Source organism: Arvicola amphibius, chromosome 17, assembly GCF_903992535.2.
Source record: "Arvicola amphibius chromosome 17, mArvAmp1.2, whole genome shotgun sequence".
NCBI lineage: Eukaryota > Metazoa > Chordata > Mammalia > Rodentia > Cricetidae > Arvicola > Arvicola amphibius.
In genome coordinates this window covers 24,845,958-24,918,046 of record NC_052063.2, presented here as the reverse complement: position 1 = coordinate 24,918,046, position 72,089 = coordinate 24,845,958, and positions in this window count along the sequence as shown.

Below are 72,089 nucleotides of genomic sequence, written 5' to 3'. Positions count from 1 at the left end.
TTTTGGACAAGAATGTATGTCCCTCCTGAGCTGGCAGCAAGCACCCACCTGTCTCAGGGCTCAGAGTTAACAAATTCTGTGTAAGTGAGTCCTGAATCAGAAACGGTATATAGGGCACAAGCTCTTCATTAGATTAGGCATTGTGTCCTAGGCTAAAGTGAGGAGTCTGGATGGGATGTAAATTTCTGCCTATAGGAAAAGACAGAAATTTCTCCATATCAGTGGATTTTAAGAACCACACCCTGGTGCCAGATTAGTACAACATTGACCACTTTTACCTTTTTTTTTCTATTTACCAGAATCCCTTTACCATTGTATGCAAAAACAAACAAATAAATAAATAACCTGCTTCAGGCTGGGGAGATGGCATGGAGGCTAAAAGCACTGGTTGCTCTTCCAGAAGACCAGGTTTCCAGCACCCACATGGCAACTCACAATCACCAGTTCACTCCAGTTTTAGGGGAATCTACTATGATCTCTGGCTTCCACAGGCACCAGGCATGCAAGCGGTACACTCACATACATACATTAATGTCTACACACATAAGATAAAATTAAAAAAATAAGTTTTAGAAAGCCCGATAAGCCTGATTTATTTTCGCTTGTCTCTGTCTTGAGATAGAGAGAACAGAAGATGAAGGCATTCACCAAGGCCTACAGAGTCAGCCAAGGCCTATGGAAGGTGGTGTGAGGCCTGTAACCCTGAACACTCATTGCAGCATCCTGATCTTGTGTAATATTTTGATTGCATTCTATTAGTCCCAAGACTGCCAATAAAATTTTGTTTTGAATTAGCAGGCAGAGCTAACTACTAGCTGACCAAAGTTAACCATAGAGGCTTTGGAAGAATTGAGATAGATAAGAAGTAGTAGGGCAGGGCTTAGAGAGGGTCTTAGCTCCTTTTAGGTGAAGAACAAAAGAGAGAGGAGGTCACTGATCGATTCTCTGCCACTTCTCAGATCATTCAGGTTCTTACCTCCATATCTGACTCCCAAGTTCCTATTGTTAAAGAGCAATTACATAAATGCATCATCTGGTGCCCAATATGGAGCACAAAATCATGAGGTGGCCACTTACCCCTGGCTTTGCAGCCTCAGAGCTGCCTCCGTGGCTTGACGTGAGATGTTCTTCTGTATATGTGTTGCTTTTATTGGCTGATGAATAAAGATGTTTTAGCCAATGGCTTAGCAGAATAAAGTCAAGCAGGAAATCTGAACAGAGATATAAAGAGATTAGGCAGAATAGAGGATATGCCATGTAGCTGCTAAAGGAGAAAGATACCAGAACATTACTAGTAAACCACAGCCTGTGGCAATACAAAGATGAATAGAAATGGGTTAATTTAAGATGTAAGAGCTATCTAGGAATGTGCCTGAGCCATTGGCTAAACAGTGTTGAAAGTAATATAGTTTTATGTGATTATTCAGGTCTGGGCATCCAGAAAATGAAAGCAGAGTCTCTACTTACAAAGTAGCACCTAACATTCAGCAACATGCATCCACATAAAGCTAAGGAAAGCTTTTTTTAAAAAGTACTTCTAGACCAACAAAAATGGAGTCAATTGCAACTTTTTGTTAGCTGCATTTTTTCAGATAGGCTCTGTTTGCTGGCAGTAAGCAGAGTAGCTTCTGTAAGAGACAGCTTCCTGGTTTGTGCTGGTAGCATAAACAGCTGTGGCTCCTTGGGGAGTTCCTGCTATGGAGCACTTAAATGGGTTTTGTGAGCAACATGCTACTAGTTGCTTAATGGTGACATTCCTGCATCCCTGGAACTGGGGCTGTGAGCATGGCTCACAGAAGCAGTGAACATACGTCCACCATGTTGGATGGGGCAGAGCCAACAGGCAAAGCTGCAGCATTAGTCCTAGCCACATCTGCTTGGCATTTAAAAAAAAAGTTCCTGGTCAGAAAAGGATTACAGTCACACAATAAAGAGAGATTCAGTTAAAAAAAAAAAAGTCCTCTAAATGGGCCACAGTATGTCTGATGAAAATGCATGGCCTTAAGACAGAAAGGATAAAAGATAGACAGAATCATAGATTAAAAAAATATTAATTTAAGAACCACAGTTTAATATCCTTAAAGGAAAAGAGAATTAAAAAATCATAATGGGCTATGAAAAGATGGAAAACATATAGAGAATATGTATTATGTACATTAATGTGTTCTCTTTGAATTGTTTGACTACAGATTCTGGATCCTGCTAAACTAAACCAACATATATATTTTAAAGGTATCTTGACTTCAAAATTTGAGTCTAAGGATATGTTACTTAGGAAAAGAGGTTCTGCCTTTGTTTCCACAGAGGACAGAAACCTGCATATTTCTTCCAGGCTAATGTGGTTGATGAAACAATATCCCTCAAAAAGTCTTCATGAACCCTAAAAATACTTCATCCAACAAACAGCAGGAAGCAGTCTGGAGAAAACTATGTCAAAATTCCCAAAATGATTATTTATAAATATTTTTTTTCAATTAAAAGGGGTTTGGTATAAATGGTTAATGGTCACAGCCAATATCTTTCTTAAAAAGGAGGGGTGATAGCTGGGTGGTGGTGGCGCACGCCTTTAATCCCAGCACTCGGGAGGCAGAGGCAGGTGGATCTCTGAGTTCGAGGCCAGCCTGGTCTACAAGAGCTAGTTCCAGGACAGGCTCTAGAAACTACAGGGAAACCCTGACCTGAAAAACCAAAAAAAGGAGGGGTGATATGATATAGAAATGGAAACTTTACATTGGTATGGATTTTAGTTTATTGATACAAATTTAAGGTCTATTTTATATATGTGTATATATATATATATATATATATATATATATATATATGTATGTATGTATGTATTTTTACTCTAAGTTTAAGGTATTATGTTTATGCAGCTCATTTTAAAATGCAATATATAATTAATAAACACAGATTAATTGTCATCTATAATAATAAAAGTTTTAGTCATATTAGTTAGGTTTTCCAGGTATACAGAGATATATTTCAGTTAGATAATCTTCAACACTTCAAAGACCTACAGAATATGGCATTTAAAATATTTTAAGAATTTAGACTTTTTTCAACAATGAGACATGCCTGCTTCTGGCAGCACCAATTACTTCAGAGAGGTTGATGGGCATTAAAGAAACTGGTTATGGAATTTGCCTTAAGTGTGACAAAACTAGCCATTTGGACAAGAAGATGTTCTTGTCTTCTTGATGGTATACTATATGAACTGGACATGCAGGACCCACAGAAAAGTGACTGCTAAACTTTTCAAAAGACAGGATGATCCTTCAAGGTTCCTACTTCACAGAAGAAACTGCCAGGCATTCTACAGGACACATAAGAAAGCAAGTGACAAATTTTGCCAGTACAAGGCAGAAGAGATCTTCAAATTTCCTGCTTCACTGAAAAGTCTGCAGGTATTATGGGCCTATGAAGAGGGATGCCCCAATATTAAAAAGAACTTTGGATGACTGTCCAGGCAGTAAGATATTTTTCTGTCATTTCTAGAACTTTGGAAGTTGCTTACAATGCACTTCTTGTTTACTTAGGTAATATTATATCATTCTGGTATCTTTAATAGGTTGAAGACTAGATAGTTATAATTATAGTTTTCCTTAGTTACAATAAAAGATAAATTAGATATAAAAGTTTAGACTCACAAAGATAGGATAGATGATAGAGTATTTTTCTTAATTTGCCAAATGTAAATGGACTAAATATTAAAACTATAATCTTGCTTGATAACTTTTATATATGTAATTTTACCATGTTAAAGTTAAAACCTTCCATTTTAATTAGACAGAAAAGGGAAGATGATGTGGGATGTCCTTCTGTATATGTGTTGCTTTTATTGGTTGATAAATAATACTGTTTCAGCCAATGACTTAGCAGAGTAAAGTCAGGCAGGAAATCTGAACAGAGATAGAGAAAATAGGCAGAATCCAGTAAATGCCATGCAGCCTCTGAAGGAGAAAGATGCCAGAATATTACTGGTAAGCCCCAGCCTTGTGGTAATACATATATTAATAGAAATGGGTTAATTTAAGATGTAAGAGCTGCCGGGAGGTGGTGGCGCACGCCTTTAATCCCAGCACTCAGGAGGCAGAGGCGGGCGAATCTCTGTGAGTTCGAGGCCAGCCTGGTCTATAAGAGCTAGTTCCAGGACAGGCTCTAAAAAAAGCTGCAGAGAAACCCTGTCTTGAAAAACCAAAAAAAAAAAAAAAAGAAAAAAAGAAAAAAAAAGATGTAAGAGCTATCTAGGAATATGCCTGAGCCATTGGCCAAACTGTTGTGATTAGTATAGTTTCTATGTGATTATTCAGGTCTGAGCAGCTGGGAAAAGAAAACACTGTCTCCATTTACAGTTGCTGGCTTTTCCTCCCTTATTCCAAGTTTCCTCTACTATATAACGTTTCTTCCTTAGAAGCTACAAATCGGATGACGCATTAGAAACAACAGTGGCCAGTGATAAACAAAACCTAACAGTAGGAAAAGCTCGCAGCTGCTGAGTGCCTATGACCATGCTTCTCCTTTAGCCACCAATTCATATATACTATCAGGTTTATTCCTCATAACCTGTGAGATAAGTGGTGTCATTCTCACCATACAGTTGGAACAAAAAAAAAAAAACAAAGTCAAAAGTTAAAAATATGTATGATGGTTGCATAATAAAGGAAAGAATCAGGGCCTGGAGCAGGCTTTTCCACAGTGTGTCACAAGTACCCAAAACTTTGCACAGGCATTTGGAGAGACAAAAGGAACAATTATATTGAAGCAATGCCTGAGGCTCTGCACAAGAGGGCTGACGACAAGTTGAACGGTGCTAACACCCGTGAAGACCAGTGCAAAAAAGAAGAAAAGGACAAGAGTAGAAGCTGTACTTGTGAATGAAAGGGAAGCAGATATAAGGAACAGGAGCAAAACAGAGACAGAGAGCGCAAAAGCAAAGGCCATGAGTGGCAGTAAAGTGGAAATAAACAAAAGTGATGGAGTCAAGATCACAGCTGCCAGGTCACAAGATCACAGCTGCCACACAAGGCCAAGGCTGGGCAGTGCCCACCAAACAAAGACTGGTTGCCTCCTGGCATCTGGTTATGATTCCTAAAACATAAGTCCATTCAGAAAAGACAAGCACCCTGTTTGGGAACCTAGTGATCACCTAAAGCCTGAGGAAGGACAGACAAGGATGATAGGCAACTGGCTGCAAAAATCAAGCAAGGGATTTGGAAGTGTTTTTCTCTAGAGCAGGAAAAAGTGAAAGATTTGAAGGTGACTCCCGATTGAAACCCAGGCATTCCGAAGGAAATGCTTATTGGAACTTGCCAGTGTTAGTATTGTGTTTCTTATACTAGTAGTAACTGATTGATGAATTTTGGGTTTTATTTATTTAGTTGGTTGGTCTTTTGAGAAAGTTTCTCTGTGTAGCACTGGCTGCCCTGGAATTCACTTTGCAGACCAGGCTGGCCTCAAAATCACAGAGATTCACCTGCCTCTGCCTCCCAAGTGCTGGGATTAAAAGTGCGAGCCACCACTACAAAGTGACCAATGAATTTTAGGAATGCCAACCACAGCTGGACGGTGGTGGTGATCAATCTGAGGGATGTGAACTTTTTCAGTTTTCTCACTTAAAATGTGCCAGACAGCTTTGGAAAAACTGGATGGATTGAAGTAGCAGGGAGGCAGATGAAAGCTGGTCGTGTTACCAAACACATGGATTCTCCCACTGTTACCTCAGTCTTTGCATAACGATGGAATTGGAAGGGCTGGAATTAACCTGGGAGTGTCTGGTAGCCTCCAACTAATGATGAGACTGACCAAGGGTACAGGTTGACAAATTCTGCTAGCAGAGAGAAGACTTCCAAATGAGAGGATCATTTAGTCGTGAGGTAGGCTGGCAAAGAACAAAATTCCCAGAAGACTAAGATTTCAGCTGTAGATGCCGATGCCTCCATGTCAGACTCAGACTGAAAGGTTGCATGGGACATGGAGACTGAGGGTATGATCAATGAACATAATATTTTTATATTCAAAACATTCTGCTCAGAGCAAAGCGCATCTGCACATCCCATTCTTTGCTGCGGCTAAGCTACTCTTGCTGCCACTACATTGCATGGCGTGTGGTTGGCACATGAAACGACAATAGCAGCATACCCACCTCTTCCAACTTCCATAACCTCTCTCCTGTTACTACGACAGCAACTCAACTACTGGCTCCCGGGCATGAGGAAGGAAAAGACAACCTTTATGTAAAAATAAGAGGTAAGGGCCTGCTGTGATTTCCACACAATTTCTGTTACGTTACAAACATTAAGATGTTGGCAGAAACAAAAAGTTGGGACTCAGACCCAGGTCTTTGTAAACACTACTTACTAGTTCTCCAGTTTGGCACTGCTTTCAGAGAACCAAGAAAGCGCACAACCCATCTACCACCACTACCAGTATCAGCCTGTAACAGCCCAGCATTTCCAGACCACCTAGACTCCAGAGTTCAAGCCCTGCCACATGCATCATTGCAAAAACAACCTAGAATTTAGGAAAATTGAGGGGTATACTCACACACTGTTACTGAGAATGACACACTGGGAGGTGGCAGATATGTGTGGCTATGGTTCCGTGCAGGCAATCAGTGGGATCAAAGCCACGTGGTTAAGTGTCTTGCCAACATGTTGGACTATGAGTATATTCATAAGCTATCCAGATTGAGTGAAGCACTTCCTGAAATTCTCAGCGTCCCCTAGAAGAAAAGGAACATGGACGACAAGGTCTATTTGCAGATCATCTATTTCTAGCAGAGTCCCTTCTGAGAAGGGTTGGTTAACATCTTTTATTCATTACTGATGAAAGAATTCTGGGATTTGATATTTATTCTCAATGAAAACTCTTAACTACTGGCTGTCTACCTTGCTGTTTAAAATTTTAAAAGCTTTAATTTTAATGACTTATTTGGCTAAAATGACTTAGGAGGCATTTTGGTTAATGTTTAACTTAATTTCAACTATCAAAGTTGTGGTCTTACTTCCTATTTCCTGAAGGCAACCAGCTTGCCTTCATATTTCACAATAGAATGTTTATTCAGCCAATTCCTGACTTTCAACTTAGATTACGGCTAATCTCTACTATAGTTCATAGCTCTGACAGTCAAGAATTTATTTCCTTGTTCAATGCAAGCATATAACTCATATTTCTCCAATGGTTATGCCAATATGATTTTGGGGAGTTAAGTCAATGGCTTGGTTTAGATATAGCTGGTTTAGATATGGCTGGTTAAATTATGTACTAGTGGTAAAGGTTGTAGATGAAGATGATGATAGATGTACAAGTAGAAGGAATGGTGATGGAGGTGGAGGAGGTGATGATGGAGGTGAAGGAGGTGGTGATGGAGGTGGAGGAGGTGATGATGGAGGTGAAGGAGGTGGTAATGGAGGTGGAGGAGGTGGTGATGGAGGTGGAGGAGGTGATGATGGAGGTGAAGGAGGTGGTAATGGAGGTGGAGGAGGTGGTGATGGAGGTGGAAGAGGTGTTGATGATGGAGGTTGAGGAGGTGGTGATGGAGGTGGAAGAGGTGTTGATGATGGAGGTGGAGGAGGTGATGATGGAGGTGGAGGAGGTGGTAATAAAGGTGGAAGAGGTGGTAATGGAAGTGGAAGAGGTGGTGATGGAGGTGGAGGAGGTGGTGATGGAGGTGGAGGAGGTGATGATGGAGGTGGAGGAGGTGGTGATGGAGTGGAGGAGGTGTTGATGATGGAGGTGTAGGTGGTGTCAGTGATGGAGGTGGAAGAGGTATCAGTAATGCAAGTGGAAGAGGTGGTAATGAAGGTAGAGGAGGTGATGATGGAGGTGGAAGAGGTGGTAATGGAGGTGGAAGAGGTGATGATGGAGGTGGAGGAGGTGATGATGGAGGTGGAAGAGGTGGTGATGGAGGTGGAAGAGGTGATGATGGAGGTGAAGGAGGTGGTAATGGAGGTGGAGGAGGTGGTGATGGAGGTGGAAGAGGTGTTGATGATGGAGGTGGAGGAGGTGATGATGGAGGTGGAGGAGGTGGTAATGGAGGTGGAGGAGGTGGTGATGGAGGTGGAAGAGGTGTTGATGATGGAGGTGGAGGAGGTGGTGATGGAGGTGGAAGAGGTGGTAGCAGTAGAAAAAGAAGATGTATAGGAAGTGTAGATGGAGAGAGAGAGTCATGGAAATGGTGGTGGTAACAGGGAAGGAGAAGATGTTGAGGAGGAAGTACTGAGGCTGGTGGTTTACTCCTCAGTTATTCCACACCCTTTGGGTTTTTCTCCATGACCCCACATTCCCTTTCAAAAGGATTCCTGATATGCCCAGACATGTGAAAATAGGAGGCTGCTCAATCTTAGAGCTTGACAGGCTCCCATTGTCCTTATGGTCAGTCTGTGGGTAGGAAAATAATAGACAGATAGCAAAGTACAAACCCAGGGGAAGGGTTTCCAAGAAGTCAGCCAAATTGTTTCTGGAAATAGATGATAAAATCTCCTTCACGTGGGATGCCAGAAACACAGAGAGACAGACAGAGATCATAATATATAATTCAATATAAAAATTAGTTTCAAAAGGCCAGTATTTGTTCCCCTTTGAGGCCAAGTGCTTTGTCCTAAGTGATGTCACCAAAGGTCTATGAATGAGTGCTATGTTATCGCAGTGACCAAAGTCTTTTGCTAATTCATTTTCTGGAGTAATTGACAAGCCCATTGTTCCCATGGAGAGTAGACTTTGGCTCCTTCCCTCAAATTCAAATATTAGCTAATATCTACATTGTTGTAAAGTTTTAATGCTGTACTTGAGATTTAACTATTCCCCTAACATCCTGTGCTAAAGTGACTTTATGGTGAGATGGTGAACCTGTAGAAGTTGAGGCCTGATCACAAGTCCTTAGGTAATTTGGAGTGTTTCTTTCTGTGGTAGTTTGAATGAAAATGGTCCCCAGTGTCTCATACTTCAGTGTGTGGTCTGCAGTTGGTAGAACTCTTTGGAAAGATTAGGAAGTGTATCCTTGTTGGAAGTGGTATGTTGTGGAATAATCCTCTTGCACACTGCAAAGATTTTGTCACTTGAATTAGTTTAATAAAGTGCTGATTGGCCAGTAGCCAGGCAGGAAGTACAGCCAGAGTGACCAAACTAAGGATGATGGGAAGGAGAAGAGCAGAGCCAGGAGTCACCAGCCAGACACAGAGGGAGCAGGAGATGAATTGCCATACTAATAAATGGACTGCCACATGGCAGAGCATAAATAAGGAATCCGGGTTACGTTAAAATACAAGAGCTAGTAGTATTGAGCCTGAGCTATTGGACCAGCATTTTTAAATCATTTCAACCTCTGAGTTAGTTATCTAGGATTGGGCAGTCAGGACAGGAAACATCCATTTACAGTGGTGTATCACTGGGGTGGGCTTCTCAGTTAGCTCTCTTACTGCTTCAGGATTGTGAATCAAGATGTAAGCTCTCAGTTACCACTCCAGCACCGTGTCAGCCTGACTGCTGCCATGCTCTCCCTGCCCCGATGGCCATACAGACTCTAGTCCTCTATCACTATGAGCCCCCAAGCTAAAGTCTTCCTTTTATAAGTCCCCTTGGGCGTGGTGTCTTTTCCCCCGCAGCAGAAACTAACCAAGACAGCCCTCAAACATGAGCGTGTGATTCTTCCCTTCTCTTTTTGCCTCCTGGCTCATGATGTAAACAGGTGTTTCCCTGCCACGTGTTCTTCCATAACCGTTCATGTACTGTCCCTGCCAGAGTCCCAAATCAATCAGGACACTTGATGGTGCTGAGTCAAAACAATCCTTTTCCCACTCTAAGTTAATTACCTCAGGTATTTCATTATCGTAACACAAAGCTAATATACTTTTGATTAGCTGAGACCCTCTGGAAATCCAAATATTAATAACAAGGTAAAAAACCTATTTTGGATTTCACATTTAACAGAGACTACAAATACAAGTGATCTAGGCTTAGAACAGACACCATTTCTCATCGTTGTACACAGAACACACAGCAGAATCCATCACTCCATAAACATGTGCATATCAGCTAGTTTAAACACATATACATGTGCACACACACATACACACATGCATGTGTGCACACACGCATACACACACACACACTTCAGCAGTAGTTGTGAGATCAGGCTTGGCTAGCATTTTAATTACTAAGCCATCTATGATGGTTAATGATCTGATGATCATCAACTTGACAGACACTAAATTACCCAGGAGACAACCCTCCGGGCAGGTCTGTGAGAGAGTTTCTACACTGGCTGAAGACCCACCTGAAATGGAGTTGGCACAACTCCATGGACAGGAGTTTGGACTGAATTTAAAGGGGAGAAGGGTCTCAGCCTAAGTGTTCATCTCTCTCTTCCTATCTGAAGATACAACCTAACCAGCTCAGCTGCCTCACACTCCTTCCTCCACGACTTCCGAATTACAATGTTCTGAAACTATAAATCAAAATAAACCCTTGTTCCTTAAGCTGCCTTAGTCAGATACACTGTTGCAGCAGCAAAAACATTAACTAGGGCTGGGAGGATGGCTCAGTGATTATCACCTTGCCTACACGGAAAGTGACCAGAATTTAGATCCCTCAAACCCATGTAAAGGCAGGATATGGCAGCTCTCCTATAATTCCATTTATGGAAGACAGAGAAAGAGAATCCCTAGAGAGAGCAGGCTAGTGAGATTAGCTCTTTGGGCATGCTCTGGCTTTGACCAAGAGTCTTAGAACAAAGCAGAAGCCAGGCTTAATGGTGCATATCTCAAAAACTAGAATCAGGCGGCAGAGGCAGGAGGTTCTTTGTGAGTTCAAAGCCACCAATGTAGAGTTTCAGACCTCCAGGGCTATGTGGTGGGACCCGATGTCAAAAGCATAAGCTGAAAAGGTTATCGAGGAAGAGTCCTGATGCCAAACTCGGGCCTCTGCACACAGGTACACATGCACATGTGTAGCACATACTGCACGTGAATACATGCATATACACACATACACATATTATATATATATACACACACACCACAGTCACACACACACAGAAAAGAAAAAAAAACTAATATTCCTCCTTAATCAATGCTATTTCTGCCCTGTGAAGACACAATGATGGTGGGTAGCTATAATCCTGAGCCCTTGCAGTCCTTAAAGATTTTTTTAAGTGATTGACATAATTCTGCTCTGTTTTCAGTGCCATTTTTATGTATAGAATTATCACATTTAATAAAATACACTGCTCCTAAGCATAAAATAATATTTACACCTTTAATATCCATGTTACCACCATTCAGATCAAAATAGAGATTTCCATCACATGGAAAGTTTCCTCATGTCTGTACACCTATTTCTAATCAACATTCATTATTCTTCAAATATTGCTAACTTAATTAATAAGAATATTTTATTAGCTGGGTGTGGTAACACATACCTTTAACCCCAGCACTCAAGGAACAGAAGCAGATAGGTAGATCTCTGAGTTCAAGGCCTGGTTTATAGAGGGAGTTCCAGGATAGCCAGGGCTACACAGATAAACCATGTCCCAAAAGGGAAAAAAAGGAGTATTTGTTAAACGAAATTTGATTGATGAGCTCAGAGAGAATGTGGCTTGCATTTACCATGTAATATATACTTATAATTTGCCAAGGACTTTCATGTTGATGTCGTGGAGAAAATAGGTTCATCTCCATCCAGTCAATGAAACAAAGAAACTTGAGCTCAGAGAGAGGAAAGGATGCTTCCAATGTCTTAGAGCTGGCAGCAACTGCAGCAACTCAAAAGACCGTGGATTTGGTTTGTTGTTTTGTCTCAATCACACCTCCAGATAACACAACTAGTTAACAGTTCACATGGATAGAAGAAAGGCTCATGAGGTACCACCCCTAGCTGAGAAGTTATTGGCAAGGGATGGCTGCTAAGGGAGAAGGAATCATTTGGGGTGGGGATGTGGCTGCTGGTAATTGCCCGTGCTCTGGTGGGTGGATCCACACCCATGCACATGCAAGCTGCACGAATGGGACTCAGTTGGCTATAAAAGGCAGAGGAGAGGAAAGCAGGAGGAGGAAACACTAGGAAGCCAAAGGAAAGTGGAAGAGGGACATGGGCTGGATATGATCAAGATACACTATAAAGAGATATGAAATTGTCAAAGAATAAATTTAAAATATCCTAAGCAGCATTGTTGTTTAAATATGAAGTCTCCCTGACAGGCATGTGCATTGGGGGCATGTCAGCTGATTGGGTTTTGAGGGTGATGGGTCCTGAAGATGCTGACCTAATCAAAGTATTCATCCCTTGATGAATTTACAATACAATGGCATCATTGGAAGGTATCAAAAAGTAAGGGCAGGGACATCTTCTAGGAGGGAGTCATTGGAAACATGTTCTTAATGGCTGTTTTCTTCCCTGACTCATTCTGCCACATGTATCTGTTGCCGTGATATTCTGCCTGCCACAGGCCCATCATCAGCATAGCTGAGGATTACTGACTCAAATTTCTGAAACTTCATGCTAAAATAAAAGTCTCCCTGGAGTTTTATGTCAGATGTTTCATTGCAGTAATGAGACAAGATAATGTGATCCATAAATATAAATTATATCAAATGTTCAACCAAATGGATTTAAAAGGAATGAATATAGAGGATGGGTGGATGGATGGATGGATGGATGGATGGATGGATGGATGGATGGACTGGTGGATGAGTGGGTGGATAGGTGGGTTGGTCATTGGGTGGATGGATGAGTGGGTGGGTACAAGGATGGATGGATGGATGGATGGATGGATGGATGGATGGATGGACTGGTGGATGAGTGGGTGGATAGGTGGGTTGGTCGTTGGGTGAATGGATGAGTGGGTGGGTACAAGGATGGATGGATGGATGGATGGATGGATGAATGGATGGATGGATGGATGGATGGATGGATGGATGGATGGATAGTTTGATAGGTGGGTACATGGGTGGATGAGTATATGGATGGGTGGATGGTTGAGTGGATGGATGGATGGATAGGTGGATGGATAGGTGGGTGGATAGAGTCACCAGAAGAGGAATGCAGAATCAGTCTCATTTCTCCAAGAAGAGGAACCTATTTGGCCACATGGGAAGGACAATGACCTCTCAGGTCACACCCCTTGTGAGACATGTGAATTAGATGGATGTGTAATTACACTAATCCATGTTACTGAACCACGTTTCTCTGCAGGCCTTGAGGGGCCGTAGGATGAGACACAGGGAGTAATGGAGACAGTTGTAAGCACTCTCCACCCACCTGCCTTAACCAGCTTTGTACTTAGCCGGTTCTGCATTTTTGGCAACTTCACAAGATTTCATTTAAATAGCAGGTTTCGTGATGTTTTTAAAAGTCTGCAAACTATAGAACTAATCCCTTTACTTAAAGTCTTTAAATAGCAGCCTTCATAGAAGAAGAATGCCAAACCTGCTCAGACGCCAAGAAAGTCAAATGAAAGGAATGGGGTTCAAATCCTAGATCCAACTTACTGCCTGTGTGACCATGACCTTAAGTCCCTACAGCAGTGATTCTCAACCTTCCTAATGCTGCGGCCCTTTAATACAGCTCCCCATATTGCGGTAACTCCCAACCATAAAATTATTTCATTGTTACTTCATAACCGCAATTTTGCTACTGTTATGAATCATAATATAAATATCTGATATGCAACCTCCCCAAAAGGGGTCACGATCCACAGGTTGAGAATTGATTCCCTACACTTATTGCCTGCGTGAGTTTTTAAACATTTTTATACCCTTTCTAGACTGAATATCTCCATGATTTTTTTCAGACATGTACATTTGCATGTACACATATGCACACTGACCGTGCCAAATGTTAAGTAACTGAGCTGAAACCAAGCCAAGGGGTTGAAAAGCCCTTCCCAGGTAACAAGCTCCCTGCCTCCCTGCAAACTTATCACTCCACAGATTATATTGCTGAGGAACAGATCGCCCCAATGCCAGCATCGAGCTCCGACTCTTATCAAGGCCAATCCAGGGGCTGGGAGTTTGAAATAGCACTCTAGACCCAGGAACAAGAGCTTAGCAAGAGTGTGGGGGGATGAAGAGCAGAGAGAAAGGACGGGGGTGCTCTGGGAGTCACCCCTCCCGGACTGCTACAGCTGGGTGGAACAATATGGTGTGCTACAACCCAGAACACATCAGTCGTCAGACTCCCCTTACAGATTCTCAGTCTGAAGAGGAAGAGGCAGTGGGAACAGAGAGCCAAGAGAAGGAAGGACAAAGGGAAGACATGCTCGGGAAAGTGGCTGCTGGGAAATGGGCACAGTTTTTGAAGAGACCCAGACCTGACAACGTTGCCATGGGAACATAGTCCATGACTAAAGAGAGGCTCTGAGTGTGCCATCCTTTTTAATTAACTATTGTACCATCCTTAAAACACACACCCCACAGAAAGATGGCAACCTGGTTAGTCAAAGTTGGCCTGAGGACTCAAGAGGGCATTAACTGTGTCTTGTTCCAGCTGAAGGAGAAGACATGGACGGAGTCTTCCAAGAGCTTTCTAGAAGCCACATTGCACTAGCATTTTTTCCCTGGGAAATCCCCTACCTCCTAGGCAGCTACCTGCTTGCTTAGTTCTCTGGTCCTGTCCCCACCCTCACCAATAACTCTGACTCCCAAACACTTTTAATTTCAAAATCAACCAGTTGGCAGATACCTATTGACATTGTTAGGTTGATCAAGGTAAACTTTTGAACCAGTTCAATAGTAACCCCTTTAACCAGCTTTCTACCACTTAGTCCCACTAAATGGAATACGTATTGCTATCTAATTATACTACCGCTCTCTCGGCATTTATGTACAGAGCTAAAGGGATGCTCTCCATAATTGAGATAATATAATAGACAGGAAGGAGATGTCTATTGTGGTTACAGTTCACACTCTCATGTTCTTTAAAGACCACTGGTCAAGAACAAGGTGGACCTCTTCCCACAGCCTTTTACCTGCTACCCACTGCTAGAATGTACAATATAAAGAAATCACTGTCGTTAGGCCTGCTTATGCCCATTGTAGCTGTTATTTGTGATTTGATTATGCCCAATATTATGCAAGCCAAGGCGATATAAATGTTTAAAGGCTATAAAAACTCAACTGAATAGGTTGGGACACTCAAAAGGAGCTGTTTTCAAACTCCCATCAGAGCAGGGCAAGATGGTTAGTTACATTGTGATGTTTTGTTTGCGCTCTAACAAATAAAGCTTGCCTGAAGATCAGAAGGAGGAGCTAGCCGTTAATGAACCATAGAGGTCTAGAGGTCTAAATAGACAGGCGACAGAAAGTGCTATGACTGGGCAGAGAGAGGAACATAAGGCAAGCAGAGACAGGAGCTCAGCTCTGCCTGAGGATTTCGTAGAGGTGAGCACTTCAGTGGCTGGCTGCTTTACTTCTCGGACGGCTCAGCTTTTGCCCACAATATCTGACTCCAGGTTTTTATTATTAAGATCAATGAGATTCGTGCTACAGTGGCACATGCCTTTAATCCCAGAATGAGGAAGGCAGAGGCAGGTGGATCTCTATGAATCTGAGGCCAGCCTGGTCTATACAGCGAGTTCCAGGTTACCCAGGGTTATATGGTGATATAAATACATAAAATTACTCCGGGGGGTGGGAGGTAAGACAACTACAAAGAATGGAAGAAAAGTATTAAAATTCTATTTTAGGCAGCTACTATATTTAATTTACTTCCTAGGTGGCTTTTAAGATCTTGGTCTACCTTAAAGAAATTAAAACTAGACGCTGTAATTGATACACAAAAGGGGTGTTTAAGAAACAAATGAGGGCTTTAAATAAGGAATTTATGACAAGAAAACATTACACCTTAGCAAAAGATAATCCATATAGCCAAAGTATGATGTAGAATATATATGTATGTTTGTGTGTGTATGTGTGTAGAATATATGGTATAACTGTTAAGTTGGTAGAATAGACCCCAGCCCCTTGCATCTATCCCAGCCTCTAGGCCTAAGAGTTTGTATTGGTCTGGATTCCAAATCCCAGCAGGTCAGATCCTGACCCCTCCTGGAGGGGGGCGGGTCAGGACCACTGCCAAGAATATTTATATGAACTCCGAAAAGAGGAACATGTGGTCTCTTTTTCTTCCTCCCGGTGGTCGCGTGGTTGCGTTTGTGCGGCTTCCTGGTTCCCCCTCGGGGACACCCAAGAGCGCAGAACTCCCATTAAACCTGGATTTTTTTTTTAATTTGGCTTGTTTTGATTTGGCTTGATTAGGAATTTGTGTCGGCAGAGAGCTCGCAGTAGGAAATATCCCCAACAATAACCCAATAACCATATATATATATATATATATATATGGTTTTCTCACACAAGAGAGAGTCGGGGAGAGAGAAGGCGAGAAGGGACTGACTTGCTGGTGTCTAGTTTTAGCATCTTATCAACCAACTACTCAACCTCTCCTCTTCACTTTGATTCTTGTCAAGACTGCAGTGGTTCCTCTGCACACTTAGTACAGGGCCTCCTGACAACAAAGGCCGTTACATCACGCTGAAAATATTTCCAAGGAAACCTGTTCGCCACACTTTCTCTCTATGATGCATCCGAGGGAGGGGAATTCAACCCGAGTTGGGGGGGGGGGGGGGGAAAGCCCGAAGGGAAATGAAACTGCCAGCGGTGGTGTGGGCAAGGCAAGCGCCTGTAAGAGCTTGCGTAACACCCGCGCTCTACCATAGACAGGTTATGGCACAGCGAGAAATTCCTATAGAAAATCAAAGGCAAACTGGGCACTGCCACAACACACAATTTGATGAGAGGAAGCGGGACTCAGCCGCAGCAAATAAAGAAGGGAGAAAGTGGAGATGGCAGTCATGGAAAGCGAATACAGAGTCGGCGATCTGGCTGTGGTGGTGTCAGAGCGGGTTGGGAGAGTGTGAAGGAGGTAAGGGGAAACGTGCCCCAACCCAGTAGTGAGACAGAGGGGGCAGTAACCCTCTCTCAACCCCTATTACCTTCGTTGCATGAAATAGTTACCAACTTAACAGAGAAATAAACCCACCCCTGCTCGCCGTGGATTCAACCCAGATGGTGGGTAACAAGGCCGCCTGCAAACGTTTCCTGTGTGTCAGGCACCGTGCATGGCGCTTTACGCTCATTCGTGCGCTCGTTCGTTGCTGGGGAGAAGCTGAAATGCACAAAATCAATTCTCTAGGGATACTGGCCCTCCCTGGACTGGGTAAAATGATTTATGACGAGCAATCCTCAACCAGACAGAAAGACGGAATGCTTCAAGCTATCAAACAACCGACAACGACTTCCTGGGTGCCGCCGTTCCCAGAGGTCATCTGTCTGTGGAGGCATGAGGAAGCCACCAACAGCTGGAAGAGGAGACTGGCAGGTGAATTCCAACCACAGCATTCGATCCAAAAAAGAAAGGTGTAACCCGAATTCCGAAGAGCCACGGTGAGAAAGTCCCTAGGTCACTGAAGCTGAGTCACGAAACGGAGACTGGGTGTGACATCCTGAAAGAGCCTACGGAAGTAGGAAGGTGGGGTCGCCACAGCCAGTGTGCTGAACTCAGCGGACTGTCAATCACTGGCCTCCGCCCCTCAGGGCCACACAACTCATGGCAAGGCAGGTCTGCTGAAGGATTGTCACGACACTAAGACCTTTCCGGCAAAAGACACTGGGCTAAAGCAATTGGTTTCTCTAAATGGTTTGCTTATCCCCTCGCATCTAAAAACAGGGCTTGGACAAGAAAGCCAGGACAGCTACAAACGTCAGGATTCGGGGGGGTGGGGGGGGGGGGAACATGGAAGAGGAAAAGAGGATGGAACAGAGGATGAAACTAAAAAGCCTAAGCTACCATTGGTGTGTGTCTGCTTTTCTGTTTGAATGTGACTGGCCTACCTAAACATGGGAACAAATTAGAAATCACACAGTTGGCCCAGCTCATGGGTCGTAAAATTGCAGTCCCCATAAAGTAGGTGTGTCAAGTCACGGCAGAACCCTCTTAAAAGCATATACCCACTTATTCCCCCATATTCATTGAACCAGAGTCTCCTGGAATGGATTGATTATCTCTAGTTTTGAAAGCTTTGGGGCTGTGGGTGTTAGATCAGCTAATAGGGCATTTGCCTTAGTAAACATGAGAAGTCCTCCATTGGGTCCCCAGCTTCAGCTAAATCAGTAGTTCTCAACCTGTGGGTCGTGAATACCATTGGGAAACACAGATATTTACCTTATGGTTCTTAACAGTGGCAAAATTACAGTAACAAAGTAACAAAAAAAAGTAATTTTATGGTTGGGGGTCACCACACCACAACCCTATATTAATGGGTCACAGCATTAGAGAGGTTGAGAACCACTGTTATAAACCCACCACACACCTGTAGTCTCACACCTGAGAGACTAGAGCTGGAGAATCAGGAGTTTAAGATTATTCTTGGCCACATAGCAAGTTCAAGGCTAACCTGAGCTACATGAGCCCTCCTCTCAAAAGAAACAATACCAAAGGCTCTCTGGATATTTTTGATACATAGATATATTTGTGAGACTCTGGTTTTATAGACAATCTCAGCATCTGGAGCCTTACGCCCCTACAATGCAAGGGATTTTATTGGGTATTAGCTTAGGAAATAGCATTGGCTGGTTCCATTTCTCAAATATTTCCCATCAGTAGGAGAAAAAAAAGGGGGTTTTATTTGTTAAGAAAACAGACAATGTTTCAGAAAATAGAGACGCTTGTGGTGAATTAAATAGATGCATATTACCTACAGTTACTATAAACAGGAATATTTAAAGTAAAATATAAGAGGTCACAGGTATAGCTGCCTCCTCTTTAAGACACTGAGCCTTTTGGCAGGGGCAGTCACAAGAAAAACTGTCCTCATCTTTTTTTAAAATTTATTTTTATGTGCATTGGTGTTTTGCCTGCATGTATGTCTGTGCGAAGGTTTCGGATCTCCTGGACCTGGAATTACAGGCAGTTGTGAGCTGCCATGTGGGTGCTGGGAATTGAACCAGGGTCCTCTGGAAGAACAGCCAATACTCTTAACCATGGAGCCATCTCTCCAGCCTTAACCCTTAACTGTATCTTCTCTTACTGTTTTCATTCGTGTAGATCTTTGTGGTTGTTTTGTGCTGTCAATGCATATATGCTGCTGTGCGTGGTATGTGTGAGTGTGCACATGTGTGCTCTCTGTGTGTGCATGCATGCATCTGTGTGTGTAGAGACAAGGTTTTGTCATATCACCCAGGTTAGTCTAGCACTCATGATCCTCCTATCGGAGCTTCCCAAGGGCTGCAATTGCAAACACCACCATCTGTAGTGTCCGTGCTACTATGTGTACTACGGTCCTGTAGCGCCTATACTATGTGTACTATGGTACTACGCCTGCAGTATACCGCCTGCACTACTGACCCTACCCCTACTATTCGCGAGCTGGGCAAGGGCCTGGAGATTAACACACACACAAAGACACACAGGGACACGAGTCATCCTTGAATTCCCCCAAAATGCCAAGAATGCCCCCTTTATTGTGTTCCAGGACAGCTTGTATAGGGATCCTCAACTGATTGCCACGCCCTAGCCAAACCCACCAGAAACCACTCCCCTGCCTTCAGAAACTCCTGAGGATCTCCTGCTCAGAGCAGCTGCAAACACAGGGAAACAAGTTGTTTTGCTCAGAGCAGCTGCAAGCATAACAAATTGTTTACAGGAAATTCAGGGTCTGGGGGGGTCCACAGCCCCCAACAACCATCCTTGTCTGCTTATTGGGAGGAACACGCAACATTTGTTTTGTTTTTAATTATACACAGTCACTCAAAGTCCAGTGTCTAACATACAATTTTCTTCTATGTAAGTCATTTGTTTTCTAGTACTTGGTCTCCCTATACCCTAATTGCTTTCTTTTACAAACCAGTATAGCCAAAGCAGCATCTGAAGGCCCAAATCTCTTACAGGCCTTCTTATGAATGGGACCATGTTCTGATAAAGTTCCAGAACTTGCCAGTTGGGAGCAGGGAGGGTTCTCCATTGCTGTACACATATCACGGGTCCTACAAACATGTCCCCTCTTGGATTTTTCACTGCGTTCTATAAATGGTTCACTACCTTCCATTTATTGCAAGATACTATGAATTTGTGTTTCGCTGTTTATCTCTTCTGTGAATTGTAACAGACCATAAAGACGGGGTGAGTCTGTATTGTGTCCCTTGCCGAGCTCATATAAATGTTTTAAAATTGTTTATTGGATGGATGAATGGATATATGGTCCCTTTCCGCTCTTAGCCAGACTCATCACCACTGAAGGCCTCCCTTTTAGGAAGTAGGAATGCTGTCACACCCTTTCGTGTGTGTCCTCAGGACAGAGCCCAATGATCGGCACGCAGTATATGTTTGGCTAATGTTGGTTAGTGACTGGATAACCCGCGGCAGTGCTGACCCTACTCTGTGATTCACAGCATGTTGTTCAATACCTTCTTCCGTATTGCCCAAGCTGGGTGCAATCTGAATCAGAGCAGAGGATTCAGCAGACATTCTCTGAGCACGAGCAGTCCGGCTTGCGAAACATCTCAATATCTAAACATTCAAGCTCCCGAACCACAGACAGACTAAATAACTTGCAGTCAGGAAATGTCTTTGGAGGGGTACTAATACTCAGAGAATCCCAACTTGTACACTATTAAATCCAAGAAACAAATTGTAGGTCCATTTCCCTGGCCCCTGGTATTCTTCTGGCATCATCTGAGATGAGTCAGATCCAGAAAGTTCATGAGGGTCGGTAACGTAATCATTGACTTCCTGCACAGTTCAAAGCTGACAACTGCAGGTCAGGAACTCTGATTTACATTCCAAGTATTCCTTAACTCTGCTCCCCTTAAACACGCGCGGTCAAGTGAAGTTATGTTACTCAGGCAGGCTACGAAAATCAGGATGTTCACGTTTCCACTTTCCCGTCTGAAAGTCGCTGATAGGAAATAAAGCATGATTCAGGGTTAGGTGAACATTGCTAGTGAGTCAATAGCGAGAGATCCACCTGTGTGCCTGTAAAGAGAACTTGACAGAATTGGAGAGAGAATAGCAGAAGAAAGATGGCAGTAAGACCCTACTGAGCATGTGTGGTCTGCTAAGCACAGCGCCATCTATTCAAAAGACATGTTAATTTTAGGTATCAGTTTGGCTGGGTAAGGAATGCCCAGGTAACTGCCAAATGTTGTTTCTGAGTATGCCTGTAAAGGCCTATGTCTGGGGAAGAGACAAGCATCTCACTCAGAGGAGCGAAGTAGACCCAACCCCACTGACGGTAACATCCATCAGCCAACCGCTGATGACCAGCGTATGAAGGCGGCTTTGATCCCTCCTGGAGCTGGGGCACTAGAAGTACAGACAGAATCATTTTATCTTTGTCCAATATAGATTCCCACAGGTGGAAACAAATAACCAAAGCTGGTTCCTCGGAGCATCTAAGGGTCTAAGATCGCAGGTACTGGCTTTGTGTCATCCCTTAGGTACAGCGGATGGAACAGATCACAGACCGCCAATCCACCCGACTGTGAACTCAACTCTTCTCAGTGCGAAAGGAGGACTGTTGGACACGGCCCACCAGAAGGGGCTGCCCAGAGAAGAGGTTACAGTGATTCTTGCTTCCTGAGCAGAGGAGAGTGAATGGCAGTGATGTTAGATGGGCTGTAGGGTTCATAGTCGTGACTGGATCGTGAGTAAACAGGATTCCTGTTGCCTCTCAAGTATAGCATGACTAACAAGAAAGCTGTCTGCTTTCATGGTAACGTGGTGTTAAGGAGGTCACCTCTTTTGTGTCTCCAAGGACTAGAGAGAGTATTTGAAATGTTGAACCCTTTCCCTAGGAGAAGACAACGGGGGAGGCAGGTGACGTTATTCTTCCTGTTTCCTCTCCAGACAATCTTTCCCAATCTTTCCCAACCCATACCATGAGACGAGACAGCTTCCACTCTTGTGAACTACACAGATCTGAAGCTGATATTCCATGCCAAGAGCCTCCAATGGCATTCGCTTGCTCTTTTCAGCTTCTTGGGTTTAAACTGAATTATTCCTAGATCTCAAACCTGCCAGCCTTCAAACTGGAGCTATGGCACTGGCTTTCCTGGGTCTCCAGCTTGCTGACTCATCAGACAATGCTTGGCATTTTCTACATGAAATAATGAGCCAATTAATGATAACACCAATCTCTATGGTAATAATACCCATTGATGATTTTCCTTCGGCAAACCCTGACTAATACATTCGTGGCTCACACCTATCCACACCTTTGGACCTTGTTATCAATTACGTAGAATCATCACCCCATTCCGACCAGGCCTTCCTAACCCTTCAGCGATTGAGTCCTTGACACCCGCCACACCCCATCCTTGACTCAGAGAGCTCCCATCCTTAACCAATTTCTAATTATGTCCCTCCTAGGCTCACTTCCTGTCCTGTCTACCCTGACCCCGAGTCTCTTGTGTGGTGGTATATGATCAGCCACTTTTATCCAGAAAAATACAACAGTCTTAATCACCCCTGCTACCTGCCTACTTTTTCACACTGCTCAGCTGCTCAGGCCTCCTAGGAGATCAGAGAACCACACATGCTGACGCCCTTACACGTTTCAGCCTCGCTGCCAACAGTGATCATGGTTTCTTCTCCTCTGGTTATTCTTTCTCATTTTCCTTACTATGGCTCTTCGCCCGCCTGCCCCTGGTTCATTCCTCTGTCTTTCTTCTTTCAGAGCTCTTTCTGGATGAGTTTGCCTATCCTCATGCCTTTCACTTCCACTAAGCCCTGATTACTCACTCACACTGGCCTGCATCACCTTGGATTCTAGGTCTCATTGCCTCCCTGGCAAGTACAGACAGATTCCGCATTGGCAAGAGGAGCTCTTAACCTTTGCCATAGCTGGTGCTGGCTGCCTGTCCTCGTCGCATTTGCCATCCCGGCAAATGGCAATGCTGCCTACACTGTCATTCAAAAGAACCTGGGGCACAGCCGTACACATGTTAATATTTCTCAAATCCATCCCTTGGTGCCCTTAACACAGATTTCTTAAACCTTTGCTCTTTTTTTTGTCTAAAGACTCAGCCTTTTTGCCTTTCTCCAATATGAAATAAGGTGTCTAATCATTCATTCAATACATATTTTTGAGTTTCAGGAGCGGTGCAAAAAATATCACATAACAAATGAACACAGCAGCTGCCTTTGAGTCTTGCATTCACTCATGTTCTTCTTCTAAAGAACAGATTTGCTCTTCCTCCTCCACAGGCCTACGATCTAGGTGCCTTTGGTTTGAAACCCATTTCCAAAACTTCACCATGCATGCTTGTCAGAGTTACCAGCACTGTACTTTAGCCCTCCTACAATGGCAGTGAGCAAGCAAGACCCACGCAGGCCAGTAATTGCCGGTGCACAGGGAAGGGAAGCAACCCTGGGTGTCTGGCATCGATTCTGATGTCCATCAACCATGAGCCCAGAGCAATTTTCCAATTCTTTAAATTTCCCTTGCTTGTCTCATAGACTGGGTGGGAGGGTTAAACGGACTAATACATGTGAAACGCATGGAATATCACTGGCACTGAAGAGTACTTGTTAAAAATTAGCTGAGTTAAATCAGCAGGAGAGACTCTCTCACATAGAACAAACACAAAGCTTTCTATCTCTTGCTATTTTGATCACCGTAACTTCTTCTCCAGCCAACCTCAATTTTCTCTAGCTAGGTAACTTTCTTTTATTCTTACATTTGTCCCTTCATAGACATAGCTCCATCACCTGAACCATCCAAGCCTCTCCTGTGTCTGTAAGAAATAGATGCATAGACAGCAGGAAAATACAGAATCTGTCTCTAGGACTCAGGCTCATTTTTAAAACTACTCACATTTAAACTAGTAGACAAGACTAGTCCAATGTCACAGGCTGATTATTAAGCACCTCTAGGAAACCATTTTGACCACTTGAAAGTCCTTCTTGGGGACACTGCCTAGGCACACATGCTAACAACTAAGGATCGGTGTGATTTTTTTTAAAGCATCCCTTCCCTCCTCAATAGACTTTCTTTGCTTTGGGGGCTTTTTGCTCCTTGCCCAGCCTCTGTGGTCCTGCAGCTTTTCCAGTCCTATTATTCCAACCACATTACCTAAATCCAACAAGGTTTGGTCTTTCCAACAACGACTGGTCCCAGAACTGAGGAACTAGTACAAGCTTAACCAATCCTTGCCCTGAGTTCCTCTAAGAGATGGGTCATTACAACCGTATTCTCCAACGCCGAACCCATGCAGTCCTAAGACACATCGTGCTTACCTCTATCAAAGCTCATTCCCTCAATGGAGGTTTCCATCTAGCAGGTGCTAAAAAGATACTTGGATGACTGAATCTCTTGCATTGCACAGACATAACCCCTAAAGCGGTGATTCTCAATCTAACCTTCCTAACACTGCAATCTTTTTTTAAAGAAAACATCTGCACACCTTTAATTCAGATTAGAACCCAGAAATTTAAGTCAGTATAGATAGCCAAAACTATAGTTCAGAACAGACTAGCTGGCTTTAAATTATGCTGTTTCTTATAACAACAACAACAAAAGAGCATTGAGCAAGTCCAACGCAGGATAGCCGTGACAGGATGTGCCCATTCACCTGAGGAAACCTTGCCGTCAGTTTAAGGTGGCAGATTTGGAGGTAGCAGTTTGTGTTTCCTTGCAGGCGTTTGTCTCTTTCAAAATTTCTCCTCATCTTCCTATGGCTGTGGATGCATTCAGGACATGGCATATTATCTTCCACTCCTGGGCATGGGAAAACACAGCCTGGCAATTGGAAGAGAGGTGTCATCCTTTGGGGGACTGTCTGGAACCCAGGTATGACCGGCGTGCATCTGCAGGCAAACCCAACCTGCCTTATCTGCAGAGAGCTGTCTGACGTGGACGATGCACCATCTGCATCCAGTGACTGGCAGCAGAAAGGCCATGAGATCCAAGGGAAGAGGCTGGCAATTCACAGCCCTAGGCTAAGCAGCTCCCAAGACCTTTCTTCCCTTTCTGAAGCTATAACTTCAACTATACCGTCCTCCTCTCTCTTCCTCTTCAAACTTTGACTGGGTCCTTTGATGACCATTTTGGCTTTCTTGGGAATTGGCTTTAATTTTGGCCTCAAGAGATGTTTGGGGAGTATGACTTTTTTTTTTTCAAATATGAGTTTTTCTGGAGTCTCAAGAAGACTAACTTTCTTGCCATCATCTGTCCGCAAGTTATGACAGCGACACCATCCCCGAAGAGTGGTCCGGGACACCTCACTAAAAGGAGGCAGGATGGCTGGCAGGGGTGGGTGGAGTTTTAGCTTGGATACTGAAGGGTTGGTATCCTGAGAAGCTGGCGTTGGAGGAGCTGGTGGCTTGAGTCTGAAGAAACACTTGATTTTGTAGGTGAGTCACCTCTGGTGAGTTCCTCAGTAGCTGGGGCCCAAGTTAAAATGTTTTCTTCTTCATTAAATTCTCCCTTGTCGTAGGTGTCCTGGCTGGAGAGTGACATTTTCGGCAGACTTCAGAGAAGACAAAAGCAGCAAAGATAAGGACGTCTGAGCGTTCCCACTGCAACCTTTTAACACATGTTAAAACCTCATGATGTGGTGACCCCAAAGCATACAATTATTTTCATTGCTACTTCATAACTATGATTTGCTACTGTTAGGAATCGTAATGGAAATGTCTGTTTTCAAATGTTTTTTGGTGACCACTGTGAAAGGGTCATTCAGCCCCCAAAGGAGTCATGACACACAGGTTGAGAACTGCTGCTCTAATGGAAATAAAAGTTGCATACACACAAGGGGCTACAGAGATGGCTCAATGGTTACGAGGACCGAATGCTCTTCCAGAGGACCCAGGTTCAATTCCCAGCACCCATATGGCAGGTCACACCTGTCTAACTCCAGTTCCAGGTGAGCTGATGACACCTTCACACCGATACACATAAAAAAATAAAGTTAATTCTCCCCGGATACTGCCTCTCTCTTCCTGTCCCTTCCCAGCTTGCACCCAAACCCCCCCCACCCCGCCTCATCCTCCCATCTTTGGGGCCACAAAATCCCACAGCTCACCCTGTTTGGGCACCAGGGACCTGGAATTGAGTGCACCCAGGCCGGTGGGAGGTCCTCTCCTTCATTAGCCTGCCTGCAGCAAGGCAGGCCCTTTGTCAGCGAGCTGCTTGGCCTGCAAGGAGACCTGACAGTCGGTGTGAGAGAGGAGTGAGTACCTGAACCAGGGCAGCTGCCCTGAGAGGGACCACCGACATTCCCCAACTCTCCCCCCCAACCCGCACACTTCCTGCTCTTCCTGCAGGGGTTATTCTCCCCGGATACTGCCTCTCTCTTCCTGTTCCTTCCCAGCTTGCACCCAGAACCCCCTACCCCTCCTCATCCTCCCGTCTTTGGGGCCACAAAATCCCACAGCTCAGCCTGTTTGGGCGCCAGGGACCTAGAATTGAGTGCACCCAGGCCAGTGGGAGGTCCCCTCCTTCATTAGTCTGCCTGTAGCAAGGTAGGCCCTTTGTCAGCAAGCTGCTTGGCCTGCAAGGAGACCTGACAGTCTGCCAGAGGATCCATCATTCATTGGGGTGAGTGAATTGAATTCACTGGGGGGAATTGAACTTCTAAAAGAAGACCCAAAGGGGATTATTCAGAGGAAGAAATGGGCAGGCGCCAATGCAAGAATTCCTCCAACAATTTGAAAAACAACATGAAAGCACCAGAACCCAACGAACTTATAACAGGAGGACTTGAACACACTAATCAAGAAGAAGTAGAAAAAATTGACTTTATGAAAGTAATAGAGTCCCTTAAACAGGAGGTGAAAAACTCCCTTAAGGAAATGGACGAGAAGAATAACAAAAAGTTTGAAGAATTGAGTAAATCTGTAAATGATATCCTAGGAAACCAAGAAAAAACAATCAAACAGATAATGGAAACAGTGCAAGACTTGAAAACTGAAATGGAGGCAAGGAAGAAAACACAACCGAGGGCCAGCTGGATATGGAAAATCTATGCAAACGAACAGAGACTACAGAAACAAGCATAACCAACAGAATACAAGAGATAGAAGAAAGAATCTCAGATTCTGAAGTTACCATAGAGAAAATAAACGCACTGATCAAAGAAAACAGCAAATCCAACAAATTCTCATCACAAAACATTCAGGAAATCTGGGACACAATAAAAAGACCAAACCTAAGAATAATAGGCGTAGAAGAAGGAGAAGAATTACAGCTCAATGGCCCAGACAATATATTTAATAAAATTATAGAAGAAAACTTCCCAAACCTAAAGAAAGATATTCCTATTAAGGTTCAAGAAGCTTACAGAACACTAAATAGACTGGATCAGAAAAAACAAAAAACAAAAAAAAAACATCCCCTCGCCATATTATAATCAAAACACAAAACATACAGAATAAAGAAAGAATATTAAGAGCTGCAAAGGAAAAAGGTCAAGTAACATATAAAGGAAAACCTATCAGACTAACACCTGACTTCTCTATGGAAACCATGAAAGCCAGAAGGTCCTGGATAGATGTTTTGCAGAAACGAAGAGACCATGGATGCAAGCCCAGATTACTATACCCAGCCAAGCTTTCATCCACTATAAATGGAGAAAACAAAATATTCCAGGATAAAAACAAATTTAAACAATACATAGCCACAAATTCAGGCTTACAGAAAGTAATAGAAGGAAATTCACAAACAAAGGAGTCCAGCATTGCCCAAAATAATGCAGACATCTAGTGACCCTTCACCAGCACATCTCAAAGAAAGGAAACACACAATCTCTACTACCAAATAAAAAATGACAACCGGAGTTAACATCCACTGGTCATTAATATCACTTAATATCAATGGACTCAATTCACCTATAAAAAGGCACAGGCTAAGAGATTGGATACGAAAACAGGATCCAACATTCTGCTGTTTACAAGAAACACACCTCAATCACAAAGACAGACATCTACTCAGAGTAAAGGGTTGGGAAAAGGTTTATCAAGCAAATGGACCTAAGAAACAAGCCGGTGTGGCCATACTAATTTCTAACAAAGTTGACTTCAAACTAAAATCAATCAGAAGAGATGGAAAGGGACACTTTATACTCATTACAGGAAAAATCTATCAGAATGAAGTCTCAAACCTGAATATCTATGCCCCTAATACAAAAGCACCCACTTATATAAAAGAAACATTACTAGAACTCAAGGCAGCCATCAAACCAAACACACTGATAGTGGGAGACTTCAACACTCCTCTTTCACCAATGGACAGGTCAATTCGACAGAAACCTAACAGAGAATTAAGAGACTTAATAGAGGTAATGAACCAAATGGACTTAACAGACATCTATAGAACGTTCCACCCAAACAGGAAAGAATATACCTTCTTCTCAGCGGCTCATGGAACCTTTTCGAAAATTGACCACATACTCGGTAACAAAGCAAACTTCCACAGTTACAAAAACATATTAGTAACCACCTGCATCTTATCGGATCACCAGGAATTAAAATTAGAATTCAACAACAATGCTACCCCCAGAAAGCCTACAAACTCATGGAAACTGAACAGTCTACTACTGAACCACACCTGGGTCAAGGAAGAAATAAAGAAAGAAATTAAAGTCTTTCTTGAATTTAATGAAAATAAAGACACAAAATACTCAAACTTATGGGACATTATGAAAGCAGTGCTAAGAGGAAAATTCATAGCACTAAGTGCCCACTTAAAAAAAACAGAGAAAGCACATATTGGAGACTTAACAGCACACCTGAAAGCTTTAGAAAAGAAAGAAGCAGACTCACCTAGGAGGAGTAGAAGACTGGAAATTATCAAACTGAGGGCAGAAATCAACAAAATAGAAACACAGAAAACAATCCAAAGAATCATTGAAACAAAAAGCTGGTTCTTGGAGAAAATCAACAAGATTGACAAACCCCTAGCCAAACTAATCAAACGGCAGAGAGAGAACACACAAATTAATAAGATCAGAAATGAAAAAGGGGACATAACCACAGACACAGAGGAAATTCAGAGAATCATTAGATCTTACTACAAAAGCCTGTATGCCACAAAATTGGAAAATGTAAAAGAAATGGACTTTTTTTTAGATAAGTACCATATACCAAAGTTAAACCAGGACCAAGTAAATGCTCTAAATAGTCCTGTTATTCGCGAAGAATTAGAAACTGTTATCAGAAACCTCCCTACCAAAAAGAGCCCAGGACCTGATGGGTTCAATGCAGAATTCTACCAGAACTTCCAAGAAGACCTAATACCTATACTCCTTAAGGTATTTCATAATATAGAAACAGAACAGTCATTGCCAAATTCCTTTTATGAAGCTACAGTTACCCTGATACCTAAACCACACAAAGACTCAACCAAGAAAGAGAATTACAGGCCAATCTCACTTATGAACATCGATGCAAAAATTCTCAATAAAATACTGGCAAACAGAATCCAAGAACACATTAGAAAAATTATCCACTATGATCAAGTAGGCTTCATCCCAGAGATGCAGGGCTGGTTCAACATACGAAAATCTATCAATGTAATCCATCATATAAATAAACTGAAGGATAAAAACCATATGATCATCTCATTAGATGCAGAAAAAGCATTTGACAAAATTAAGCACCCCTTTATGATAAAGGTCTTGGAGAGATTAGAGATACAGGGGTCATTCCTAAATATAATAAAGGCTATTTACAGCAAGCCGACAGCTAACATCAAATTAAATGGAGAGAAACTCAAGGCCATCCCACTAAATTCAGGAACGCGACAAGGCTGTCCACTCTCTCCTTATCTCTTCAATATAGTGCTTGAAGTTCTAGCAATAGCAATAAGACAAAACAAGGGGATCAAGGGGATTCGAATTGGAAAGGAAGAAGTTAAACTTTCATTATTTGCTGATGATATGATAGTGTACATAAGCGACCCGAAAAACTCCACCAAAGAACTCCTACAGCTGATAAACTCCTTTAGTATCGTGGCAGGATACAAGATCAACTCCAAAAAATCAGTTGCCCTCCTATATACAAAGGATAAGGAAGCAGAGAAAGAAATCAGAGAAGCGTCATCTTTCACGATAGCCACAAATAGCATAAAATATTTGGGGTAACTCTAACCAAGGAAGTGAAAGACCTATTTGACAAGAACTTTAAGTCTTTGAAGAAAGAAACTGAAGAGGACACCAGAAAATGGAAGGATCTCCCTTGTTCTTGGATTGGGAGGATCAACATAGTAAAAATGGCAATACTACCAAAGGCAATCTATAGATTTAATGCAATCCCCTTAAAGATCCCATCAAAATTCTTCACAGATCTTGAGAGGACAATAATCAACTTTATATGGAAGAACAAGAAACCCAGGATAGCCAAAACAATCTTATACAATAAAGGTACTTCTGGAGGCATTACCATCCCTGACTTCAAACTCTATTACAGAGCTACAGTATTGAAAACAGCTTGGTATTGGCATAAAAATAGAGAAGTCGACCAATGGAATCGAATAGAAGACCCAGATCTTAACCCATAAATCTATGAACACCTGATTTTTGATAAAGGAGCTAAAAGTACACAATGGAAGAAAGAAAGCATCTTCAACAAATGGTGCTGGCATAACTGGATGTCAACCTGTAGAAGAATGAAAGTAGATCCGTGTCTATCACCATGCACAAAACTCAAGTCCAAATGGATTAAAGACCTCAATATCAATCTGAATACACTGAACCTGTTAGAGGAGAAAGTGGGAAGTACTCTACAACATTTGGGCACAGGAGACCGCTTCCTACGTATAGCCCCAGCAGCACAGACATTAAGGGCAACATTGAATAAATGGGACCTCCTGAAGCTGAGCAGCTTCTGTAAAGCAAAGGACACTGTCACTAAGACAAAAAGGCAGCCTACTGACTGGGAAAAGACCTTCACCAACCCTGCAACAGACAAAGGTCTGATCTCCAAAATATATAAGGAACTCAAGAGACTAGACTTTAAAATGCTAATTAACCCAATTAAAAAATGGGGCACTGAACTGAACAGAGAATTCTCAACAGAAGAAGTTCGAATGGCCAAAAGACACTTAAGGGCATGCTCAACCTCCTTAGCAATCAGGGAAATGCAAATCAAAACAACATTGAGATACCATCTTACACCTGTCAGAATGACTAAAATCCAAAACACCAATGATAGCCTTTGCTGGAGAGGATGTGGAGTAAGGGGTACACTCATCCATTGCTGGTGGGAATACAAACTTGTGCAACCACTTTGGAAAGCAGTGTGGAGGTTTCTCAGGAAATTTGGGATCAACCTACCCCAGGACCCAGCAATCCCACTCTTGGGAATTTACCCAAGAGATGCTCAATCATATTACAAAAGCATTTGTTCAACTATGTTCATAGCAGCATTATTTGTAATAGCCAGATCCTGGAAACAACCTAGATGCCCCTCAGTGGAAGAATGGACGAAGAAAGTGTGGAATATATACATATTAGAGTACTACTCGGCGGTAAAAAAAACAATGACATCTTGAATTTTGCATACAAATGGATGGAAATAGAAAACACCATCCTGAGTGAGGTAACCCAGGCCCAAAAAGATGAACATGGGATGTACTCAGTCATAATTGGTTTCTAGCCATAAATAAAGGACATCGAGCCTATAATTCGTAAAAAAATCCTAGAGAAGCTATATAAGAAGGTGAACCCAAAGAAAAACATATAGTTATCCTCCTGGATATTGGAAGTAGACAAGATTGCCGGACAAAAAATGGGAACATGGGGGTGGGGTGGGATGGGGGGATGGGAGGATGGGGAGAGAAAAGGGTGAAGTGGAGGATGGGAAGAGCTTGGGGGAATAGGATGGTTGGGATATAGGAAGGGTGGGTATGGGAACAAAGAATTATATATCTTAGTTAAGGGAACCATTCTATGGTTGGCAGAGACTTGACTCTAGAGGGGTTCCCAGGTGTCCAAGAAGACGCCCCCAGCTAGGTCCTTGGGCAGCTCAGGAGAGGGTGCCAGAAATGTCCAGATCCTATTGCCATACTCATGAATATCTTGCATATCACCATAGAACCTTCACCTGGCATTGCATGGAGAAAATGACAGAGCCCCACATAGGAGCACCAGACTGAGCTCCCAAGGTCCCGATGAGGAGCAAAAGGAGGGAGATCATGAGCAAGGAAGTCAGGACCGCGAGGAGTGCTTTTACCCATTGAGACGGTGGGACAGATGTAACGGGAGACCACCAAGTCCAGTTTGAATGGGACTGATGGAACAGGGGACCTAACCGGACTCTCTGAATGTGGCTGACGGTGGAGGAGGACTAGGAAACCAAGGACAATGGCAATGAACATGAACTCTACAGCATGGACGGACTCACTGTGAGCCTTGTCAGTTTGGTTGCTCACCTTCCTGGACTTAGGGGGAGCTGGGAGGACCTTGGACTTAACATAGTGAAGGGAACCCTGATGGCTCTTTGTCTTTGGAGAGGGGTGGAGTGGGGGTATGGGTGGAAGGGAGGGGAGGGAAGGGGGAGGAGGAGGGGAGGAGATGGAAATCTTTAATAAAAAATGAGAAAAAAAAGTTAAATATGTTATTTTTAAAAAGTTGCATACACATAAATCCCATATGTCTATACTTAATTATGGAAACTGTACGCAACATTTGACCGCAGGAATAATTTCACTTCTGATATCTGACTGTTGGAAACCTGTCTTTCACACACATCTTAAGGAGAGCCTCGCACCCAAGCTGGAAATCTAGATTATGAGAAGCAGCTCTCCTGAATCAGACTGCTGACCTCTCTTTAATATGAATGTCTTTGCATATGGCCATTTAGAGCTAAAATGGGAGACAGAAGAGGGAGCACAACAAGGATTCTTTTTGCTTCTTGGAGTAGAGAAAACAATCAACAATCTTGTTATTCTGGAAAATAACATGTCTGAAATGGAAAACTGCAGGCTCAGACACCTTGTTTAGCCATCAAGTCTCCAAGAACAGAGCAACTTTATTGTGAATTCTTTCTCCCTCCCCAGCCAGATCTATAAATTAGGAATAATATTGTGTGTTCTGGCCAGTCTCACTGCAGCTGAATGAGATTATTTCTAGGAAATGCTTTGACTTCAAAACTCTGAGAAAAACACAAAGAACTTTTATTACAAAAGGTTCCAATCAAAATTTTAAAATACTCCATGGCTTCTTTGTGATCCATGCAAATTTCCCACTGACTTTGTGTCTCTCTGTTATCATCATTAAATATTTATTTAAAATCTATTGAAGTAAAAAAAAAAATATTCTCTCAGCTCTCAGCCCAAGGTGATTTCTAATGACTATTTAGTTTTATAATGACTTTTAAAATTCACATTAATAATAGAAGAATCTAATGTTAAATGGAAGGTTATTAACATTGCCTCCTTTCAAGGTTTCTGAACGTTGAAAAGATCTTTTTATCCTTTCTTTTATCACATCTTTCCTTAATTGCCTGAGAATGAAATTACACTTAATTATTATTTAGAATTTCTACAGTACGTCTGTAAGGCAAGACTCGAAGTTGTAGCTTTTTTGAAGTAGCTGATTTACTGTCATCTCCGTGTCCTTCCACTTGATGTCAAATAGGATCTCCAGTTTCACAAATCCAAAAGAATGTGGGAGTTTGAATGCAATTGGCCCCCCATAAGATCATAGGGAATAGCACTATTGGGAGGTGTGGCCTTATTGAAGTGGGTGTGCCCTTGTTGGAGGAAGTGTGTCCTTGTGGTGGCAGGGTTTTGAAGTTTCTTTTGCTCAAGCTTCCATCCCACCCTGGGATACTCGGTCCATTTCCTGTTGCCCTAGTGGCATTGAGAAAGAAACATATAGCATTAACATAGACAACATGTGATTTTGGCCATGGCTGACAAACAGATTGATCCCCCCCCCACCTAGCTTAGAAATTAGATTGCTAAACCTGGCTTAGTAGTGCATGCCTTTAATCCTTGCACTTGGATGGCAGAGGTGGGAGGATCTCTATGAGTTTGCGGCCAGCCTGGTCTACAGAGTGAGTTCTAGGACAGCCAAAGGTATATAATGAGAGCCTATCTTGGTGGGGTGGGGGGGAGGAGAGGGGAAGAAGCGGGATCCAATACCATCCCCACCTTCTCAGCTACATAGTGAATTCAAGGCCAGCCTGGAAGATGAGATACTGTATCAAGAAATAAGGTAATAAATAAATCATCTAAATGAAAGAAAAAGAGATGAAATTACAATCTATTTTCCATAGTTTATCAATTTTAAGAAGCAATCCAGTCCCATTAACTGTCAATAAAACCAAGAGGATGATTAAACCTCTTTACAGCATCATCTCAGTCTCGTCTAGACATTTATTTTTTTTTAACCAAGCAATTTTGAGACAGGGTCTCTGTTTTAGTTAGGATTTCTATTCCTGTGAAGAGACACCATGGCCACCACAACTCTTACAAAGGAAAACATTTCATTGGGGCTGGCCTGGCTTACAGTTCAGAGGTTTAGTCCATTATCACCATGGCAGGAAGCATGGTGGCACGCATCAGACATGATGCCTGGAGAGGTAGCTGAGAGTTCTACAGCCACATCAGCAGGAAGAGAGTGAGACACTGGGCCTGGCTGGAGCTCCTGAGACTTCAAAGCCCACCCCCAGTGACACACTTCCTCCAACAAGGCCACACCTCCTAATAGTGCCACTCCCTGAGCTCTCTAGGGCCATTTTCATTCAAACTACCACAGTCTCATTATGTAACTCTGGTTGGCCTGGAACTTGCTCTGTAGACCAGGCTTGCCTCAGCTTCACAGAGAACCTCCTGTCTCTGCCTCCCACATGAGTGCTAGGACTAAAAGGTATGTGCCATCACTTCCGGCTTACCCAATGATTTTACTGAGACTTTGAAAACTGTTACTTGCTACATGAAAACAAGCATGTAATTAAATGTATTTATATAATTAAATGAACCATTTCCAAAGGAAATTTGAGGATATTTTAATGTTCTGTGGCTAGGTTGGTAATATTTTCCTGCCTTACACCAACTCAAAAACTAAGAGATTTGCCTGGGCTACAAGACATAAGTATAATTACAGAACGGCTCTGTGGTGCATAGTTCACTCGTAGCATACAAAATTTTGATTTGTGTGTAAATAAGAATATGCATAATCTTCTCTATTCTGGGAGTTTTTAAAATGCATTAGCAGACTCGGGTTTTATGTTTTGGATTTAGTGGGGTTATTGCTTGCTTGCTTTGTATTTTTTTTCTCTATGCTTTTTGTCTCCTCCTTTTCCTCCCAAGGACTGAGATAAGTCCTTTCTGAGTCAGAAAGCACTGTAGATGTGTTCCCGCATAATGCTGATCAATTTCACAGCGGGTCATAATCAAAAGAAAGGTAACCGTAGCTCCCAGGGAACCGGAAGCTCACTGTGTCGACTGCATTATCAGGCTGGCCCTCGCCTTGTTTTTACAGTCCACATTCTTCACTTTCATCAGCCAGATAACGCCTTGGCACAAAGTATATCGAAGAGGGAGAAAGAGGGCAAATGACCCAGGGATAGAATTGGCTCTTCCAAGATCCTGGGGGAGCCATACACCTTCTCCGGGTGTGCTGTGCAGCATAGGGTTTATAGTGTACATATGGAGAAGACCGGGTCTCCAAGACACCATTCCACCCACCCCATGTTAATCACCACAGGACCATTCTTATAGTCACAGTCAGATTTCCACCCATTTTTTTTCATGGAGAACAGGTTTCATAGCTTTATAATCCAGAAGAAAAATCTCTGTCCTTCCAAATTCTTGGTTTCTATGATTTTCTGTGACATCGGCCACGGCGACAGACTCAATGTCCTACAGCACATGTGTTCACTATTGCAGACCACTGTACAACACAGGAAAAGTTGCCCGTAATGGTTTAATATAACTGCTTCCACCATCAAAAAACATGACTTTACTAAATATCTATTCATGGACAGTACCATAGGATTGTTTTTAGCACAAGGGAATCAATCCCCCAAGTTTTATTGTTTAAAAGATTGAGTTCAAGAGTTTGCAAAAGGAAAATCCTAGCAATTCTGCCAATATGATATAACCATTAAACAGCATAGATATAATAATGCAAACTGAAGTCAATAAGTAATTAGACAACTCCACCTCCAACAACTGACACCAGAAGGCAGTAACCGTTCCATCTAGAGCCAAGTAGGGACGTATCCAGCTCTGTGGGAAATGACTCTTCCTACAAAAAGGGAGGATGGTGTCTAAACACCTACTATCTATAGCCCTGACACAGAAAGAAACAGCAGTTCCCCAGAGCATAGAAAATAAACTCCAAGGAGTAAGCAGTTGCCACAGTGAAGGTGAAATCTGAGTTCAGACTGGAATATAGACCTGCAGGGCTTCCCAGCCAGTCAGAACTCTCATGGGGGATGGGAAGTTCCAGGAAAAAGCCGGGCAGTGGTAGCACACACCTATAATCCCAGCACTTGGGGGGTAGAAGCAGGCAGATCTTTGTGAGTTCAAGGCCAGCCTATTCTACAGAACAAGTTCTAGGACAGCCAGAGCTACACAAAGAAACCCTGTCTCAGAAACAAAACAAGTACAAAAGGAGGTCATCCTAAATGTCCTATCTAACTTAGAAGTTAACTTTTTAATTTAAAAAAAATTAATTGTAAGTGGGTTTTAGGGAGAGTACAGAGGTCAGAGAACAATGCCCAAGAATACGTTCCCTCCTTTCGCCATATAGATGGCAGGATGGAACTCGTCATCCTGGGACAAGCATCTTTACCTACAGAGTCACTTCCTCAGCCCAGAAGAGACCTGTTATGTGACTTCCAAGTAGTCAGTCCCACAGATGCAGTGCTACCAAAGGAGACCATGTGCTACAGAGCCAACTGCATGAAACCACAGTCCGGCTAGCCCGAAACTGTTCCGCAACTCCTGGAACCAACGGGGAACTAGCATAAATCCAAAGTCATATGTGATATGTATTAGTGCCATCTGCCAAATATTTCTACCATTTGGTACTTCCGGAAAAAGGATAGAATTGGTTTTTTTCTGTCCCTTTAACAGTTGTATAGAACCGGATGACTGGCTGTGGACAACAACCGTGAGCTGAAAGGAAATAGGTCACTTTCAACAAGAAATTCATGACGATTCTTACATTTGTTCTGGTAGTTAAATACGGTGTCCAAAAACAGCTTGTGTGTGATTTTTTTTTTTTTTGCTATTTCTTACACACATTTTATTTTTTTTTTGAAAATTGCATAAACTAGTCTTTTATAAATGTAACAAAGTTTAAATTTTATGAAATGCATCATTTCTGTACAAACATTACTAGTAAGAAAAGTCTATTTTTCGTCAAGGAAACCTCTGCACCGTGTGGTTTGGTAGTCACCTCACAGGTCTGCCTAGATTGATCCTTTAGTTCCTTTTTTTTCTTTTTTTTTTTTTTCTTTTTTTTTTATATTTAAAAATTTCCATCTCCTCCCCTTCTCCTCCCCCTTCACTACCCTCCCCTCCACCCATACGCCCCTCCCTCCCTCTCCAGGCCCAGGAGCCATCGGGGTTCCCTACTCTATGTTAAGACCAAGGTCCTCCCAACTCCCCCCAGGTCCAGGAAGGTGATCAACCAAGCTGAGAAGGCTCCCACAGAGCCCGTCCATGCAGAAGAATCAAAGCCCAGCGCCTTTGTCCTTGGCTTCTCAGTCCTCCTCCGCCGTCAGCCACATTCAGAGAGTCCGGTTTGGTCTCATGTTCCATCAGTCCCATTCCAACTGGAGTTGGTGATCTCCCGTTAGTTCTGTCCCACCGTCTCCATGGGTGAACGCACCCCTCACGGTCCTGACTTTCTTTCTCATGTTCTCTCTCCTTCTGCTCCTCATCAGGACCTTGGGAGCTCAGTCCGGTGCTCCAATGTGGGGCTCAGTCATTTTCTTCATGTATCGCCAGGTGGAGGTTCTATGGTGATATGCAAGAAATTTATCAGTATAGCTATAGGATCTGGCCTTTTCAGGCTCCCTCTCCTCAGGTGCCTAAGGAACTAGCTGGGGGCGTCTCCCTGGAAACCCAGGAACCCCTCTAGAGTCAAGTCTCTTGACAACCCTCAGATGGCTCCCTAAACTAAGATATATGCTTCCCTGCTCCCATATCCACCCTTCCTGTATCCCAAGCATCCCATTCCTCCGAGCTCCCCCCATTCTCCCCTTCGCGCTTTTCTCTCCCCATCTTCCCTTGGCCCCATCTCGCCCACCCTCTAAGTTCCCAATTTTTGCCCTGCGATTGTGTCTACTTCCAATATCCAGGAGGATTACTATATGTTTTTCTTTGGGTTCACCTTCTTATTATCTTCTCAAGGATCCCGAATTATAGGCTTGATGTCCTTTCATTATGGCTAGAAACCGATTATGAGTGAGTACATCCCATGTTCATCTTTTAGGGTCTGGGTTACCCCACACAGAATAGTGTTTTCTATTTCCATCCATTTGCATGCAAAATTCAAGATGTCATTGTTTTTTTACCGCTGAGTAGTATTCTAACATGTATATATTCCACAGTTTCTTCATCCATTCTTCCACTGAAGGGCATCTAGGTTGTTTCCAGGATCTGGCTATTACAAATAATGCTGCTATGAACATAGTTGAACAAATGCTTTTGTAGTATGATTGGGCATCTCTTGGGTAGATTCCCAAGAGTGGAATTGCTGGGTCCTGGGGTAGGTTGATCCCGAATTTCCTGAGAAACCGCCACACTGCTTTCCAAAGTGGTTGCACAAGTGTGCATTCCCACCAGCAATGGATGAGCGTACCCCTTACCCCACAACCTCTCCAGCAAAGGTTATCATTGGTGTTTTGGATTTTAGCAAATCTGACAGGTGTAAAATGGTATCTCAATGTTGTTTTGATTTGCATTTCCCTGATAGCTAAGGAGGTTGAGCATGACCTTAAGTGTCTTTTGGCCATTTGAACTTCTTCTGTTGAGAATTCTCTGTTCAGTTCAGCGCCCCATTTTTAAAAAGCTAATTGGGTTAATTAGCTTTTTAACGTCTAGTCTCTTGAGTTCCTTATATATTTTGGAGATCAGGCCTTTGTCAGTTGCAAGGTTGGTGAAGATCTTTTCCCAGTCAGTAGGCTGCCTTTGTGTCTTAGTGACAGTGTCCTTTGCTTTACAGAAGCTGCTCAGCTTCAGGAGGTCCCATTTATTCAATGTTGCCCTTAATGTCTGTGCTGCTGGGGTTATACACAGGAAACGGTCTCCTGTGTCCGAATGTTGTAGAGTACTTCCCACTTTCTCCTCTATCAAGCTCAGTGTGTTCAGATTAATATTGACGTCTTTAATCCATTTGGACTTGAGTTTTGTGCATAGTGATAGATATGGATCTACTTTCATTCTTCTTCAGGTTGATATCCAGTTATGCCAGGACCATTGGTTGAAGATGCCCTCCTTCTTCCATTGTGTAATTTTGGCTCCTTTATCAAAAATCAGGTGTTCATAGATTTGTGGTTTAAGATTCGGGTCTTCTATACGATTCCATTGGTCGACTTCTCTGTTTTTATGCCAATACCAAGCTGTTTTCAATACTGTAGCTCTGTAATAGAGTTTGAAGTCAGGGATGGTAATGCCTCCAGAAGTACCTTTATTGTATAAGATTTTTTTGGCTATCCTGGGTTTCTTGTTTTTCCATATAAAGTTAATTATTGTCCTCTCAATATCTGTGAAGAATTTTGATGGGACCTTGATGGGGATTGCATTAAATCTATAGATTGCCTTTGGTAGTATTGCCATTTTTACTATGTTGATCCTCCCAATCCAAGAGCAAGGGAGATCCTTCCATTTTCTGGTATCCTCTTCAATTTCTTTCTTCAAAGACTTAAAGTTCTTATCAAATAAATCCTTCACTTCCTTGGTTAGAGTTACTCCCAGATATCTTATGCTATTTGTGGCTATTGTGAAAGGTGATACTTCTCTGATTTCCCTCTCTTCTTCCTTATCCTTTGTGTATAGGAGGGCGACTGATTTTTTGGAGTTGATCTTGTAACCTGCCATGTTACTGAAGGAGTTAATCAGCTGTAGGAGTTCTTTGGTGGGGTTTTTGGGGTCACTTATTTACACTATCATATCATCTGCAAATAACTAAAGTTTAACTTCTTCCTTTCTAAATCGAATCCCCTTGATTCCCTTGTTTTGTCTTATTGCTATTGCTAGAACTTCAAGCACTATATTGAAGAGATAAGGAGAGAGTGGACAGCCTTGTCGTGTTCCTGAATTTAGTGGGATGGCCTTGAGTTTCTCTCCATTTAATTTGATGTTAGCTGTCGGCTTGCTGTAAATAGCCTTTATTATATTTAGGAATGACCCTTGTATCCCTAATCTCTCCAAGACCTTTATCATAAAGGGGTGCTTAATTTTGTCAAATGCTTTTTCAGCATCTAATGAGATGACCATATGTTTTTTTTCCTTCAGTTTATTTATATGATGGATTACATTGATAGATTTCCGTATGTTGAACCAGCCCTGCATCTCTGGAATGAATCCTACTTGATCGTAGTGGATAATTTTTCTAATGTGTTCTTGGATTCTGTTTGCCAGTATTTTATTGAGAATTTTTGCGTCAATGTTCATGAGTGAGATTGGCCTGTAATTCTCTTTCTTGGTTGAGTCTTTGTGTGGTTTAGGTTTCAGGGTAACTGTAGCTTCATAAAAGGAATTTGGCAATGACTCTTGTGTTTCTGTATTATGAAATACCTTAAGGAGTATAGGTATTAGGTCTTCTTGGAAGTTCTGGTAGAATTCCACATTGAACCCATCAGGTCCTGGGCTCTTTTTGGTAGGGAGGTTTCTGATAACAGTTTCTAATTCTTCGCGACTAACAGGACTATTTAGAGCATTTACCTGGTCCTGGTTTAACTTTGGTATATGGTACTTATCTAAAAAAAAGTCCATTTCTTTTACATTTTCCAATTTTGTGGCATACAGGCTTTTGTAGTAAGATCTAATGATTCTCTGAATTTCCTCTGTGTCTGTGGTTATGTCCCCTTTTTCATTTCTGATCTTATTAATTTGTGTGTTCTCCCTCTGCCGTTTGATTAGTTTGGCTAGGGGTTTATCACTCTTGTTGATTTTCTCCAAAAACCAGCTTTTTGTTTCAGTGATTCTTTGGATTGTTTTCTGTGTTTCCATTTTGTTGATTTCTGCCCTCAGTTTGATTATTTCTAGTCTTCTACTCCTCCTAGGTGAATCTGCTTCTTTTTTCAAGAGCTTTCAGGTGTGCTGTTAAGTCTCCAATGAGTGCTTTCTCTGTTTTCTTTAAGTGGGCACTTAGTGCTATGATCTTTCCTCTTAGCACTGCCTTCATTGTGTCCCATAGGTTTGAGTATTTTGTGTCTTTATTTTCATTAAATTAAAGGAAGACTTTAATTTCTTTCTTCATTTATTCCTTGACCCAGGTGTGGTTCAGTAGTTGACTGTTCAGTTTCCATGAGTTTGTAGGCTTTCTGGGGGTAGCATTGTTGTTAAAGTCTATTTAATCCATGGTGATCTGACAGGACACAGGTGGTTACTAATATTTTTTTGTAACTGTGGAAGTTTGCTTTGTTACAAAGTATATGGTCAATTTTCGAAAAGGTTCCATGAGCCCGCACTCCCTTGCAGGAATCCTCAGACCTGCCTGGAGGCCAGAGTCTGACCCCTTTGGGTGGATAGCCTTAGTATGGGAGCAGGACACCTGAAAACACTAGGGAAGGCTTGGGAGAGGCAGGGACTTGAGAAACAAAGACAAGCCTGCAGAGGGAGCTGGGGGCAGGGGTCTGTGCTTTCTTCCAGGGCAGGTTGCCCCAGGGTCGCATTCAATCACCAGTCCAGATGGAACTCCACTGCACAGGATCAGGGATTCCAGGCCTTGTGTGTGATTTTTAAGGTAGCTGCAAGACATTTAAGACCATTCTTAGCTACTGTGGCACAGAGACCTTAGGTGTCAGGAATGGAGAGCGTCCCATCTACCGTTGTCCCAGAAAGCATGTGCAAACAGAACCCATGCCCCATCTGTGGGCACATGCAAAACCACACACAGCACAAAAACAGTACAGCTTTGTTCTTTAAGCTGCTAAAGGCCTTAGGTAACTAGTTATTGTAGCATTACCTAATCTATCCTGACTAAAGGAATACACACACATGGACCACCACAACAGACTCCAAGAGCTGACCTTCACTGGAGTCCCCTAAAGTCAGTTCTAGAACACACTCTCTGATACTTTTGGTCTAGCTGCCTTTGTTCCTCAGCTCCTTATTCCTAATCTGTAATCTCAAGGCAAAGACCTTCAAAAGCTACGCCCTTTCAAGCAACGGTCCTCCTGACAACAATGCTTCCATACTACGGGCTCCTCCAGAATTTCCTTGCCCAAGATGTTTTGAACACCATATTTCACTGCCAGGACAAAACGTAAAAACCACGGACTGGCGCCACAGCCCCATGGTTAAGAGTCCTTGTTGCTCTTGCTTAGAAATGGTGCTGAGTTCCCAGAACCCACAACCATTTGCACTCCAGTTCTGGGGGATCCAATGCTCTCTTCCAACCTTCACAAACTCCGGGCATGAAGGTGGGTACACATTCACACATGCAGGCAGGCAAAGCACTCAGACCTATAAAATAGAATAAATAGGCCTAAAAATTTCTAATTTTAAAAGCACGCAAAGTACCTGGGCCTTTAACCTCAGCGTTCAGGAGGTGAAAGCAGGTGGATCGCTGGGTTGGAGGCCACCCTGGTCTACAGCAAATCCCAGGACAGCCCAGGCTACAGGGAAGCCCTCTCTTGAAAAGCCAAAAATAACTATCATGCGAAGTACACTGGGAATTTGATATCACCTCGCTTCTCTGTGATGGAGGCTCCACAGAGAGATGCATCCTCTATTCAATCTGAAGAACTGACTTACACAACACAGGCTGCTTTTCCTTGCAAAGCATCCATTTGGGGCTGTCTACGATTAGTCCATAATCACTTTGAACAGAAAGATTCCTTCAAGCCAGTTTCCTCTTCCTCCCGAGGAGACAGCTCCCTGCCCTATTCCGCTCACTGCCACTGTTGGCTTAGCACAACTCTGGGTTGTCACGATGGCCACCTCTAAAAGCGGTCTCGTCATTTCACCACAGACTTGAGGGCAGGGCTTTTTTTTTTTAATCCAGTTTTCCAGTCTATGGTTTCAAATTATTTCACAAAGAACTGAAAGTTAAACAAATCTCTCAGGGGTTAAAAAAAAATAAAAAATGAAAGGGAAGAAATAAAACTCGAAACTGTTTTCAAAAACCGCCATTACCAAACCGCCATTCATAACAAAATGAAGGCACCATAGCTTCATTTTTTTTTTTAAGTGCTGTCTCCCTTTTCATTCTTGTTTTGAGTTGACAGGGTCCACAGAAACGATTTGAGCAAGATAATGAAGTGAACTGTACCTTCAACAACCAAAAGCTCAGAAAACGTCCCTGGGTAGCGTTTGGAATGAGCTTTTCTATTTTGCCATGATTTCCCTCTGGCCTCCTCCTCAGGCAAGGATGTGTCAGCAGATGTTTAAAACCTTTCCTTGTGCCTAAGAATTCCCCAGGATTTTTTGACTTCTTGCAAACAGGTCATCATAAGTGCCACGAGGAATCGGTGACTCAAGAACCCATCTGTGCATGCAATTAGCTCCCTTGAACAAGTAATTGCCTGTTTTTTTCAAGCGCCTACTTGGAAACTCAATTTAAGCATGTATTTATTATTATCAACATCATCATCATCATCATCATCATGTAAGCAATTCTACATTAACACAGAGCAAAAAAACCGACTAATGTCCTGCCGAAGTACCTACAGATTTCTGAGCTTTATATGATTGTTTCAATTTGTTCGTTTAACAAATACTATGTTTATTAAATGCAATTAATTTGAATGCAGGATTTGCTGAACACCTAGCAAATACAAATAAATGGTTTCTGTTCTTAGCCTCTTGAACAATATAAAATGAAGCCTGGGGACATAGCTCAGTGGTAGAATGCTTGCCTAGTATAGACAAGGTCCCAGGTTTGAGCCCCAGTCAAAGGAAAGAGAGGAAGAGGGAAAAGATGGGAACGTAAGGGGAGGAGGAGGAAGGAAAAGGAAGAGAAAAAACTCTAATGTGAAATTTTCTCTTAATAAGCTTGTAATATGAGACTGGAGAGATGGCTCAGTGGTTAAGAATATTGGCTATTCCTCAAGGGGACCCGGGTTCGATTCCCAGCATTCACATGACAACGACTGTCTGTAACTCCAGTTCCAGGGATCCAACACCCAAAATACATACAGTCAAATACCAATACACATAAAATAATTTTTAAAAAATGAGAAGAAGAAGCTTGCAATAAGCCCGGTGTGGTGGTGCATACCTTTAATCCCAGCAAGACAGAGGCAGACAGACCTCTAAACTCCAGATCAGCCTGTAGAGAGCAAATTCCAGGACAGCCAGGGCTGTACAGAGAAACTCTGTCTTGAAAAAAAAAAAAAAAAAGGAAGGGGGGGGGGGGGGGGGGGGGGGGGGGGGGGGGGGGAGGGAAAAACACTTTGCCAATACATTTAGAGCAGTGGCTCACACTGTAATCTCAGAACTCAGGGGGCTGAGACAGACTGGTTGCCAAGAATCCAAGGCCAGCTTATATGCGTAGTGAGTTCGTGGCCATCCAGAGCTAGGTAACAAGATCTTGTCTCAAAAACTAAAAGAGGATAAAGCAACCTGTGATGGCTAGAGCTGGGGCTGACCGCACAAACCACAAGAAGCTTGGTAGCTCAGAACGGTAAAATCCATACCCTCATGATCCCCTAATCACTCCATGCCCGCCTCCAAAAGCAGGCACACGTTTTGGAGAAAAATCACCCATATTTGGTCTGAGCCTTCACAGGCTGTCCCTGATCACCTGATCCCCATATATGGGCCTGATTTCTTCTCATCTGTACTCTTGAGTCAGCAACTGCTGTTGACTTTGCTCCCCAACCTCAGATAGAAGCTTTAATCTACAGATACCAATCTACTGCTTCCTTGTGCTGTGAGGATTCCTTCCCTGAAGAGACTTACCAATGTCTGTCCACTCCTTTCAAAGGCCCGGCAACAGCCAAGAGTATGCTTCTATCCTGAGGAAACAATGAGTTTTTTAGGCTTACAACCTACAGCACACATACGCAGAGATACTTACAGAAGCACAGTGGGCCCCAAAGCAGAAAAAGCTTTCGTCCAGCACAGACAAGGATGCCATCACAGCCACAGAGTTGGTGTTCCCTCCCTAAGGTTAACCTGGCTCAGTTTATAAACCCTCCAGCTCCCAAGACCCCAGGGGCGTGAGCAATTATAGCAGAATTACTTGCAGATGGCTTGGAGGAGCAAGCAGGAAGAACTAGAATCTCAGGCAGAACCATCTTCTCTGGAGGAACATCTCTAGCCAACAGGCTGCCTCTACATCGGTGGTTCTCAGCCTTAATGTTGCGACCCTTTAATACAGTCCCTCACGTTGTGCTGACAAGCATAAAATTATTTCATTGCTACTTCATAACTGTAATTTTGCTACCGCTATGAATCATAGCGGAAATATCTAACACGCCGGATATCTGATATCCACAGGTTGAGAACCGCTACTCTAGATGGTCATTTATTAGCAGTCACAGGTGATGCAGTAAAGATGGCAGCTGCTTTGCCTAAAGGGCTTTCTTCAATCCCACCTTGCTATTGCAATGTGCCCTGGTCTCTCCCCTCTGCCCTTTAAACTATGCCTACCCACTCCTTCCAAGGACCCAGCAACAGCCAAGAGTATAATTCCATTAAGTCCCTCCTGAGGAACCAATGAGTTTATTAGGTTGACAACTGACAGCCCACGTGTGTGGGAATACTTACAAAAGCAAAGGAGCCCCCAAAGCAGCCACACTGGTCATCGATCACCTAAGTGTGGTGACGATTTAACATAGCTCTCAAGTGAAGCTTGCCAGCTCCAGCATCTCCGCTGAAGTCCACACTGCTCTAGGCCTTATGAACACTGAATGGAAAAGGAGGACATGACTTTTCTTTACCTGCTGTTGACTTTGCTCCCCAACCGCAGATAGAAGCTTTAATCTACAGATACCAACCTACTGCTTCCTCGTGTTGAGAGAATTCCTTCCCTGAAGAGACTTAAACAGTGTTTGCTCCTCCTTTCAAGGACCCGGCCCATAGGAATGGTTGAAGAGAAGGGTTTTATTGTAGCTAGGAGGAAGAGCACAGATAGAGGGATCTGGAAGGGTCCAGACTGAACCAGGCCAGCAGAGGAAGAGAGAGGAGGAGGCCAAGAGAGAAGCCAGGAGCCAAAAGGTTGTATGGGAACCAAGAGGGTACACAGGCAAAATGGCTGAGGTTATGGAGGAAAGAGAAGATGTGGCGGGGGGAGGGGGCGGGGAAGAGCAAAGCTCAGGCCTGTTTAGGGTAAGGGACAGGGCAGACCAGTCAGGATGACTCTAGGAGGCACTCCTAAGTAGGGAGATACCGGTAGCTAGTGTCTGCTTTGCTGTTAGTCACCTCAGTTAGCCATTGGTCTGGATGTCTCTGAGGCCCAACAAGCGCGTGCTCTTCTGCTTGTTCCTAGTTATCACGTCAGACTTGTCTCCAAAGTTCAACCCAAATCTGCTCCTCTGAGCCTCTGTCCATCTCAGTGAGAGGCCATCTCAAACCCCATGGTCACCGTCATCCTCCCCCCCCCCCAAACATCTTAGTTCATCTGCCACTCTTCCGTTGTGTGTTCAGATGGAGGCGGACTTTCAGAATGTCTTCCATCTCTCCCATGACTACCCTGGTACAAGACTCTGTCACCCCTGGTCACAACAATGTGGTTGCCTCCCCCACTGGGTACCCCTTCTTTCCCCCAAGCTTCTCCAAAGCTGTTCTCCCACTTAGTCATCAGAGGTGGGTCTTTCAAACGCCAAATTATGTCACTTACTTTCTGATCAAAAGCCACAAATGGCTTTCTTTCTTACTCAGAGTCAACCAGAATTCCTTACAAGACTCTGCAAGACCCTTCCTGCTCCACCCCAGGGTTCTGTCATTCTTTCATCTTCCACAACACCATCCCCTCTAGTCATTATGACTCAGCATAACCAGCGTTCTTCGGCTCCCCGGTAGGGCAAGCATACTCCGGGTCCCGTTCACCCAGATCCTCTCCCAGGTATCCATGCTGCACACCCATACACCTTCTGGGTCATCTCTCCACAAAGAGCTGGCTAAGGGGCCTTTCGCTGCATTTGTGAAGAAATCACCAACAGGCAAGGAACAGCTGTCTCGGGCTTGTCAGATCTTTAACTACAGAGGCTCTGGGCTTGAGTGTTAAACCCAATTGCTAATAGCTCTCAGCCCTGAGAATTGATTGACACCTGTGGCTCCAGGTTTTAAAAGCCAAAGACCTATACCTCTGTAGGTATTCCACCCAGAACATACTTTGGGTTTTCAAAGCCAGAGGCTTATGATTCTGGGCCCTGAGAATTGGAAGAGTATTGCTCTAAGTTTTAAAAGCAAAAGACCTAGCTCCCCCTGTTCAGATGAGAGGCTTGTGCCCCAGGGCTTTAAGAGCCTGCAGCCCATCAACCATTAATCATCCAACAGGCAGGACTGCGGCTCCCAAGTTTCAGGTGTTAGAACCCGTTGATATAAAAAAAAAAAAAATCTCTCATGTTAAAGAGAATAAGAGATGGTTTATTCTGGAGTCATTCTGAGTGATCATGGCGTAAGAACACAGACTTAGGTTACCCCAAATTCCGTGTTCCAACGTGGAAGAGGTTTCCTGAAGTGTTACAGTTTTACAGAGCAAAGTGAGTCATAAATCGAGGCAAGTCTAAAACACATTGATGGGTACATCAGAGAGGGGGTGACAGCAGGATGGGGGAAGCTTTTGCGAAAGGCCCTCGATGCTATCTGATGATGCTATCTGATGATGCTATCGTAGGAACAAAAGGGTAATAGATTCCAAAAGCTTTTTACCTATTAGTCACAAGATGTTAGTTCTGACACAGAGATGAGCAAGAAACGGCCATTTCGGAAGGCTAGAACTAGCCCCATATAAGGTCATTAGCCTCCGGACCTGGAATATTCTGCAGTTCTAGCCAGTCAATCCATCTCTGCAGACACAGCTTGTTTCCTGGATTTCTCACCCACAGACCCATGGTTCTGAACCCATGGAAGCTCTGTGGGCCTCTTCCAGAGGCCAGGGGCTCCAGCCGTCACCTCCGGCTGCTCCTTGGATCTCTTTGGTCACCTTTGCACTGTTGCTAGGTGAAGCTGGAGCTGGAGAAAAAAACGCTTAGGAATAGGCTTTATTGGGGGTGCCTAATGCTGGAGCACAAGGTATAGGGTAGACTACCACAGCGACACCTTCAGAGATGACCCCCAAAACACTGAAAAGTAATCTATCTACATATGTACCAGCAGAAGGATGGGGCATATTTATGTAATCTCCACTTCCACCAAGCATAACCTCAACCGCCCAAGAAAGGAGCTGCTTGACGGAAAGCTTCCTGATTAAGGCAGCCAGATGTGTGTGTGTGTGTGGGGGGGGGGTGTCTGTCTGTGTCTGTCTGTGTCTGTGTGTGTGTGTGTGTGTGTGTGTGTGTGTGTGCGCGCGCGCGCGCGCGCGCCCGCACAAAGTCTGACAGCTGTTGATCAAAGGGCTTGGCCTGGCAATCTTGGTGGATTCAGAGGAAAACTAAACCTGAAAGGTCTCAAACACTAAAGATCTCGACAAATGTCAGCATTCATCCAATTATTCATAAATGCTTCCATCCTAGCCTCAATCGGAAGAGAGAGCGGGGGACCGTCTGCTCTCTCTCACGCTTCTCTCGGGGTCACTTCAGACAGCGTATATTACTGCGCATGCCCAGTAGCACCATTCCCAGCCTCTATTTCGATTTTATCTCCAACCGTTCTTACCATGAGATCTGCCTGCTTTCTCCTTCCCTTACTAGGATGCAGGCTTTGTAAAGGCTGAAATTTCCTCCCACTGTTTCTCACATCTCAGACAATGCCTACACAGCTCTCTGCGTGTCAACGAACAAATAAATGGCCTCTCCTGAGGTTAGCATATTTAATTCCTTTTTTTGTTAATGAATTCGGAGTTCTAAGGAGGCTTACAACAGCCTCTTTTGCAAAAATAAAAAAAAAATTAAAAAAAAAAAACCCGAACTGGAATAATGACTTAAAAACTCACTATCACAGACAATAAACCAACCCCCTGAAGTACAGGCTGAATCCCTCAAAGCCCCTATTGCTTCAGGAGGAGCTGAGGGAGCACATTGCTTGCCTTAATTCCACTATTCAACTGCCCAAATTCCAGCCAGCATTCTCTTTCTGTTCTCTGCAAACCAACCATCAGCTTGCGAGGTGATGAGAGCCCCGGAGGTGATGAGAGCCCTGGATGGCCAGATCTCCTCTCTTTGGCTTCTCTGCAAGGAAAACTCATTGCACAGAGAAAACAAAGTGACAAAGAGGAACTTTGTCATTTGACGTCACACTTGCCAACACATTCAAAAAAACAGAGCCTCGGTTAACTCTAACCTCAGAGTTTCAAGGCTCCCATCTTTCTCACTAGAGAACAGAGCGGCTGGGCTGGTGATGTGGCCCAATCACACTTGCCTAGCACACACAAATCAAGGCACTGCCTAAAACCATAAATAGTAGTGCATGACCTGTGTCCCAAGTATTCTGGAGGTAAAGGCAGAAGGATCAGAAGTTCAAAGTCATCCTCAACTACAAAGTAAGATCAAGGATAGCCTGAGCTACAGGAGATCATGTCTAAAAAAACCAGACTGGGGGAGGAATCTAAAATGGCTGAAAGACACTTAAGGAAATGCTAAACATCCTTAGTCATCAGAGAAATGCAAATCAAAACAACTCTGAGATTCTATCTTACACCTGAAAGAATGGCCAAGATCAAAAACACTTATGACAACTTATGCTGGAGAGGATGTGGGGTAAAGGGAACACTCCTGCATTGCTGGTGGGAATGCAAGCTGGTACAGACCATTTGGATGTCAGTGTGGTGATTTCTCAGAAAATTAGGAAACAATCTTCCTCAAGATCTAGTGATACCACTTTTGGGTATATATCCAAAGGGTGCTCAATTGTGCCACAAGAACATGTGCTCAACTATGTTCATAACAGCATTGTTTGTCATAGCCAGAACCTGGAAACAACCTAAATGCCCCTTGACCAAAGAATGGATAAGGAAAATGTGGTACATTTACACAATGGAGTACTACACAGCAGAAAAAAATAACAACATCTTGAATTTTGCAGGCAAATGGATGGCGCTAGAAAACATCATTTTGAGTGAAGAACCCAGACACAGAAAGACAATTATCACATGTACTCACTCATAAGTGGTTTTTAAACATAAAGCAAAGAAAAACAGCTCACAAATCACAATCCCAGAGAACCTAGACAACAATGAGGACCCTAAGAAAGACATATATAGATCTAATCTACATGGGAAGTAGAAAAAGACAAGATCTCCTGAGTAAATTGGGAGCATGAAAACCTTGGGAGAAGGTTGAAAGGGAGGGGAGAGGCAGGGAGGGGAGGTGAACAGAGAAAAATGTAGAGCTCATAAAAATCAACAAAAGAAAAGATTTGAGAGGGATAGGAATATAACTAATTATTGAAACTGACAACAGTCCATGGCACAAAAGCTTTCTTCCTGCAGCTTAAATTCTGATTCTTTGCATGATATTCTTCTTGTCATAAGATGCTCTCAAAATAGTACCCATCAAGGAAAAAACAGGAGGTACTTTTGCAATAAAATACCCAGTGATTTCTGGCTCCATGCTAGACAATCAGGTAGCTGTCATAAGGAAGGAATTGCATGGGCTTCCCTGAGCAGCTGAATCATAGTAGGTTGTTTTTCCCCTTCGGACATTTCTATCAAGAGGACATTAAATCAATTGGCACATGTTCATAGCTTCGTTTTAATTACCATTTTTTTTTAAAACGCTTAGATTTTTAAACCATGTAGGACTCATGTACACTTTTAATTACATACAGGTCAGTATTTTAAGTCATTAGGTTCAAATTGCACCTTCCTGTAGTTCCTATACTACTCCAGCTATATTTTAGGCTACATATTTAAATAACCTTTCTAAAGCCATCTTACAGGTCACTAAAAGAAGAGAAATGAAGCTTGAGACGGCATTGCTTCGTATAGCAAAGTGCCCCTGGTTTGGACTCTAAACCCCAGGCCATCGACAAGTTGAAAGTTGGAGCAGAGGAAGACAACAGTTGCGATCCTCCAGGCTCAGCCGATGGTCCCCTGCTCGTGACTTTAGGCTTGAGCCTTTTATCTCTCTGCTTGGCTTGAATGTAAGACTCGAAGTCCAACATTAGTTTTTCTGGTCTTCCGGATACCGGTGCAGATGTTTCTGTTATACCTGCCAGTCAAAGGCCTTCAAGGGCTAAAATGGAGACTATTACACAGTCACAAAGCACAGGCCTGAACTCTCGGGACCTTTAGTCAAGGAGGAACGGATCCACTTGTCTGGCCTCCAATACCCAAAGAAACCTTTGATAGCCATAAAAACTTAGTTCCCTCACATTATCGGACAAGCAATAGTCCAGCGCGGGTCTCCATCCCATAACTCAGCTATCTTCTTTTACCTCTCAGCTGTCACTGAACTAAAGGATGCTGAGTCTATGCGAATTTTCTTATTTACTTCTCTCTATTATTTTTAAATTGCCCATCTCTTAACTGCCACAGCAACAGGATAGCCTAACCAGGGTAGTATGATTTCTGCATACAGTCTTACTCTTGTGTGTGAGAATTCTTTTTCTTAACCACAGTGTAAGAAAGCATAGTTGTTCTGTTTGAACCAGCTACACGGAGCCCTGTTACATCTGCTTCCTAATGAAATACCCCCAGCACTTCTGGTCGTTCTTCTCTATAATTTGTATCTATCTATAATCTATCTCATACCTCCATCCTCCTTGAGACACAAAATAACTGAAAGCCAATAAGGACCTTGTCTTCTTATGGGCTGAGTGACGGCCTCTTTAAGTTTGGATGCTGAAGCTGTGACTGCGTGTGAAGAGAAGACCTCTAATGAGGCAGCAAAAGTTAGATAAGGTCACTAAAGTAGGTTCTAGCCAATATGACCTGTATTTGTTACGAAGGAAGACCATGTGAAGACATTGTGAAAAAAAACAGCCATCTCCAAGCTGGTCTCAGATTTCTAAGCTTCCAGGACTGTGTGAAAATAAATTCCCGTTGCTGTGAACACCCGGCTTTATGTACTTTATCTTATATCAACCCTGAAAAGCTAACACAAGGCTCTCTCCTCATTATGGGGCTAGAGGAGGAGTGGCATTGCTGCCCTTAGAGCCACTTTGGAGAGCAAAATGGTGGCCACTGTACACACACATTGTGCATACACACAGCACTGTGGATAACAGTGCCCCTCCACGCACATCTTGCATGCATACACTCGCACACACATACTTGTGGGATATTTGTACACTGTGTGAAGATACACTTATGTGATTAGTGTAATAAAAATGAACAGCCAATAGTTAGGCAGGAGGTATGAGGTATAGGCGGGATTTCCAGGAGAAGAAAGGAAGAAGAATGTAGGCACACAAGAGTCACCAGGAGACACAGAAAGAAAATCCAAGGTGCAAGATGGAAGAGAGGTAATGCCACATGATAGAACACAGATTAATAAAATGGGTTGATTTAAGTTATAAGAGCTAGTGAGGAGCAAGTCTAAACCATAGGCCAAGCTTTCATAATTAATAAGAAGTCTCGGTATCATTATTTGGGAGCTGGCTAGAGGGACAGAGAAAGACTCCTTACATACACTGCCCCAATCACCATGCCCAGGTCCACTGGCGTGGAAGGACTCAGGGCTCTCAGAGAAAGCACTTGCAGTAGTGGCTAAAACTAGACCTCGGGTTTCCATTTACTTTCTTCTTTATGCTCAGACAACTATTAACACAGGTAAGGCATCCTAGGAAGGTAGCTAAACAGCTGAACATTTGTACCCAAGAAAGAGCTGAATCAAATTTACTCTGGCCATCTTCCCCCTACCCTTATTCCTAGAGACCATGGGACTACCATTTTTCCAAAGCTTATGGTTCCAGGTAGGGGTCCAGCTCCATTGCAGCCTAAGGAAAATCAGCCCACTTAGAAAAAAAAAGCCAAATCTGCTAGGCCCCTCATCTCTGAAGGTTTCTCATCTACGAATGTAGCCAAGCATAAATTGAAACTGAAAATAGAATCACATCTGTAGTGAGCTCGGTGATTTTGCTTGTCATTGCTGCCTGCACAATGAAATACAGCTAGTACTTAAATAGTTTTCATACTTTAGGTATTAAAAGTCATCCGGATCATATCACAGCATTTGGACAGATAATGAGATATGGTGTGCAAACTGTAATCGCGTGAAAATCTCTCTCCCTCTACTTCCCGACAAACCTGTGGCTCTATTTCTTTGCACTTCCCTCAAACAAGATATCACTCATGCAGGCTGCAGCCAAGTCACCTTATACATGTTATTTCAACGTTCTGAACCATCTGACCCCAGGTAACTCTTGTTACCTAGTCTGAAGCAAGTTTGCATTGGGCAGAAGGAATCAACAAACCCTCTTGTCTGGGCCATTAGCATTTTGCCCCTGTCTGGATGAAGGAGACCAGAGCTGGCTGTAGGGCACCGAAGGCAGGGCTTACTCCATGGGAGCTGACCGGATTTTTCACACAGCGCTGAGAGAATGGGTCAGTCCTGCTACAAGAAGAGGGAAGATCCTGAACCCACTCAAGGGAGTCCCAAGGACAGTGGCGTTCTCTCTTAAGATGCATGATCAGGAACAAAGGGATCTTTAGTCACCTCTTTCTGCTACACTTGTTTGCTTAACATCCTTTAGAAGTGGTTGTAAAAGACCTTAAGCAGCCCTTCCGATCAGCTGAGGAAGCAATGAACAGTTACAAAGGGAAGAGCTGTCATTTCTGGGAAAGGTTCATTCATGCTATAGAATAATCTTGCAAGGAAAGAATTGTGCAGGACTGTTCTTTTAACTGCACAGGGATGGGTGCATCTGTAAACCATACCAGTCTCCCTTTGACTTAAATGCTATCCCCAAAAGCCAGATATACGGTAAACCATCTCAATTTAAGCCAGGCGGTGGTGGTGCACATCTTTAATCCCAGCAGTCAGGAGGCAGAGGCAGGCGAATCTCTGTGAGTTTTCTACAGAGTGAGTTCCAGGCTCCAAACCTACACAGAGAAACCCTCTCTAGAAAAACCAAAGTAAATAAATCAAAGAATGTGCTGAGATAACTTTACCAAGTTATTTCAGATAAATTAGGGCTGGCACGATGGTTCAACAGGTAAAGGTGCCCCCTGGCAAGACTGGTTAATCTAACCTAAGTTAGATCTGACCTGAGTTAGATCTCCTGGATACACACGGTAGGAGAAGGGTCCCAGTGACTTCAAGTTGTCCCTGGCCTGGGCCTCCACATTCCTACCACATTGTGCATGAACCCATCCTACACACACACACACACACACACACACACACACACACCACATAGCATACTCTTACACAGATGCAAACACAAACACACACTCACTAAATAAATTATTTTTATAAAATAAAAATGAGTTTCTTGTGGGGTTTTGGCGGCGCATGCCTTTAATCCCAGCACCCGGGAGGCATAGGCAGTCAGATCTCTGTGAGTTTGAGGCCAGCCTGGTCTACAGAGTGAGTTCCAGGACAGCCAGGGTTACACAGACAAACAAAAGCAACAACAGAAAAATGAGTTTCTTTCTTTTTCCTTTCTTCTTCCTCTTCTTCTTCCTCTTCTTCTTCCTCTTCTTCCTCTTCTTCCTCCTCTTCTTCCTCCTCTTCCTCCTCCTCTTCCTCTTCTTCCTCTTTCTCCTCCTCTTCCTCCTCCTCTTCCTCTTCTTCCTCTTCTTCCTCTTCTTCTTCTTCTTCTTGTTTCGTTTTGTTGTTGTTGTTGTTGTTGTTTTTCAAGACACTGTTTCCTTGTGTAACCCTGGAATTAGCTCTGTAGACCAGGCTGGCCTCGAACTCAGAGATTAATCCTGCCTTTAATGCTGGGATTAAAGAGGCGTGTCACCACACTCTGTTTTGAGACGTCTCTTTTCTTCATACACCTGTATAGGCAACCTCTGCAGCAAACGACTGGTCTGAGTTAGGCTAAGGCAGTTTACCCCCGACATTGTGCAGCGCATGATCGAGAGAAGGACGAATTAGAACCTGCTGACTCACACATGGCTCTCAACTTGGAAAACACGTGGTAGAGCTTAACATAGTGCAAGGACACGAAGTGACAGTGGTTATATTTCCGGGATGCATAATCCAGATGTTATTCTGGGCAGATAAACTAGGCTATTTTCAGCTCCAAGCAGCAGAAAATCCTGCCTCGGAATGGCTTCAACCACAAAGAACGCGCATCTCAGGTAGCAAGAAGTCCTGAGGCAGACTGGCTTCAGGTGGTGAAGCCCATGGCTCGTCATTACCAAGGACCCTGGTTATGTCCTTCTTTCAGCTGTGTCCTCCGTGATGTCCGACTGGTCCCTCTCAGAAGTGAAGATCTGTGACAGACGGGGACATTACTGCTTGACTCATCTAGCGGAAGAAGCAGAGGCAGTTATTCAAAAGACCTATTTTCATCCGCAACGAAATCATTCCCACAAACACTCCAGGCAAGCTTCTTTCACATCTCATTGGGTGGAACTGTGTCACGTGGACTTCTCTAACTCAATCACCTTCGCGGAAATTAAAGTAGCTTCGTTGGTTTAGACTTTTGAGATTTTTTTTTTCAGATGGCAGCCAGGAGTAGAGAAATGTAAGGTTGACATAACATGCTGTAGAGAGAAAAACAAAACTCTGCTCCTGGTGTGTCTCATAATTGATATTCATAATTCAGGTTTTGCGACTCTCCGACAAAAATTTGATCTTTCAATAAATTCCAATACAAAATCAAAGGAGCCGGACGGTGGTGGCGCACGCCTTTAATCCCAGCACTTGGGAGGCAGAGGCAGGCGGATCTCTGTGAGTTCGAGGCCAGCTTGGTCTATAAGAGCTAGTTCCAGGACAGGCTCCAAAGCTACAGAGAAACCCTGCCTCGAAAAAAACAAAAAAAAAAAAAATCAAAGGAAAGTACCAAGAAGTTGTAATGAGCTCTGAATGAAATTGCTCCAGAATGAACCTGATTCCGTACCTTCCCCAGTGGTATTTACACATTGCCCTTAACGCTTGGCTAATATATTAACATATAGTATATGTGACAGTCTGTGTAGGTAGACCATGCTAGCTTTGAACTCACAGAGATCTACCTACCTCCGTCTCACAAGTGTTGGGATTAAAGGCGTACCGCCATATCCAGACTATGTATATTGTACCTTCATATCTTCCTACACACACACATTTCACAGCCTGTGGTGAGACACTTCTTCTAACTACTTCCTTTCTTCTTTTTCAGATTTATTGTTTCATTCTTAACTACGTGTACACACGCATGCGTGTCTGAGTATGCGCATGCGCACATGAATGTAGGTGCTGGTCGAGACCAGAGACTTCAGGTCCCCTAGAGTTGAGTTTCAGGTGGCTGTGAGCAGCTCAGCGTGGGCGCAGGCAACAAAATTCAGGTCGTCTGCTAGAATAGTATATGCTCCTAGCCACTAAGTCATTTCCCAAGCTCAACCCCACCCGCCCCCAGACTTCATTTTCTATCTTCCCCCACTTCACTGTTTTTGAACTGTTCCTCTCAAAACTTGTGAACTGATTTCAAGAACCAATACATAACCCACTGTTTACAATCTCCTTTTGAAATCCACAGTGTGGGAAATACTTCTCATTCATGTTATCATCCTGCTTCATTTAATCATGAAATATTATTATTAACTCCATTTTACAGCTTGAAAAAGAGTGGATAGAAGAGACTTGTGAGAATCTCGCTGCCAGTGAGTGTGTGTTGGAGAGTCTCGGGTCACGACGGACGTCCAAGGCCTGAGTTCAGATTTAAAATAGATGTTTTACAGGATGAAGAGATGGCTCAGTTGATCTGATGGATGCTCTCTTCTGGATCTGCAGGTGCCGCACACACGTGAGGCACATACATACGTGCAAACAAATCACTTAGGCACATGAATCAATTTTAAAATAAACAAAACTAGTTGGCTGTGGTGTGCATGCTTTTAATCCCAGCACTCGGGAGGCTGAGACAGGTGGAGCTCTATAAATTCAAACCTAGCTGATCTGCACATGGAGGTCTGGGCTAGAAAGGGCTACATAATGAGATCCTATCTCAAGGAAAGAAAGAAAAAAGAAAGAAAGAAAGAGAGAGAGAGAGGGAGGGAGGGAGGGAGGGAGGGAGGGAGGGAGGGAGGGAGGGAGGGAATGGTAGCACATGTATAACCCTAGTGCTCAGAAGACTAAGGCAGGTGGATGTGAAGCCAATGTCAACCTGGACTAAAGAATGAGTTGCAGGCCCGCCTGGGACACCTAGCAAAAGACTGTGCTAGGGGCTTCTATGGAACAACCCTTTTGTACACTTTGAAGATGTGTTGCTCTCATTGGTTTAATAAAGAGCTAACTAGCCAATAGATAGGCAGGAAGAGGTTAGGTGGGGAGACCCAGACAAATAGAACTCTGGGAGGAAGAAGGGCAGAGTTGCCAGGAGACACAAAGAGAAATAAGATGAGCACGCTCTACTGAGAAAAGGCACTGAGTCATGTGGTAGAACTCAGATTTCTAAGAAAAAAAAATGGGTTAGTTTAAGTTGTAAGAACTAGTTAGTAACACACCTAAGTGTTGCAAGGAGGGGTTGCTTGTTTGTCCTGGCTGCCCGGCTAGCTTAGCCCTGAAATAACCACACAGAAACCATATTAATTAAATTACTGCTTGGCCCATTAGCTCTAGTTTCTTATTGGCTAATTCTTACATCTTAATTTAACCCATTTCTATTAATTTGTGTATTGCCACGTGGTAGTGGCATACTGGGTAAAATTCCCAGGGTCTGTCTCCAGTGGATCCATGGCGTCTCTCTAACTCCGCCCTTCCTTCTCCCAACATTCAATTCTGTCTACTCTGCCTACTTAAGTTCTGCCCTATCAACAGGCCCAAAGCAGTTTCTTTATTAACCAATGAAAGCAACACAAAGACAGAAGGATCTCCTACACCACCTAAGTTATTGGCCGAGCTTTTATAATTAATAATAAGTCTCTATGTGGTTATTTGGGAGCTGGCTGGTGGGACAGAAAAATCTGCCTACAGGTGGCAGCAAAAAAAAAATAGATATTATTTAAAAGCAAAATATGCCTGCTCAGCAAAATTGTTTTCTTCCAATGGCCACTGCAAGCATGAAGCTGGTATAATTAAAAATGGCCACATGCAATTGTTCCTGGCTAATGACATCTGCCAAACTCAACAAATACTCATCAAGCAGCCCATGACACATAATTAAGGGACATTATTTTAAGATGACTACGAGCCCAAAGAGAAGGCTTTGTGTTCCAGCTTCTGAGCTGCATGGGAGCTGATTCCATGTATAAACCATGGGAGATTTCACAAAGCTAAAGTTCTGATCTGGAGAAGCTGAACCACTTGATGTGCCCGTCTCAGCCACTCATCCACTTTGGGGGGCTGGGCTTTGATTCGGAGGGCTTCCTGTCCTTCAGCAGTGTCTTTTCTATATGACATTAAAGTTACTATTTGTACCATTAAGTGACAGGTTGGAAAATTCGTCTGAGTTTCACATGTAACCCTTACTTTTCTAGGTGAAGGGCAGGGCTAGCTAAAGAACCATGAGCCCAAATCCCAAAGAAAATGGACCACTAGCTCTCTGCTTTGCCATTGAGATGCCAATGGGGCAATGTAACACTTTGTTTCATAGGCTCTCTCCAGCCTCCTTAAAAACATGAGAGAGTTAAGAGCTCTCAGAGTCTGCCTTTAACCTAGACAGGCACACAGTAATGCCTCGTTCTGTCCCTGGACTATTCCATATTCGACGTGGACCAGGTGAGGAAGGAGGCCGTGTGATCAGAGAGGAGAGGAGGGCATCAGAAGGCGGGACAGATGACTCCGGGGTCTCATGAATTGTGTCATCGATCCTCCTGGCCGACAAACGGTGACGCAGAGTTCACCATACAGCAAGTAGCAAAGAGCTGCCCTTACTCCAGCAAACGCCCACAGGTTCCTGGGTAATTTTGACTTCTTTGGCTCAGTAATTCTTTTCCGGAACCCATGACTCCTAAAGAGCCCTGGATCCACGAGGCCATTTTTCCAACATCAAATACCAAAGGTCTTTTTTATGTTCCAGGCTGGTGTGTGTTTCATTTGCACAAAAACCTACAGAGATGGTGATCTGGTGAGTGATTTATTCACTCATTTCTGTTGAATAAGATTAAATAAAGTGTCAGATGCTATTCCAGAAAACGGCAAAAAATATTACAGATTTTCTCAGAGAAGTTCAGTAGGGACTTTCCATTCCCCACAACTACAGAACAATCACAATATTTAAAACAATATTTTATTTATATTTTTCCTGACTCCTCCATTAAAATAGCATGAAAGTCTATGGAAACCAATAAAATTTCTGCTTCTCTGATAATTTTCTCACAAGGTTTTTCTTCCTAGAACACAAGAGTATATTCCTATCTGTGTTCATTGGTTGTGACATTTGAAAAAATGGCAGAATCTTTACCAGAGAGAGAACAAATTGTTCCAACAAGTTAAAGGGACTTGAGAACTTCCCCGCTGTGTAAAGGAAGATAGGCTCACTGATGATTCTCTGAAACGTCCTTGCTGACATGTTAGTATAAACCGTTCTCTAGGCTCATATAGGAAAGATGGAAAGTCTTGGATCCCAGAGAAGACGACTCCAAGTCTCCTTCTGTAGAGAGAGGGTAGAGGAAAGCACCCATAAAAGGGACTCTGAAGTTACAGACCGGTAGAGGACTCTATGATCCCAGGAGAATCTTCGAGCTCAGCCTAGAAAGCAGCAAAGATTCTGGGGACTGATGTGGGGCCTCTTCCTCACCAAAATTCGAGAAATCAGCTCTACACAAGGACCCCCGCGAGGACTCCACCTTCACAGGCTCCTGAAGAGCTACGAAAGCCCCACTTCATCAATGAGACATAATGACCTTGAGCCAATAAGGTCGGGGGAGTATCTGCCTCAGAGAAGCCAATACTCAGGGAAAAAAAAAAAAAAAAAAAAAAACCATGAGATGCAAGGGTGAACTTAGTTCTGGTGGCCTTATGGAACATGTGAGAACTTCCCATTCTGGGGCTGGGATGGACAATACATCCGAGGATAACTCAGAAACATCTGATGCTTAATACACCCAGCAAACATGCACTAAAGTCTGTGCAGGGTTAAATCATTGCTACCACCATTAAGGCATTCAATCATCACAGTTGCCCTACGAGAAAGGGAACTATTATGACATTCATTTTACAAATGAGAAAAAAAGATCAAGACCAAGTTAATGACCTGAGTTCACAAATCTGCGGAGAACCAGAAGCCTAACCATAGGAAGCCATCCCATAGCCCCACGCACTCATGCTTTTAACCACAACACCGTGATGCCTGTTTCTACATCTGTAGAGGCTAGGGGATGGGAGGAGGGGGAGAGGCTCAATTCATGTGTTTGTCATAGAAACCTAATTGCACATAATTTTAGGGTTGTTTTAAAAAAAATGGGAAGGGCCAGCAAGAACATTTGGTAAAGATTCTGGTGCTGATGGGGAGGAACCAGCATGATGAGCACATGAGGGCTAGGGAGGCTGCAGCATGCTATAGCAACTTCCTCTACCTGCAATCCTCTACTCTCCTTCCCAGCTGTAAGCAAAGCTGCAGATGGCCCTAAGACCCACTAGCTGATGTGGCCTCACACCTGCAAAAGATGGATGCTCAAGCCAGCAAGATGAACAAGCTCTTGCTACACATCTTGCATTTCCAGACACAAAGGCCCCTGGGGTGCCTCATTCAGGGCTTCACAGCATCATCAGGAAAGAAATTCTGTTTTCTGATTGGCCAGAGAAGTTTGACTAAGTTCGTTATCCCCCGCCCCCGCCCCACGAAAGTTGCGTGGGCACAGACAACTCCCTGCCACCTCCTCTGGAGAGGGCTTTTCACTGTGGATAAAGTTCCGTCATTTCTCTGCCCATTTCGTTGCATATCATCTTTTGTAGCATATCTGTTTGGGGGAAGCGTCTTCACGCTTCCTTTTTACTCTTGTCATGTTAAAGTATCATTTGAAGAACGTATTGGCTTTGCTTGTTTGTCTGCTTGTTTAAACAGGGTCTCGCTATGTGCCCTCGGCTGGCCTGGAGCTTGACGCGCAGACCAGGTTGACTTGGAACACATAGAGATCCACCTCGAGAGCCAGCATGACTTTCAATAGCCAGATAACAGTCCACCATATTAGCCCATCTTGGTATTGTCAGTTGTATTGCAATAAACACTTCTGAAGCTGAAACTATCATCAATAATTTATTTTAAGAGGGGAAATTGTGACAGGCAGTGGTGGCGCACGCCTTTAATCCCAGCATTTGGGAGGCAGAGGCAGGTGGATCTCTGTGAGTACGAGGCCAGCCTGGTCTATAAAGCTAGTTCCAGGACAGGCTCCAAAGCTACAGAGAAATCCTGTCTCAAAAAAAAAAAAAAAAAAAGAGGGAAATTGTAAAATAAAAATTGCTCCAAGAATATTCTCAAGTTAAAATTCTCAGATGTTAATTTGTGTTGTCAAATTATCCTATGGAAAGGTGGCATCATTCGGTCTCCTCTGAGTATAAACATGTTTATCCCTTCAAGTGCAACCATATTTAAGCATTTCCGATTTTATTATCTGAAATTAAATACTAACATTTGAATCTCCTCCTTCTTAAGATCAAGGGAAAATATTATTCACAACACAGAGAAGTATTTTATATGCTCAGAGCATAAAAAAGATAATCAGACCCACCCTGGATGCTTTGGGCTTTATTTTGCACCAAGATACAGTACTAATAACTGATATAAGGGCCTCCTGGCTTCTTCAAACACTGACAATGGTTAGCATGTAACATAATGACTTTTATGGCTACCACTCCCTAGTCCTTACTCTCAGCCAAAGCCTAGTATTGAGTTTCCTATTTAATAGTATCACACTGGCTTCCTTAATGTGGCATCGTATAGCTGCAGCAGTATCCAGCCTTTTGACATGGTGATATGTTGGACTCTATAAAGGTACACAAATGTACATTTATAACTATCCTGAGATGGATTTGGCCCACAGGTCATAGGTTGGACACACCCTAGAGGCTTAATGAGCTCCTCGTCAATGTTTCCTTCAAGATGTCAATGGCTGACAGCCGAGGCAGGAACATTGCCACGACTTTGAGGCCACCCTGAGCTACAGAATGAGACCTTTTCTCTAAACAAAATAAGTCAATAATTGCAAGAGTCATAAGATGACTTGGCATGTTCATATTAGAAGCTAGACGGCTGGGAAGTCGGAAAAGTCTACTTCCATCTTCCGAATTGAGGCTAGACTGTGAGCAGGAAGACTGAAGACCACAGAGACACGGAGGAGCAGAAAGCTTTTGCTATCACATATAGAGATACCAGCGAGCCATTTGTCAGTTAGCAATACCACATCGTGGTACAAAATAAACTGTGAGTCTTTAGACATCCTGGGTTAAACCCAGTGGCTTCCTTCGCTGTTTGTATAACCTTTGGCTGGCACCTTGATGTGGCTGAGCTTCAGCACATGCAAAGAAGACTTCTTTGTCCTCGCTTGGTGAGTGAGCTCAGAGTCTGAAGTGAGATCCTGAGTTTGAAGTCAGCCTTAGCTACATAATAAAACTTTTTCTCAAGAAAAAAGAAGTCTATCAATACATACTGTGTGTGAATTATAAGAAAAACACCTCTTCGATAAAGAGTAAACTGTGAAAACACGCACATCGCCACAGCAGGACAACACAGGGACACCCCTCGATGTCACTGCCACAAGTTTCTAATTCCTGTCAGTTGTCTTTCCCAGACTGGTTCAGTGGAAGATAGCTGAGAAAAAAAAAAAGGATAAAAGATTTTAAGATGCACAGCTCAGTTCATCTAGACCCCCATTAAGTAACCTAATACAGCCTTCAGGTATTTCTTCCAAAGCAAGTATGTATTCTGCACCTCCAGGGACAAGAAGCAAGCGGCAGGCAAGAAGACTGGGATCAAAGACGTGTGAGCAGAGGAGAGAGGAGGGAGCACCTGGAGCTTGCCAAAGCAAACACACAAGCAGAGGGAACGGAGTCCGCACTGCCTACGAAGCTCCTCTGAGGAACATGACAAAGAAGGGACCAACCCTGGTCTGGGGCTGCCACAGCTGTGAGTTGGGAAGAGCTCCATGTGAGGGCTGAGAACCTGAGACGTGCCCCTACGGTCCCCTGGCCTGGCAGGCAACCAACGCTGCCTCTGGCTGGTATTCACAAAGACCTGGTGTGGGGCCAGCTGGCTGCTGGAAGCATGTTTCTGTATCATTCATCACTCCCAAAGCGCTCTGCAGCTGGAAGAAAGGCACATCGGCCATTGCCAGGAACCCCAAGCCTGGCCTTCCTCCTTCATTCCTCTCCTCACCCATTCCTCAAGAGAAAATCGCCAGCAGTGCTTGTTGAGAAAGGGACCTAAAAGGACTGTCACTAGAGGTAACTTTCTGTGTGCATACTCCAATACAAGTCTACTTAATACCTACTGTGTCTAGGTCCTGAAGATACAGGGGTTAAAGACATCAAGCTAGCCTTCATTGGGAATTAATTCTGTTTCCTTGGTTCTTTGTGTCAATTCCCAGTTGTGTGAAAAGGAACCCCTTACAGATGCTCTCGCTACCCAGCCCCTTTTTGCCACCCACTCTCATCCTGCCTTCCAGGGATCTCAGCCCTTCCAGGGACCAGCCACAGAAAGGCTGACTCAGAGCATCCCAGGAAAACAAGGAAAGGGGTTGGCACTTCAGCACAGTCTTGAAAAGTGGGAAGTGTTCACAGCAGAAAAAGGAAGGGAGACAGATAAGAAGGGTGTGACTTCAATTATTACAAAACAGAATCCCCACCTGTGCTGGATGGGTCAATGCAATGAACTTGGTGTGTGTGTGGCGGGGGGGAGGGGGATAGACAGTGATGGCCATTCAAGCCAGCAGCCGTAGCCAGGCAGTTGACATTTACAATGTTCCATGCAAATCCAGAATCTCACCCCCCTCCCAGAAATGGGATTGCATAGATGTATCTTTTGAAAGAGCATTCTCCTGACAAGTCAGGTCAACAGCTAAACTGAAAGAGAAATATTTCTATTACTTGGCAGAGTCACGCCCCCACCACAAGCTAGCGATCATGTAATCAAGAGAGACCTTCAAAAAGTCGGTTCTAGTATAATTTATCACACAACCAGAATAAGAAGTTATCCAAGAACGTTTCCAGAAAGGATTCGACAAATTCTTCCCCTGAAGTCCCTGGTAATCCCAGAAGGGAGGGGAGGGCCGCAGGAGAGCTCACAATGCAGGTGCGCTGGCCCTGCTCCAGGACTGCTGCCGCCAATCCAGAAAACTCCAGGGGCTTGCCTTTGAACGAGGGGAACTTGCGAGGCCACTCCCATCTGCAATTCCACGGAGATGGCTCGAAACCCAGAGCCCCTGCTCCGAAAATGGGTGAGCTAGAAAAGCCAGCAAGCACTCAGTTAAGCTTCTGTAGTGTATATGTCTAGTTCCCCCCAACCGATGTCACAACGCCCCGCCAGTCAACGCCCCCCACCCCTGTCAGTCAAAGCCCCCCACCCTGCCAGTCAACGCCAGTCAACACCCCCCACCACGCCAGTGCGGTACCCCATTCACCTTCCATAGGACACTCAATGCAATGACATCACTATGTATTTGCTGGCTTATCACAGTTTCCTGAGCATGGAGGCTACACCTGCCTAGTTCAATTGTTCTATGTTGGGCACTGGAAACAATGCCTCGTCAGAAGACAACCTTGGCTACCCTACAGGGGACCGACTGGGACAGTTCTGCCCCAGGAGGACTCCTGCCTCCACAGCAGGAGCTGCAGAGATGGCCTGCACACCGCTGTTGCTCACCTTTCCTGTAAAATGCTGTGCAGGCTCTAAATGCTCCGGGCTCACAGCGCAGAATCTGGGTTTGTGGATGGCTTCCTTACGAACTCTGGCTCAACACAAACCTTGCCATGTTAGCATCTGAGAGACCCAAACTATCACCTACTTTCCCCTTTCCCACTCACTCTTGACAAACTGGATCTACACACAGATCTGACTCAGATCCACCAGAGCTCCTGTCTTGCAAAGATCGTGTCCCCCTGTGAAGATCTGCTGAGCAGGACTGATCCCCAGTGAACTACCTTTTACTTTTTATTTATATTTACTTTTTATTTCATTTGCATTAGTGTTTTCCCTCCAGGCATGTCTGTGTGAGGGTGTCAGACCTTGGTGTTAGAGACAGTTGTTAGCTGCCCTGTGGGTGCTGAGAACTGAACCCAAGTCCTCTGGAAGAGCAGTCAGTGTTCTTAGTCATTTCTCCAGCCCCCCTGACCTTCCCCTTTAACTGTTAGGTAAGCAGAATCTGGCCTGTGGCCTGGGCCTTAAGCATAGACTCTCTGACGCCTGTCCATTCATTCTCAGTTGAATCTTGTTCTTCCCCTCTTCTATATCCCAGGCTTCTCACTCAGATCTGAGGATCTATTTTGTGCAGTAATAATTTGTACTGTCTCTTCCCCATGCTCCCCAGAGGCCACGAGACATAGCAAACTCCATCTCATCCTCCCTAATACCCACTTTTTCTGTCAAGTCAAGGTTAGCAGGGAAGGTGCCTCCCCGCCAGTTCCCACCGGGCAGGCCACTCGGCCCCAGTTGCCTGCCTCACCACCCAGAGCAAAGGCCATGCACTGTTACTGCAGCAAGGATGCATTCCATCCCATGAAGCATGAAGAAGCATGTTTCTCAGATGCCTCACCCTGAAATGTCACAGCCTTGGTTGCCTGCACCATGGCCCATAGCAGGGCCCATTTGGAAGAGTCCCGGTTTAGCTGCTAGTTTGCTGCATTACTTTTCCTGGAGAGATGTAAAGCCCGCTACAGGGATGGGTATCTCACAGGCCACAGCATCACTGAGCGCCTCCCCAGCTGGGTGACATCGCACGAAGGCTGGGCCACTGCAGGGCCCAATCCCAAGGCGCCTTCCATTTCCTGAATATTCTAGCTTCACCCAAGGCCACATGCAACTTGGGGGCAGGAGACAGGGAACTGGACTCTCCGGCGAGTGCCTAATGAACCTCCCCTTAGCCATTCAATGATAGCAGCCCTGACTGAGAATTGTGCTTCGTGATGGCCAATCATGACGCTAGCACCATTAAAGGCAGTACAACAGGGTTGCTGGGGGTAGAGGGCGGCTAAAGGGGATGCCTCCTCTGATCGGACCGTTACCTAGAGAATCAAGCCTGTCTAGCCTTTCATGGCAGGTCTTTCTCTCAACTACAGCACAATCCCACCCCCATCACACAGTGGCTTCTCAACAGCTGCCTCAAAGCACCATTTCGGCAAAGGGGTTATTTTGAGTTGATTACAATGTAGAGTCAAAATATGTAGGGAAAAGGAAGGAGAAATATTTGGGACAAATCTTAGCTTCCTCCTCATCTGCCTGGAAAATCTCACTGAAGATAGGAGCTGACAGAAAGTAGACCTCGATGAACAGCTGCTCCTGTCCCTTGGCCCCTACCCGCAAAGTCTAGTCATTTTCCCACAGTGTGTCCTTCCTTTCACCTCAAACCCTTTTCTTTCCCTCATATAAATCCCAACCGCTTCTTCGAATTTCTCCTCTTCTCTATGAAGTGCCATACAAAGAAATATGAACCCCATGCCCTTTCCCTAGTAACTGGTCTTTTTTGTTGTTGTTAGTTTAATTCACATGCCATCACCGGAACTTAAAAACAATAACATTTCCCTTTACAAATAACTCACTGGGTCTCTAGAAATTTCTAATGTTATTTGATACTTCTGGCATTCATGTGTGTGTGTGTGTGTGTGTGTGTGTGTGTGTGGTGTATACATTTATATCCTTTTTAAGGGAACAAAAATCTAAAATAATTTATGCTGAAGTATCGTTAGTTAACAGCTATTTAGTTATAAGTTAGCTAACAGTTTATTGTCCTATATATCCAACAATCCACTGAAGTACATTATAAATTGAAAGAAAAAAAAAAGAAGGAAAAAGGGAGGCCATGACTGCTCCTAGGTTTATTGTAGATAAAAGGAGAGCATAGTCAGGCCTCCGGAAGGGTCAGGACTGAACGTGACCTGCCAACTAAACCAGCCACGTGACGGGAGGAGGGAGGGGAGCGAGCAGGAAAGAGGAGAACCAGTGGCAGCGGCCAAGAGGGCCAGGGGCCAAAAGAGGGCCAGAAGGACCTTGAAGCCAAAATGGCTGGGTCATATAGGGAAGAGCAGCTCGGGAAGGACAGCCTAGCCCGCTTCCCGGGGCTGGAGAAGCTTAGGGCAGGGAGCAAGGTACTGGCTGTGCTGAGGAAGACAGCAGCGAGGCAGAGAGCAGCCAGTCCCTTTGATATGCGAATAGTACCTCAGTTAGCCATTGGTCCTGGTATTGAGACCTAGCATAAATATAATAAAGTTTTGTTAGAAAAAACATAATATATTTACCAGTATAGAGGCAACAAAACCAAAAACCTCCCTCTGGAAAGCATTAAGCGGTTTTCAGACAAAATGAACAATAGTGTGATGTGATAGGGTGGTAAGAACAGGGAGACAGGGATTTCTCTAGCATCTCCACCACTCCCCGTGGTTGCTACCTTTAGGGTCCAAGTCTGGAGCATGAACGACTTTTCGACTAAGAAACAGGCAAAATTATAAGCAGACATGCAATGAACTCTCAGTTACCCTCAGCACCTGGGGGTCCGGAAATGCTTAGCCGCTCACGGGCTCTGAGAAGTCAGATGCCTGCCGCAGAGCGGCAGGCAGGATGAGGGCAGCTGGCAGTGAGCCCCTCCGTTTATCAAGTGAGGACATTATCCTGTCAAGCCATGCCTGTCTACTCTCCCCGGGACACGCTCGCTTGTTTCAGTCCTGTCTCCTTGCCCTGCCAGCTCCTGGGCCGCTGGGTTAATGATTAAATAGAAAGATGACAGGAAATGAAGAGGCTGAGACATTCCATCAGGTTAGCAGCTGAGACATCACAGAGGCAGCCCTCCTCCCTTGCCAGCTACTGCATCTGGAAAAAAACGGGTGGGGGGAAGAGAATGAGCCCATCCACCTCACGTGACCGGCTCCTTTTTTCCTTCTGGCTCACTCCCCCTCACCAACACTGAGAGCTCAAAGGTCATGAGCTATCTCTGAGTTGCTAGGGGAAGAAGGCAGGACACACCCAGGGGCACTCTTTCCCTCTTTCCCTGACCGCGGGCACTCATTCCCCGAGAGTCCAACGTTAGGTGAATTCCTCCCTCCAGTTGTGACTGTCAGCTCACAGCCCTTCTCAGATCTGCACACGACAGAGAAGCCGAGAGGGCAGAGGGTATAGTCAAAGAGTCAAATAAATGTAAGGAGGTGTCCCTGGGCTTGCTGGAGGTGGACGAGGTTAACAAGTTGTGCCCTTCCTTCCGGCACGTCTTTGTCCCTGTCACGGCAAATAATAAAGTGGAAAGAGAGAAAGAGAGGCGAAAAGGACAAACACAAACAAAAAAGGTCAGGTCCCAAATGGGACAACCATGTGTTTTCCTCAACAAGACGCTGCTTCCTGAATCTGGGGAGCCATGGTGCAGTCAGAGAAAGTAAGTGATCTTGACCGGAATAAAATTAAAAGCTAACTTTACCCATTGACCTACAGGGAGGTCCTTGAGTTACAAGGGAGCTTTCTAAATCTCAGACACCGTACAAATAACATTTCCAGGCAAAATCAGCTTCACATGGGGGTGGGAGGGTGTGTGTAGCTTAATGTCTTGGGGTGTTCTCATTTTGCTTTGTTTTGAGCTCTTAAAAAAGGGTCAATGAGCCGAACCATTGATTTCCTTGACGTTTTATCTTAAACTAACTAGCCCATCAAATCAGGGCTCGGTGTGTCTGAAAGTCAAAAGGGACAATGGAGCTCTTACAACCTTGCCACCAGCCTCTGGTACCCAAGCAGTAGCCTGAGCAGGCTTCTCGGCCCAGCCAGGCAGCTTCACACCCTCCCTCTCTGGCTGCAGGTGGCAGCCGAGCATGCGTTCCCTATGACACAACCCCACTCCACAAATTCTAGGAGCTCCAGAGGGACCCCGTGGAGATAACCAGCCTCCAGATAAGCCTGTCCAGTAATCAGCCAGCCTGTGCCCTGCATCACGCCAGCTGAGTGGCTGAGAAGGGAGCAGAGGAAATGGCCAGCAGGCTTGCACTATGCGTTCAATTGTGTGCTGGAGAGAAGCAAGAACACCTCCCCTCTGCTTTGAATTCCATAATGAGTCTCAGGAAAGAACTGATAATATATTCATCAACAAGAGAAGTACACGTTTATTATACATGGAGGGGTGTTGCCTGCTCACTCTTGGGTAACTGGGGAGGTTTAGGAGCAATGAAGATACAATTTTAAAGATAAAGTAAATCATGATTAGGGGAGCTAAATGAACCCAAAAGACAATTAGGCTAGGAGAAACGTCGTATGGCCTCCAGCTGTGATGTCAACTCTGGTCTCCTTCCTGCTATGTGCTTCAGTCTGCTCTGTAGGTAGAATGTCTGAGGAAGGGTTCCAACTAAGTGTTCTGGAGAACTGGGAATATTAAAAAAGAAGGTAAAATCAGAGGAAACCTTGCCCTGTGTTGGTTGTTCCCCAGGTGCCATCAACGACATCTGAGGTAGCATCTTCTAGGGGAATCACACACAAATCTGTGCATCCCGACACACTGATCCACCTTGTTTGTTCTAGAGATGTTTTGGGTGTGTAAAAGTCCCTTCCATCCCCATCAACAATTTTAGAATGTCCCCACCCCTTTCTGATGTACACCTAAAGGATTTTCAAAATAATCTGGGGACAGCTATGGAAAACAATGGACTAAAAGACGGTTTGGAGAAGTGGAGAATTTATTGTATAATTAAGGATATTGCTGCCTCGGTTTTAGTACACCCAGGGCAAATATTTATTTAAACTCCTAATTTCTATTCCAGTACAATAGTCTGCACAGAAATGGAGACTAATGGAAAGGGTAACTGGGTGAGTAAAGACAGCATATGGCATTTAAATGGAACCACGAAAGCATGAGGCTTTACACCAATATCTTCAAACTCTTTGAGCACGGTAAAAAAAAAAAATGCATTGCATATCACACTCAAATACACACTCACATAGACAGACAACTAAAATATTTTACAAAACATACCCGCCTTTACTATTTTCTGTCCAAATGTTCCTTTAAAGAAAATGCTGCTAAAAGTTGAACCCTAATATGCTGATGTGATGACTCAGTAGAGGGTTGACAATATAAGGTTAGTCTCAAAATCCTGCTTTAAATTATATCTATTCTAAAAAGAAAGGAAGGAAGGAAGGAAGGAAGGAAGAAAGAAAGAAAGAAAGAAAGAAAGAAAGAAAGAAAGAAAGAAAGAAAAAATAAACCCCAAACCTAGGCCAGAGAGATGGCTCAGAGATTAAGAGCACTTGATGCTTCTGCAGAGAACCTGGGTTCAGTTCCCAGCACCCACACAGCAGCTCACAATTGTCTACACCTCCAGTTCCAGGGCGTCACAAACCCTTATCTAACCTCCATGGGCACCAAGCATGCATATGGCACATATACATGCATGTAGGAAAACACTTATACACATACAAATAAAAAAATTTAAAACACACGAAATTCTCTCTTTAGTATTTAATAATGGATCTCATTAGGTAGAAACATCGTATAGTATACCAGAAATGTATACAATAAGCTCAGAATATAGCTCAGCCGGGAAGTTCTAGCTAGCATGCACTGGACCATGCCAAGAGAGGAAGGGAGGGAGGGAGGGAGGGAGGGAGGGAGGGAGGGAGGGAGGGAGGGAGGGAGGGAGGGAGGGAGGGAGGGAGGGAGGGACTGAGGGAAGGGAAAATGGTGGAAGGAAAGGAGGGAGGAATGAGAATGAAAGCAAGAGAAAAGGGAAAAGGAAAAAACAGAAGGAAGAGAGAAAGCTCTAAGTCTAGAACTCATCAGACTCTGATTCACTTAAACTCAGATACTTTCTCCTTACGGCTTTTCAAATACCCTTTCAAATCTACATAATACATTAAGGGCAGAGGTATTGAGCTAGGAAGGAAGAAGCAGGTTCAGCAGCCATCCCAAGGATTAAGTGGTGGCTCGGTAGGTCTGTGATCACTCTTAGGTGTGACTCTCACTTGCTGAACAAGGAGGAAAGGGCAGGTCAGTGGTGTTCCAACACCTGCAGCCTGGGACTCCTCCCAAGTCAAACTGGGTGAGGGTTTGCGCGTGGGACAGGCAGGGAGTGTGTGTGAAATCTCTGTACTTCTCAATTTTCCTATAAACCTAAAACTGATCTAACTAAAGATGTTTTTGTTTTGTTTTTTTAAAGTATACACCTCTTTTAGTTTCCTGTCAGCACTGCGGAGGTCTGAGTAAGAAGGACCCCAATAGTCTCACAGATTTGAATGCTTGGTCACCAGGGAAGAGCACTATTTGAAAGAATCACAAGGTGTGGCCTTGTTGGAGGAAGTGTGTCACCGAGGGTGGGCTTTGAGATTTCCAAAAGCTCAAGTCAAGCCCAGTGGCTCTCTCTTCCCGCTGCCTGCAGATCCAGATGTAGAATTCTCAGCTCCTTCTCGAGCACCGTGTCTTCCTGTGTGCTGTCATGTGCCCTGCCATGATTAAGAACCTCTGAAACTGTAAACCAGCCCCAGATGAATGCTTTCTTTCATAAGAGCTGCCGTGATCATGGTGTCTCTTCATGGCAATAGAACACTAAGACAAGCACCTAGTGTTCTCTACTTTCATAGACATAGATATCTGTGAAGAAAACTAGCTGAGACCCTTTACTATGAGGAGTAGGCTGCACACTCTTCCTCTCCCTGCCCAGCA